Below are 72,089 nucleotides of genomic sequence, written 5' to 3' on the forward strand. Positions count from 1 at the left end.
CTATGCTTCTCTTAGAGCACTGTTCTTTGGCCGATGGAATGATAGCATCTCAGAGAACTTTGATGGCACCAATTTGAATAGTTTTGAGAAACGTGTTTTGACTCCCCTGGGATGCTCTCTTTTTTTTCGAATAGGAGTAGACCGAATGTTGCTTCTATTAGGCCTTCTGATAGACTGTCTCGTCCCTTTCAATCTTTGATTTCCTTTAAAATGGCTCCAATAGGCAATAAGGATGCCATGCCTCCTTCTTACACTGTTAACCATAGCCCCGATTTAGTTTCTTTCTGCATACAGGGAATGGCACTCGGTCAATGTGAGATTTTAAAGGTTGTGCCAACGTTGCAAATTTGACTGGGGAAGACAGACCTTTGTATGTAGGCGAACCTGTCTATTTTATTTGCAGTAATATAGCGTTTCCATGGTTGCCCAGGAATTGGCAAGGAACCTGTTATTTAGGGATCCTGTTACCTGGGGTGTTTATAGTGAGTACTAACGAAGTTTCGAAGGCTCATCCACGACGGGATGAGAATGGTGACACACCGGCACAAGTATTGGGAGATATAGCAAAATCAGTTGTGCCATTTTGGGGGCAGATAGCGAATTCAGAAGATATCAGAAAACTAGAGAGAGAGCTGGAGAGAACCATCAACCGGACCACAGATATACTCTACAATATACATTAGAGCAGAAAGCAATAAGATTAGTAGCACTCCAAAATCGAATGGCATTAGATGTCATTCTATCTGAGCGTGGTGGAGTATGTAAATTAGTGGGGTCCGCTTGCTGTGTTTTCGTACCAGATTCCTCCCCAACTACCTTTAAGGCAATACAAAATCTGCACGTCCTTGGTTCCGAAGTGCATGTTCCTTAGGGAAACTGGGATCTAAGCGCTTGGTTCTGGGACTTCTTGCAATCTTGCGGTTGGAAGGTACTTTCGGTTTTATTAACTATTTTAGGAGTTCTGTTGTTCCTTTGTTGCTGTATTCAGTGTGTGCCTGGTATGTGTTCGATGCCTGGGGGGTGTCGTGCACAAGCAATAAATTTGATAAGACATGAGGTGTATGCCTCAGATAAAACTTCCAAAGAATATGTGTTAAAAGATACATCAGTAAAAGACCTAATGGCAATAGATATTTCAGATAGTGATTCAGGGTAAATGGATACTGATGTATGGAGTTATTCGTAAGGAGACCCAAAAAAGATTTTAGCACTTGGCATAGGCCAAAAGGAGGGTTTGTCGGAATAAAAAGTATATTGTGCCTCCTATTGTAATAAATATATTAATATTGGCCTACGCCAAGCTGCTCGAAAGTCATTTGCGAGATCTGTGTTACAAGGTCCTGACCTTTAATCTATGTAGGCTGCCATTTTAGGTCAAACCGCCATTTTAGGATTTATGTGGAAAAGTCACCCTTTGAGCTAAAATGGTGGACGATGTCATTGCAAAATACAACATGGCCGTCTTGACCTCTGTACATCGCTAATGTGTAATCTGCCTGCAGGCTATTTGTTGAGGTCATGAACTGAGACCTCGTCCTCCGTTGACCTATGTGTAAAAGGATTACTCGCGCAAGTAAACCAATCCACGAGTATGTATTATGATAATGTATTTACACATTGGACAAAGAACATCTGTTTTACTATATCGTATTAATCTTTAAGAAGACCTGCTATACGAAACTTAGAATACACAGTTAATGCATACGCTTATTGTTTCATGTAATAAAGAACAAACCAGTTAGATGCGGTTATTTGAGACTCGGCAACAAACCCTAGAATTGGTGATGTATAAAGTAGAATATTAACCCGAAGAGCGGTTGGCCATAGCGCTCACAAAATGTATAAAAACCGAATGCATTCTAATGTACAGTCTCTCACTGAACACACTGAACCATGCTGGAGTTCGTTGTGTTGTACTGAGGGCCGATAGCTATCTGTCTTTGCACTGTTTTGTAATTGTATTCGATAGAGAATAAAGAACTTTGTATGTTCCTTTGAAACCTGTGTTTGGTGTATTTCCTTTTGGGGTACTCAGCCTCGATATTTTGTTTCTGTTTTCACATCATGTTGTAAGACTGTGCTGTTCCCATTCCATACTTCCACTATAATGTCCCTTCCACCACTTGAATCATGCATTACCTGTTTAACCATCAGCGTTGTAAAGCAGCCTGCACAGGTCTTGCTCCGCTCACTGGACCCGTCTTTGTTTATAGTGTTTCTGATGAAAGCACTCACCTTGTACAGTGAAGAACAATAAATAATTGTACTCTCAAATGCCTACAGTTTGAAGCAAAATAATATGAATTTTTATGTATCGAGAGGTCTAAAGCTGATACTATTAAGTGATATGATAGGTATGATATGATAGGTTATTTATAACGCACTTAATACACAGAGGTTTCTAAGCGCAGACCTGGGGATCGAACCTGTGTGTCTCAAAGCACGTTGCCGCTGAGCTATGCTCCCCGAGACAGTGGTGGTGTTCTTTTATATGGATGTTTAAGTTGGTTTTGGTTTGATGGAATGAGACCTCTTGCACACGACCAAGCAGGCATTTGCAATGCCCCTGTTAGCTTAAACCTCATTGGAGAGCCAAGGGGGCAACACCAGCGTTAACCACTGGTGTGCAGTGACATGGACATGCCAGGTGCAGAACACTATGGGAAAACCAGCAAGTATGTTAACTAACTGGCCACCTGCTGGCCATACACTTTCAATACAATCACCTAAATAGATAGTCTTGGACCAGTAGAAGTACAGTTTGGAGGAGCTGGTCAGTACCTAATGTTCTGAAACAAGTAAATTCAGGTTTTGTCTTGGATGCTTTGTCCGGTGCAAATCATATGACATTCCTGTGCTTCAGGTCCTACGTTTGTCAAACCAGGGATCACACAGAAATGAGCTTGATGCTGGAATGCAGTTTTATTTTAAAATATACAACTTTTCATTTCAATAGTGTGCCTAAAATATTGTGTTTACACACAACGCTGAACCGATAGCAATTGCAGAGGCTTCTTTTTGCAAATACAGCTCCGATAGACGCTTAGGGCATGGCATCGAGTTTTGGGGACAAGACTGCAGTACTTCATAATCCTCATAGAAAAGCAGTCATTAAGACTTGACCCTATAGAGGAAAGCTTGTTTTCAGGTTTTCACACCCCAAATAGAAAATGGTTCTTTCCTCACAGTTGGCATGATATTCAGGGTTAGCCCCCACCCAGTATGTTGAAATTTACATCAACAATGTTTGAATGAAAATATCACTCTCCTCTTAGTCATGAAAAATATGGCACAATTCAATAGGGGTTCACCGGACTTCGGCTTTGCGTAAGTATTCGGCCGAATTCCAGCTGACAAAAAGCTATTCGGCTCCGGCCAAATAGTTTCTTGCTATTCGGCTTTTGCTGAATACTTTGACACTCTCATTTGAATACAATGCAACATGAACTCAGAAAGGCAAATATAGACTTCACTTTGCAAAAGTGAATAAAATTAGGCCAGACAAATTGCCATCACACAGCTGAAAAATATCTTATATTGTAATCTGCTCTTTAGGGCCTGAGTTTAACATTATATGATATTTTATCAGGAAATTATAAATTGCATATGTCTGTGTATTGGTGAGAAAGAGTGGCTAGGATAAGTGAAAAGTGAGCAGCATTTGTTTGGGTGGGGTGAATAGTTGTGAGATGGAGTTTCAGATTTCCTCTTGACTTGTGTCCTGCCTGAGCCAACATAAACCATTTTATAAATTTCTATGTGAGCTGCAAAGAAGTTTCAAAACTCAACCAAATCGACTTTGCAACTGGATAGAGAATGCAATGCATCGGATTCACAAAGGCAGTCCTTTTGCATTTGTGAAGCCTCCTACTTTAACTGGCACTGAATATGCAACAATCTTCTGCAAATTTGGTCCCTTCATTTTGGTTAAATCGGCTTTATTTCTGGCTTTTACACTTTAAAAATAAAGATGCTACATTAATCACAATGAAGAGAAATAAAAGTATAGAATGCATTTAAAATGGTGCTTTATTTGTTTTTTTAATAAGTGTGTTTTTTGACGTTTGGAACTTGATTTGTTAAATAAAGCAACTATTCAGCTTCATATTTGGCTTTGGCCGAATAGTTGACAAACTATTCGGTATTCGGCCGAATACTAAATACGCTATTCGGTACAGCCCTACAAGTCATACATTCTCTATGCATTCTTGGTTTACAATGGAGAACCTGCGGTTGCTAATATGGGACACAGCAATTTGTTTCAAGGGGAAGTAAGATTTGTCTGCGGCATTCAAGCATGCCGTGTTTAAAGGGGTGGACTTTCTTTTACATTCTCTAAAACTCTCACCTATTTCAAACTGTCAAGAGCATGCTACTAGTGACATGCCGAAAAATACTTAAATCGAATAGCTGCAGCATCTGTTTATGAGGTTATAATTTTATGTATTGTTTATCCATTTATCAGTTGCTTCTTTAATGTGTTGCGAGAGACTCATTTTGGGCGCCAATTGTAGGATGGCTGGTCAAAGCAGAACCATGGATGCCTGTCACCAAAAGCGATCACTGCAGAAAACTGCTTAAGTGACTGGAAAAGGGCTGTTGTTTGCATACAGGGATCAGAGACACCCTTGCCACTGCTTATGATGGCTACTGACATGCTTGAACATGGTTGGTTTGCATGGCATATTAATTGTCCTCAACGTAAGAGATGGAGATACGTGCAGGTGTAAGGGGGGTGGGTGTGGTGTGTACCTTTATTTCTTGTGCCTTTATAATCCTCACATGTGCCCTATTAAGGTCCACAAAAGGAGTCCAGCCTGCATATAATATACACCCAGCAAAGGTCATGGGTTGTGCTTGTCACTGCCACACAGCTTGGCAGTGCAGTCTGGGATATAGATAGGCTGAGAGAGCGGCAGAAATAATTGGAGGGGTCCTGGACAGACAGAGCTTTCAGAGAAGCCAGAGGGACTCAAGAGAATATCGAGCTTTTCTGAGCACACAGGAAGGACACAAGCGGCTCATTAGAGCACACTAAGAGCCATTACGAGCACACAAAGAGACCCACGGTTAACCAGACATGGAGATTTCTTCAAGGCATTAGATAAAACTCATCAGGACACACACAAGCACATCAGAGTCTACATAGAGCTTGATGACACAAGCACAATACTCAAACGGCATATCATAAACAACCGGACAGCTACCAGAGGCGTAGGATTGCCTAAGGAGTGGGGCCTGAAGCTGATGTAGTTGAGCCCACTGCAGTGACATTCAGTGGCATAACGGGGCCCCCTGCAACCCACGCAGTGCGGTGGAGCCTGCACTGAGGTGCAAAGGCGGGTGGTATAGCCATCCCCCAGCATCATCGCTGCTCACCACGGGGAGCACCAAGCTAGCCACTTTGGCACTGGGCAAATATGCCTTAGATCTGGGCTGGCACTGGTGGCAGGGTCCGCCAACCTGTCCTGGCATATTGTTTACCCCGGCCAGTGGCAGAAATGATACCGGGGGCCTCTGTGCTATGCCTGCCATTCTGTCCGCACCGCTGTAGCACACGCAGCACCATAAGGTGGAGGAATGTCGCAGTGGCGGCAGGTCGGGCGGCAGGCAGCAGACACTGCTGCATCACAAAAAAGGGGTCAGGCAGACAGCCCTGCCTTGTATAGTGCTGCACACAGCGCATGCATTCGTGGCTTAGGCGAGTCCTGCCTGCCCCGACCCGCACCCAGACACCATGCCGTTATCACCTTTCTTTGCAGCAAAAAAGTTGTCTGTCCATGGGTCACGTGAGTGGCAACACCCCTGCCCAGGCCCCCGACCCTCTCTCCTCACTGTGACAAACCGGCCAGAAGGAAGACAGAACAGGAGCCAGAGGGCACTCTCCTCGAATCCTTTCCATGACAATGTTGGGCCTCATTACGAGTCTGCTGGTCTGGAAACAAGAGTGCCGGTAGCAACATACCGGCAACCTTTCCGGACTGGCAGACTACAACTCTCCCTGCCAGAGCAGAGGTGCCCATCAGGTCTGACCTGCTGGGCGCATCGGCCCCGGTAGGCAGGGTTACCACGGAAGCACCGGCACTGCTAACAACGGTACCAGTGCTTCCGTGCACCCATTCCCGTGGAGTCCTACTGTTCACTTGTTTGTGTTTGGGCTTTCCTGGTGACCGAAGGAAGACTTTCAACTGGAAAGTTTGTAAAGTCGTTGCTTTTCGTGCTCACTGTATGCATTGAAACTCCAAACACACAGCGGTCAGGAGACTCGCGGTCAGGATACTCACAGCAGTCAGGGGCAGCAAGGAGCTTCCTCAACTTGGGAGGGTGGGGGGACTTGGGCCTTGATTAGGTCTACATGGTACAGTGCTCCAGCAAGACAATTTTCGCCAGAGCATAGCTCCATCTTGTTTCGTCCCAATTCCTTCCCTGATCCTTGTCCATAATTTATTACTAGGCTGTGGCAGGTACAAGTATAAAATAGAGAGTGATAATGGCTCCCGTCTCTGTGAAGTCACAGCCCACTGGGAAGGGGGCATTTGCGTTCCAAAGACCCTCACCCTGTGTGTTCTAACTGCACTTTAAATATCTCCACCACATAAACAGTGTTTTAAAACTTACACACGCTAATCTGTGATGTGTCTAATTTGTTGGCATGATGGGGAGCAGGTGCAAGTGGATCTAGGTCACCTGGCCTAAGCCCCGCCCACCTGGTGCCTTCCTGCCTGCTGCTCTTTTTCACCACTTAGCAAGCCCCGCCCAATTGGTGCCTTCCTGCTTCCCGCTCTTTTTCACCACTTAGCAAGCCCCGCCCACCTGGTGCCTTCCTGCTTGCTGCTCTGTTTCCCTCCCTAAGGAGCCCTTCAGCCTCTTTTCCTTTGCAGATGGGGAGCAGGTGCAAGTGGATCTAGGTCACCTGGCCTAAGCCCCGCCCACCTGGTGCCTTCCTGCTTCCCGCTCTTTTTCACCACTTAGCAAGCCCCGCCCACCTGGTGCCTTCCTGCTCATTTTCACCACTTAGCAAGCCACGCCCACCTGGTGCCTTCCTGCTTGCCGCTCTGTTTCCCTACTTAAGGAGCCCTCCAGCTTCTTTTCCTTTGCAGATGGGGAGAAGGTGCAAGTGGATCTAGGTCACCTGGCCTAAGCCCTGCAACCTGGTGCCTTCCTGTCTGCCGCTCTTTTTCACAATTTAGCAAGCCCCGCCAACCTGGTGCCTTCCTGCTTGCCGCTCTTTTCCACCACTTAGCAAGCCCCGTCCACCTGGTGCCTTCCTGCTTGCTGCTCGGTTTCTCTACCTAAGGAGCCCTCCAGCCTCTTTTCCTTTGCAGATGGGGAGCAGGTGCAAGTGGATGTAGGTCACCTGGCCTAAGCCCCGCCCACCTGGTGCCTTCCTGCTTCCCGCTCTTTTTCACAACTTAGCAAGCCCCGCCCACCTGGTGCCTTCCTGCTTCCTGCTCTTTTTCACCACTTAGCAAGCCACGCCCACCTGGTGCCTTCCTGCTTGCCGCTCTGTTTCCCTACTTAAGGAGCCCTCCAGCTTCTTTTCCTTTGCAGATGGGGAGCAGGTGCAAGTGGATCTAGGTCACCTGGCCTAAGCCCTGCAACCTGGTGCCTTTCTGCCTGCCGCTCTTTTTCACAACTTAGCAAGCCCCGCCCACCTGGTGCCTTCCTGCTTGCCGCTCTTTTCCACCACTTAGCAAGCCCCGTCCACCTGGTGTCTTCCTGCTTGCCGCTTGGTTTCCTTACCTAAGGAGCCCTCTAGCCTCTTTTCCTTTGCAGATGTGGAGCAGGTGCAAGTGGATCTAGGTCACCTGGCCTAAACCCCGCCCACCTGGTTCCTTCCTGCCTGCTGCTTTTTTTTCACCACTTTGCAAGCCCCGCCGACTTGGTGCCTTCCTTCACCATCACCATCTTGTGGCCAATGCTGGATTTGACTTTTATGGACTTCATTCACGGTGTGTCACTCTTTCTCAACTCTCATGCTGGACTTCCTTTGCATCTTGTACTCATGGTGGCCCTGAATCATGCTGTTCCCATCTTCATCTTGTATCCTGGCTTGCAACATTATGTGTTACTACTAACTTCTGCAATTGTATTCGCTCTCCACTCTTGCTTCTCCACTCTTTTTGACACTTACTCTCTGTTTTCTCCTCCTTTCCCTTCTCCCTTTTCCTATCTCCTCCCCTTACTTTCTTCTATGCACTTACTCTATCAGAATTGTCCCTGGACCTAATATTATAGCAACCACGTCTGTTTCCTCCCATTACTGTTTTTTCCTCACCACCACCCCTCCAGCACTATCTGAAATGTCGTCAGGCCCAGTATGATAGTCGCTTGTTTTTTTCCTCCTCTCCCTTTCTGCACCCCTCTCCCTCACCTTTTGTTTTTCTCCGGCTCTACCAGAAATGTCGTCAGGCCTAGTACGGTAGTCACCTGTCTGTTTCCAATTCCTTCCCACTCTCCCCCTCCCTTCCTTATCTATGTCTTAGCTCTTGCACTATCTGAAATGTCGTCAGGCCGAGTACGATAGTTAATTTCACATCCTTAGTGTTCATGGCCTGTAAGAATGTGGTTGTATTTTCCCTTGTTCCCTCCCTTGCCTTGAAGCGCTTTGAAACACATTGTGTATAGGCGCCATATAAATAAACGATCATATCATATCATATCAATGATGCAATGAGGTGCTTGCACATTTGTTTCACATAATGCTTGTGTGAAGCAATGACTTCTATGTTGTGAAGACCATAGGAAAGTATACAGAGATGTCTGGTTGTCTCGTGGAAGGTAAGATGTTCAAGCATAAGGGTGGTGTAATTCTTTTCCTGACTCCTTGATTTTGGGTATGAAGGATTTTTAAAATGAATGTTGAAAACAAGGAAAGGGGGTGTTTTAAAAGACATGAAGACGAACATGGATACAACTTTACACTTAGATTGCCACCACTACGGGTGGTGGGCTTGTGGCAGACAGTGCTGGAAATAGAAGAAGGGTTAGGTAACGCAACACCTATCACTGGCTTCATGGAACCCAACCCTGCCGATGCGCAGAAAAGCATTCTGTGAATAAAACAATGACCACAATTCTGTTTGAATTATGTCTGTGATAGTCTGATGTTCCCATGGTTTTTCCCCTTTTGCAATGGCTTGGCAGACCGAGAACGACGCTCTGGGGGGTTGTTCAGAGCAATGCCAGAGGTTAACCTTAATTCAAAACCTTCTAGACAACCCCTCTTTTGCTTGTCATAGTTATTCAGCAAGAAACACTTTTGAGAGTAATGGAAGTTGGGTTCTGCTCTTTTAATTGCCCACTATACTCGCGAAAAGAAAAAATGTTTATGAATTGCAAGACATCTATACCAATTTGGGCACCTTCTGTGCAGGATCAGGATGTGAGGCTGTTTCTCTACGTGCCGAGTATTCTGAAGTGCTGGCTGCTCGTGGTGAGAGCTCCGATCGCGACCAGCTCAGAGAGTTTCCTGGACTAGCCCTAAGCCTAAACCTCTGCATGAAGAGATCTGGCGGAGCTCCAGTCCATCGGCCTATTTCTTACCCTGGGTGTTGATTTATATGATATATGAAATTGGGGTAGGGCTCTGAAAGTGGGCATGTCTAGGTAAAGGGGCAGGTGGTTTGGTTGGAGCCTGTCCCAGCAATACACCATGACACGGGGCCCTGCAAATATGTATATTTGGTCAGCATTCTCAGGTGTCTGCTACATTATGTAAATAAAGCTCCATCTGATTCCGCGTAAATGCATTGGGCCTCATTACAACCGACCCGGTATGGAAACAACGGTAGCGGTAAATCCGCCGCCACCGTTGTTTCCATGCCAGGTGATCACAACTCCTGCAGGCGGAGGCGTCAAACCCGCCAGGTCTGACCTGGCGAGTTTAACACCGCCCGCCTGCAGGCAGACGAGGAAACACCGGCACCATCACGAGATTGTGCCGGTGTTTCCATGATCCCCGTTCCCATTGAGTCCTATGGGACTCAATGGGAATGGGGATTAACACCATTCCGCCTCTGGAATTCCTGGCTCAACGGGGTTGTAATGCCCGGGTAATTCCGTGAATCACGGAGGCGGAATGGTAATACGAGTCTGGCAGTAAACAGGCAGTTTTACCGCCTCGGTTACCGGCGGACTCGTAATGAGGCCCATTGTCTATAAAGAAATGTGTTTCTCAGTAAGCAATTTAGTGAGTAGATCACCTTTATACTGTAAGAAATGACCCATAGTCACACTTTTCTTAAGTGCTCATTTGGGGCTTAAACTACCCAGTCTGCTGGCCTGGATAATCTGCAGCTATTAATCCCCTGGCTCGCCTGGCACCATTGCTTTGCCTGGGATTTGTACACAGTTTGCATTCACAAGCCATGTAACTCCAATGTAACTCCTCAAACTGTAAAGGATGTGCCACTTTGGATGTGCCTCTGCTGGCCAAAGCCCAACGTCTATAAAAGGTGTTATCTCTGGCCTGTTTAGGCTGCTTTCGGCTCTCTGATGTGGGCAGGTAATGGTATCAGTGGGGCATAAATGTACAAGTGGAACACATTGGTATGGGCTGGGCATATGGTGGTAGGCGTGGTCTAATTTGGTGGGCAGGGTATAATTATGTTGCGGTGGAGTTTAGGGGGACCCCCATCGGGAGGTCTCACAGGGGGCGGGGCCCACACTTGTGTTATGCCACTGGTAACATTAACATCTGTAAATGCCTGCGCAGTTCTGCTCGTTGGGCATCTACAGATTTTGGGTGTGCCTTGCCCACTCATGGCCCTACCCTGTCTATGCCTCTGCTGTAAAACCCAAGTGCACACAAATCCCTCATCAGAACATGACAAGAGCTTTCTGAAACACACAGCACACAAACAGCTGACACAGCGAGCTCCCTAGAGCACACCAGAGCACGCACGCACATTCCTCACTGTGGCACACAGAAGAAACATCTGCTCCCATCTAGATATGTGATGAACTCAGACATTTTCTCAGCTCGAGGTGTACTTTGGCGACACTCCAAGACAAAGCTGAATTTGTACAAGGTGCAAACCGTCCACATTCACTTTCAAAGTCACACCTGGGAAATTGTACTCCTTAGCATCATCAGTCTGTGCTCCTGGCTCTTACTCCTGGTCCACCACACCATCAGGAGATTGCAGTGGCACGTGCCGGCCGTGGAGGACAGGCCGAGCACAGCTGCAACAATACTTGCAACCCAGCCACAGTGAAGGGCCTCACCTGCTTATCAATCTATGTCACCTCACCAACCCAGCAGTCAGCCTTGCCCCCCATTCCCTGAGGCCACCTAACCAGTGGTAGAAGTGTACCAAAGAAAACTAGTGGAACTATGACCTGGACGGGGAGCAACGTGCAACATATTTTTCAAGGGTTGCAGCCATGCTGCTTGACAGCCAGTTGAGTTGAAACAGATTTCATATTGGATGTTAAAGTGGGGAAATGTGCTATAACTCCACAAACAACAGTTCCGGAATAGTGAAAATGCTTGCAAAAAGTAGTGGAACTTTTAACAGTAAAAAATAAAAGTAGTGGAACTCCACTCCCGAACATTCCCGCTCACTTCGACCACTGCACTTAACTTAATGTACACTTTGCACTGCCTCCAGCTGGCACATATCATAAACCAAAACAAATATAAGTGCTCTAAGTGCATGCTGCATTTATTCAGTTATTTGTGCCTCCTAGTAGTATACCAACCTAAGGAAGTTGTTACTGCTTGGCACTACAATAATCCCTGTATTTTTTCTTTTTTTCGTGCCTGGACAGCACCTGGGACTGCAGCAGGAGCAACAGCCAGAACCTTTTAAAAGTGGAAACAGTGCTGCATCGACGCCACAAAAACACCAATTGCGGGAAAGTAAATGCAGCATCAGAAGGTTGGACTGGTGTAGGCGTTTTACCACAGCAGCTTGCTGTCAAACTCTGGGGAGTTCAAGAATGAGATACCTGCTTGTCACACACCTGCCACATTAGAAGGACCACTGTAGTTTTCGGATACAGGTCCAAAAATACCTCAGGCATAAGAATGTCAAGTTGAGCTGAAAACATCTCAAGCTGCAATCAATACAGCTTCAGACTATTCACATGAAGGCCGTGATCGACCAGATTAACGAATGCCAGGGACAAGCCCCCCACAGGAGTGTTTTCTTTTAGTTCTTATTTCATTTCATGTTTCTTTTTATAAGGTCATTTTCTAAATATAGTTTTGCTTTTTGATCTATCGTTGGGTTTGCTGTGAGGTAACAGTATTTATTGATTTACTTTTGTATCAAGAATACACTTTATTGGCAAACGTGCTGCAAGCATTCTCTTCTTCTATAGCTCTTAAGAACATTTGCACACTATGGGCCTCATTATGAGTCCGGCCGTAGCCGTGTCGGTCAATACCAGAGTCATTTTTTTTCTGGCGCCTGGCAATGGGGATTTACCGGGGCATTACGCCGATGGCAGTCCCTGTAATTGCCTATTTCCGGTGGCTGGAAAATATTACTCCCCATTCCCATTCGAGTCCCATTGGACTCAATGGGAATGGGGAGGACGGATGCACCGGCACCATGCATGAATCGTGTGGGTGCATCCGCCAAGGCCCTGCGAGTGGGTGGTGTTCCGCCCGCCAGGTCAGACCTGCCGGGCTGAAAGGCACCCGCTCGCAGAACTCATAGTTTGCCGGTCCGGAAACAACAGTACCGGCAAGCTTACCAGTACCATTGATTCTAGACCGGCAAACTTGTAATGAGGCCCAATGACACTGAGCATGGGTATCGCCAACTACAGACTTTTTGCAATAATGATTTTGAAGCCAATATGTTAAAAATGTATCTTTTCTATAGGAAGAGTGTCTTCCAGAGTACTGTGAATTCACATGAGGACATACAGAGCCACACATAGTTAGCCTTCTTATGTGGTTGTGTGGCCATTTCTTAGACATTCAGAAACTGGGAAACCCCTACAATGCAGATTTCCGCTCCTGTCACTCCTTGGAAACTACTCTCATGAATGTGTCCAACCTCATCACCTCTGCTATGCACTCCAAACTATCCTCTATCCAAATTCTCCTTGAAGTGTCTGCTGCATTTGACATTGTAAATCACTCTGATCTCCTTAACACACATTTGCGATCGAGCCCTTGCCTGGATTGAATCCTACCTGACACCTCGCTAATTCTCTGTTTCCTGGAGCAACAATACATCGTAACTCACTCCTCTAACTGTTGGTGCTCCACAAGGTTATCTTGGGTCCACCCCTCTTTACACTCTACACCTCTGCTCTTGGGGCACTTATCTCCCCCTTTGGGTTCTCGTACCAAGTCTTCATGGACGACACCCACATTTTTTTTCCTGAACTCTCCTATGATCTCTCTATCACAATTTCCATAAATATCAGATGGCTTTGCACCCTCTGATGTTAAACTGTACCAAAACAGGGGTGCTCTCTCTTCTTCCTTGCCAAAATCTCTCTCTCATCTCTTCCTCTGCCTTTCCAGTTCCCACATGACATTCTCCCCTACTCCTCTTCAGCTTGAAACCTCAGTGTCATCTGTGACCCTTCTCACACCTTCTCTACTTCCATCTCCAAAACTGGAACAGCAGCTCACCTCAAACTCCTAAACATTAGGAAAATCAGGCACCTCATTCCTTTTAACACCGCCAAGTATCTCTTAACCACTCTTGTTTTCTCTAAACTGGACTACTGTGCCAGCATCCTCTTTGGTCTCCTTAACTATGCTTTCTGTCCTCCTCAACAAGATCATTAACCTTGCTACCATGATTCTCTTTGAACTTCCTCACTTCACACCTAATTCCTCGAACTGTCATCAGTCTGGATGGGTGAAGATGCAAAACAGGGCAATAATTAAATGTCTTCTCCTGGTTCATAAATCTATCCAAGGTACGCCACCGCTGTACCTATCTTCCTCTATCCAACACTACAAGCCTTCTCGTAAGCTTGTGGCTCCTTGCCCTCCCTGTCCTTCGCTCACTTCTGCTCTTTCTCTCTTCTTGGTCCACTTGCATGGAATCCTCTTCCCCAGACATCCGACAAACAGTCTACATAGATTTGTTAAAAAACAAACTAAAAACCTACCTCCTCACCTCCGATCTCTCACCTGCCTACTAGCTAAAATGTGTCCCTACCCTAGCCTGCCTCTGTCCCTCACTTTCTCTGCCTCCGCTCTAGCACTTCACCTATCATGGTCACATCCCAAGCACAGCTGGCAGTACTGCCTACCTGCAATATAGTAATTACCTTCCTTGAAAGCACACTTGAATTATTAATATGCTCACTTTCAATTGTTTAACTTTTGTGCATGAGACTGCTGACACACGCATTTCGCATTCTGACCCTGTTTACCACAGAGAGAAAACGCTCTCATTCATTCCTGCCCTGTGTATGTGTAGTAAAGCAGGTTCCAGTCTTACTTAGGTTACATCCAAGAGGTGTATTACCAGTTCTCAAGTTACAGTTACATAGGACATAAGGACATGCGACACTGGCTCTCATCACCCAGGCACGGAGGATCTAACTGCCTCAATATGGAACCTTCACCATAAGCATTCTCACATTAACACAATCAACAGTCCACATGACATCACGAGCTACAGCAAACACAGACAGGCTCTACATAACACATCTCCCTCCGTCACTGATACACTCATACACTGGTGGCACATCACAGACAAGCACATCATAACACATCTCACTCCTATATATATATATATATATATATATATATATATATATATATATATATATATATATATATATATATATATATATATATATATAATATATACATATATATAAATATAGGCATACACAGAACATCTACGCCCATCACAGATTGTGCGCCCACACTAGCGTGCGACTTCCATTGGAGACTCCCTACAAGCATAGCAAACCGGAAGCTACCCCTACACACTTCTGGATACCCCTCACAAAATAAGCAAATCTCCTTCTGTCTGTTACTGCTATAAACAGACTCTAGACTCTCACCCTAGAATCATGCCTGCCCATATCCAAGGCACTCAGAGCTGCATTCCTACACCACACCAAAACTACAATTTCACCTTCTGCCCACCCTCTCCACCGGGAGTCCTCCAGGCTGCCACCCTAAAGCACTACCCGACCTCAAAGAGGACAAATACGTCACGATACCTGCAAAGGAGGCAACTGTTACGCTAATGGTTTTTAAAATATTGTAATGTTGACACTTGATCATTGTCCGTGTCCTTTTAATGATGTCTTTCCTCTGCTTTCTCCCAATAGATGATATGCGGGCCAGTGGTAGTTATGGTGCATGAAGTGAGGCCAAATGGGAAGATAATGGAGTCCATGATGCTCCGACAGCAGGTGAGTTTTGGTTTAAGGTTAACCGCGAGGATTTGTCTAAGCACAACCTTAAACGTAATGTCTCAGCAAATTGTAACCTTCTCTTTATCTTTTTCTCTTGCAGGCACGGTCTGTCACGACGTCAGGCTGGAGCGCTGCTTTCCGGAGGTCTGGAGATGGAAGTTGAATGCCAGAGTCCATGATGATGCGTGCCGAAGGAAGCAGATCCCTAGGTAAGTGCTGCGACTGATGGCTGGAACAGGTAAGAGGCGCTCAGGCTGGTAGCTGGAAACAGGCAAGGTGCGCTCAGGCCGGTAGCTAGAAACAGGTAAAATGTGCCTAGACGGCGGTGAGCGTTACTCTGCAATATCAGAATAACGCGAAGCGCGTGCATGAGGGCTGAACAGGCCTATATAGCCTAGCTCTGGTCACGCCCAATAGTCCTGACTCATCGGCACCACCCTGCCACTCATAAAGGATGCTTACACGTGCCGTCTGACTCTCCCCAGCAGCCACGCCCGACCAAATGCACGTGGGGGCTCCTGCAGGGTAAACAAAGCACTTGCACCAAACAAAAATGTGCTAGTGCACATTTATTTATGAGCCTGGCGCCAAAGGCGCTAGGACTGAGTCCAGCTGGGCCCTCCATGTTGCATTGTCCGCAAGGGACAATTAAAGGTTGTGTTACCCCTTGCTCTTGTGCTCTGATGGTGCAGGGTCTGGGGTTCCAGGCCCATGGCCATGACAGCAATACAATGGAATTACGACAACACCAAGTTACACTACTGCCTTCATCCACGCTGGATCTACACAATTTGTTGCATGCATCCCACACACATAGAACCACTCAAATCGACTCAGCCAATTGGGGCACATGCACATACAACCAAACCAAGATATTTCAAATACTCCAAACAATTCAAAGACGCTGGCATCCTCACATCCAACGACAACACATTTGGTAGATCACCCATAACCGAGATGACAACTTCACACGAGTCAATATGCTAAACCCTATACCTTCATGCAAAGGACAGGATCTAGAAGCAAAAATTACAAAAACAAAAATTACAAGAACCAAACTCATCATCTTGGACTCCATCCTACACCTTTCCACTGTTAGGTAAACTAGCGGGCGTCCCCTGCCAGTCACTGCCAACCAAGTTTGTAAATAAGACTTTGCGATGAGTCCATTAAACATTATACCCACACTGCTGTCAGAGGCGCTAACTCCCAGTAAACTTCATACCATTACCGGAGGCGCTACTTCCCTGACCTCTGTGGTACACACCACACTCCAACACATTGCTGTGAGAGGCGCTACCTCCCAGAAAACTTTATACCATTACCGGAGGCGCTACCTCCCTGAACCCTTGCCCAAATCCAAACCCTTCGAGGACCATCAGCAGCCACTCCCAGTAAATCGAATCAAAAGCCTTTATGGCATCCAGTGACAGCAGTGCCTATGAGCCTTCTTTCTGGTTGGTCTGATCTATTATATGTTGGAGCCTGCGCAAATGAAGGGAGGTGTTTCGGCCCGGTACAAAACCGTTTTGGTCGGGGTGCACTATCTCGCCTATGGTTTTGGACAGTCTCGTGGCCAGGATCGTGGTGAGAATTTTGACGTCGTAGTTCAACATTGCGAGGGGGCGATAGGAGCCGCATTCTTCAGCAGGTTTGTTGTCGGCCAATTCCAGTCGGTCTAGCATGGCGCAGAATGCCGATGAGGCCGCCGTTGGGCCTCCCTTGGGGGGTGTAGATCTGTCTTGGTTCGGATCATGTACACACTTAAAGTCCCCCCCGCAAATGACGAAACAGTTTCTGTGTTGTGCAGTCTTAGTATACATCGAGTTCAGATGGGCAGGGATGTTAGTGTTGGGAAAGTACGAGTTCACAATGCATACCTCTGTCTGTTCGATGTGGCCCCTCAGTATCACAAACCGGCCTTCAGGGTCCTTCTCAGTCTGAAGGGAAGTTGGGGGTCGATCCAGGTGAATACTCCCTTCGCGTACCTGGAATAGGTAGCTCCGAACCCCTGACCTCCCCAATGATCTTTCAGCTTCGTCTCAGTCTCTTTCGTGCAGTGGGTCTCTTGTAGAAGGGCTATACCGGCTATTTCAGAGGTACGACCTGATTCTATTTCTGTGAAGGTATGAGCCCAGGCCTCACACATTCCAGGTTAAGACGTTGATTCCTGTCGCCATGTCGTTCCAGAGAAGAGTTCCCGAGGTCTCCTTGGTCCACCATCTCGGGTCTTCGTCACAGCTCCCACGCAAACGGGGTACCGCTTCGATTATTTGTGTCGTTTGTTCTGGCCCGGCCCTCCTCACAGGCCTCCCAAGGATTTTGTGCACATATCTGGAGACTTTTCAACTGTGTTAACTTTCATTCCAACGAATGACAGAACTGAACCAGTCAACAATAAACTGCCTCTAGCAGTTGCTTGCAACTTGCAACGCTCAGAGGTTCCCCCATCGTCTGGACCTTTCCAGGTCTTCGGGCGCGGGTGGCGTGCCAGCATCCTGCCATCACCAGTTTCGTGGGGGTGGGTCGTGTCGGGCCTCATGTGTGGTTCCCGGAGCCCCGTCTGGGACATCTTGTAGCCACACTGCGGCTAGTTGCATGCGTATCCAATGACATCTACTTCTGTTTTGCGACCTTGTTGTTGCATGGATGACTAAGATCGATCGTCCATCTTTGTGCTGTCTTGTGACAAAGAGTCCTGGTTTAGACCCTTTTTTCGTTTGCGTCTTGCAGCTTCCATTTGCGTCGTGGGGTCGGTTTCATCAGCCAGGTTATTGTACTCCAGCCACATGTTTGCTGCAGCAGGGGTCTCCAGAAATGTCACTTTTCCATTGTAGATGACTTTCAAGCGGGAAGGGTAGAGCAACATGTACTTGAGATTGAGTTTCCGCATCTTTGCTTTTATTGGCACAAAAGAATTTCTGGCCTGTTGCACCGCAGGAGTGTAGTCGGAGTACATTACTATCTTAGAGTTGTTCCGTGTGATTTCCCCTCCTACTCTAGAATATCTCAGGATTGTTTCCCTATCACGGAAGTTTAAGATTTTTGCAATTATTGGGCGTGGGTATGATCCTGGCGGGGGCCGTTTCTGCAGAGATCTGTGAGCCCGTTCAACAGAGAATCCTTGAGTGAAGTTCCCGGCCCCTATTTCTTGTAGGAGTAGGGTCTCCACAAAGTCGGTTGGGTTCGGCCCCTCCATGTCCTCTGGTACACTTAATATACGTATGTTGCTGCGGCGGGCACGACCTTCCAGTTGGGCTATTCTCATTTCAAGCTTCTGGACCTACGCCTGTAGCTCCGAAGTATTTTCGACAGTGCTTTGCAGGGTTGTCTCCGCCGTGGTCACCCTTTCTGTCAGCTTTCGGGCATGTTGGCGCCTCAGGTGCGAGTCTGACTTGACCTCCTCTATTTTCGCTTCAATGAATGACCTGAGCGCCGCTATGGCCTGGAGGACTTGTGTGTCTTGGGGTGCCTCCTTGGGGGAAGGTACTTCGTCCCCTGCAGCAGCTCCATTTTGCAGCTGTTTGGGCCTCGTTGTCGCGAATGAGTCCATTATGGATGTCTTGGTTTTGTTTTTGGGAGGAGACATCTCTTTTGTGGCCTTGCACATTGCCGTGTTGGTGGTGCCATGAGAGGGGCTTACAATAGTCCAGCAGGTACACCTATGCTGTGTTGATACTCAGTGGTGCATCAACATTTTCTTAACAGGCTCAGGCGTTTATGCACAATGCAGCTGTGCTCCGGCAATGGCGTTGTCTCAGCCGCGGTGTCCAGGGCCCTGTCTGCTATGGGAGTGCTGCAGTAGCGGCTCCCTCGGTACATTCTAGCCCCGTTTGTGTGTCCTGGTATGCGTCCAGTTATTCCCTGTGGGCCTGGCAGGATCCGATGTTGCTGTAGTGCACCAGGCTCCAGCACCCGTGTCTCGGGTCTGTGTTGTGTATTGGAGGGGAGTCGCTGGCCTCCCTGTTTCTTGCTTGTGTGTGGGGGCCTTCCGCCAGTTCCTGCTCGGCCCCGGTCAGGGGCCCGCATCTGTGCTCGTGGTGCGCCTTCCCCAGCGATGCCTCAGCGTGCTCGGCAGTCCGTGCCCTTGTAGTCGTGGGCCGTTAGTGCCCCCAAGTTTAGCTGATCCCCATGGTGGGATTGTTGGTGCCGTGAGATCCCGCAGGCGAACATCCTTCCCGCCCGGGTCCCAGCCGTGCTCCCAGCCGGACCCCTGCCTCACTCCGTAGCTCCTTCCTCTGCCACCCGTAGCTCCCTGCCGTCCTGCGGTGGTTGCTTTCTCCACTTGGGATGTGCACCTCAGCCCCCGTGGCCTCAGTGGGGCTCACCTCGTAATGCCAGCAGCAGTCACAGTCTCTGCATAGCAGCTCTCAATTGTGGCCCGGGTTCCTCGGGGCGACCTCCTCTGCCTCGGGCAGTCTCCTGCTTTTTGCGTTCTCGTTCCGCTTCATGCCGCCTCAGGCTGCGGTTCAGTCCCCGCTGGGTCCGGGTAACAATCAGCCTGGATAGAGCATCTCAGAGCGCGGCGGGTTGCCGCTTTCTCTTCGCCTCGTCTGGGGCCTTCGGTGTTGGTTCGCCCCTCCCCCTTCGCTCCTCGGGTCTCCGTTCAGGCCGCCATCTTGCGGGCCTGGGGGTCTGCTTTCCACGGCTCCATTTGGTGCGAAGCCCGCACCAATTTTCTCCAAATCTGCCACTGCGCTGTGGAGAAGTGCTTCAGCTGCCTTTTGATGGTAATTGTGTAAGTTCGAGTTGCGCGCATCTGCAATTTGTGGAGGATCACTGCTATCGCCAGACGGAGCTCATGCAGGACCTGCCTTCCCTCCAGGAGCCCAGGCCACGCCCCCCAACACCCTACCTTCATATGAGCAGCATCGTTCCTGCCAATAATCCACTTAATAACCTGCACCATTGATGCCTCATGTCCAACGTCGGATAAGCGCTGCTCATTAACCCCATCCAACGACAATCCTTTGCAGCACAGACTCCGTCGAGACCACAAGCACTCAGAACAACCGCCATTGTAATCTTGAGCCGCTCCTCCTCGCTGGTGCCTCTTATGAAATTCGGAAAAAAATAACTTCAGTTTTGTTTCAACACACCGGCTTCTCCTTCACTCGACAAGGATGCTGATACACAAACCTGGATTGGCTGCTGTATGTCTCTTGGTTACGCTGGCCATGTAATGAGGTGCTTTCCTCATACGCCGAGACACCCATACTTGGAACTTCAACTGCATGATACACGGGTCACGAACTCTCTGCACTTTCAAAACGCACAGAGTTCCATCGGATCGCCAGCACCCCTCACAGCCTCACTTACGTCATCATAAACTTGCTGCTCTCCGTGTTCAACCGCTGCAGCTCTCCATGTCCACCCGCTAATGCTGCCTGAGAGCTTCAAACATGACTTATTCATGTCCGCCCCATTTGGCTTGCCTTAACACACTGTGGAAAACAAATGCACATGATATGGCACTTCAGTGCACAGTGTCCCTTTTTACGTAACAGACACAGCTTCACTTTTCTCCATGTGACCAGCTCCCTTCTTCACCTTACGTAGCACAGCTTCTCCTTTCATTAATGGAGCTCAGCTTTTCCTTTCACCTTCTGGCCCAGCTTCTCTCTCCAGCCTCCCGGACCCAGCTCTCCCTCCAGCTGATCGGCTGCTGATCCTGCCTGATATGGGGCTCTCTTCCTCCCCCTTTCGCGCCCTGGGTGATGGGTCTCACTTGAGTTTGGGGGCAGTGCTGTCCTTCTTCTCATTCTCTTCTGTCCTGCACCCTCTGCAGCAAGTTTCTCCATCTTCCTTCTTTTTCTTGCACTTGAGTTCTTCTTTTTAATACCTCCTCGTCACCAATGTAGTAAAGCAGGTTCCAGGCTTACTTAGGTTACATCTAAGAGGTTTATTACCGGTTCTCAAGTTACAGTTACGTAGGTCATGACGCCATACAACACTGGCTTCCATCACCCAGGCAGGAAGGATCTAACTGCCTCATTATGGAACCTTCACCATAAGCATTCTCACATTCACACATCAACATTCCACATGACATCACGAGCTACAACAAACACAGACCGACACTACATAACAGCATGCCTGTCGAATTGGTAGTTTTTTGGCTGACCAGAAACTACCTTTCCCGGCATCCCCAGCAGGCCCGGCTCCAGCACAGGGCCCAGCAGGGGGGCCATGCCTCCCCAATGCCAGCCCCTGGCCCACCTTGAAAGGAGGCCTTGCGAGGGGTGTTAGCCAACAATGGGACCCATGGAACCAAGGGGAGTTGCAGGCTGGGGGGATGTAGCGATTAGCATTAGCCATTAGGTGTAAAAAAAAAGATTGCATTGGACAACAGATAGGAGGGAGAAAGGATGTTAGGAGGGACACACATTCTATGTACTTGTTTGGTCATTTACCCATCCATTGTCATGTTAATCCCTATGGTATTGTGGGAGTAGTTGAGTGGGCACCGCTCCTTTCTTGTTGTCTTTGTAATTATTTCAGCTTCAGACAGTTAATCTGTTATTATTGTGGGGTGCAGCCCACAACTATTTGCCACTGTGTAGGGCACTACAATGAACATGAGAAAAAGGACCTAGCCTAATTAGCCATCGGTGTTGGCTGCACACCCTTGTATCCACTTGCGGTTGTTTTCAATCATTTGCAATGCTTGTCTTGTGTGAATAATGGTACTGACTCTCTTCTCCTTCTATTACCAAAAAAGTGTATTTTAATTATTTTAAAAAAGCAATTCATCAATGGTTTTTGTCAGGCCAATGCATTTCAGACATGTGTCCTTTGTCAGGGCCTTGTCTAATCAATTAAATCAATAACACGTGATCATGCATTAATGATCAAAGCAAAATGAATAAAACAAAAATGTCAAGTATGAGTAAAATGTAGCTCTAAGAGAGGAAGAGGAGGAGAACGAGGAGGGGGAAGAACGATGAGGAGGGGGAAGAGAAGCCACGGTATGACAACCAGATTCCAAGCTCTACAAACCTAGCAGTTAATATCTCCAACAGAATACTAACAAGACAAGAGAATGCGACCTTACAAAAGGGTTTAAAATGTGTTCCCAGTTTTGGACCCAGTCTGTTCAATACAAAAGTAAATTACACAAACTCATTCGTAAACTGAAACTAAACGTATTCTTCCCCGAATTACAAAGGCAAGACAGTAGAGAAGAAGATTCCAACCGAAGAGTACCTTTGTTGCACCCATCAGTGTACCATCCATTGAGATCTTCGAAAAGATGGTTTTATCATATCTTAGGAACATCCATTTTGGGACACCCAAGAGGAAGAATCTAAGCAGAGGAGAAATGTCTATCATCCAAGGGCTGTACACAGATGAGAATATAGCAATAAGACCAGCAGATAAAGGAGGAGCTTTAGTTCTTCTCAATACAGACGATTACAAAACAGAATGCAGAAGACAACTCAGCGATCAAACAATATATGCAAAGATAGATCATGACCCTGCTTAAGACATTCAAAATGATCTGGAAACAGTATTGGCTAGAGCTGAAGAAATGGGTTTTATCTTGCAAAATACCAAGCCATTCTTACAAAACAAACAACCATGTATGCCTCACTTTTACCTCCTACCCAAAATCCACAAAAGCCTCATCAACCCCCCAGGCAGACCGACAGTTGCAGCCACAGAAGGAATACTACGGCCACTTGGAACATATGTAGATTATTTTTTACAACCTTTCATTAAAAAAAAACAGAACTTACATTAAAGACAGTACTCACTTTTTGAACATCCTTGAATGTATTCAACTAACGAATGATTGATTGATATTTTATTTCTATCGCGCTCGTACACAAGTGTTTCAGAGCGCGAAAATGAGGACTTACTGTTTACTATAGATGTCAACAGCCATTATACGAGCATCCCACATGATCTAGGCCAGGAGGCCGTAGAGTGGCTTCTCCTCCAAGAAGGAGAAATAGGAGCAGCCAAAGAGTGTCATTACTCATATTTATATTAACAAATTCTACTTCAGATATGATAAAGATTACTACCTCCAAGTATCAGGAACAGCCATGGGCGCCACCATGGCTCTGTCATACGCAAATGCACAATTTTGAGACACCACACATTCTGGAAAATCCCAGATACAAAGACCAACTAAGAACATGGCTACATTATATAGACTACATCTTTGGAATATGGCATGTAACAAGAGAAATGCTAGAGCAATTTCTGGTATACATAAATGAGATCGATCAGCGTAATTAATTCACAGCAGAAATAGGAGTTCCAGACATACACTACCTTGATGTCAAAGTAAGAGTGAATAACCATCAGATAACAACATCCCTATACACAAAACCCACAGATCGTAACAATCTGGTACACCGGATGAGCTTTCATCCTCAAAATACCCGTCGCAATTTACCATACAGCCAAATGCTACGTCTTAAAAGGATCATCAGTGATCCAGAAGAATATGAACAAGAACTAGATAAACTACATAGAAAATTTCAAGAACGAGGATATTCAGAAGAAGATTTGCACAAGGCAACAGATAATGTATCATTAAGATCAAGAGAAAGCACTCTGACAACCAAATCTAAACCTGATGCACTGTCAGTCATCTACATGTCCAGATTTTTTACTCAGAATACACAGGTAAATATATGAATTAACAAATATTGGCCAGTCAGTCCTAACCAATGACAATAGAACTAAAGATCTATTTTCTAAACAACCAGTGTTTGCATATCAGAAGACCAGCAACCTAAGAGCCTTTTAATCAACACAAGGAACGAAAAACCACTAGAAGTAAGAAACAAGAATCCAGGGACCTTCCCCTTCCTGAACTGCGGGAATTGCAACAATATAATCAAAGGCGGTGTTGTGGCCCATCCACACACAGGAGAGAAAATATCACTATGCCATATTTTGCAACTTGTAACACACAGAACACAGTGTATGGGATACTTTGCCCTTGTGGCATCTATTACGCGGGCAAGACAGGACACAAAATCAGAGTAAGCTTTAACAAACATAAATCCTGTATCAGGAATAAGACTATCAACTCCAATGTTGCCAGACACTTTAATGAAAAGAATCACAGCCTAGCACAGCTCAAATTCCAAGTCGTAGAAGTTGTAGACAGCCAGCATCATAGACAAAATCTAAAAAAGAAGAGACAACAGAGAGAAGCGTATTGGATAGACCGGTGAGACACTTTTGTTCCGAGGGGAATGAACGAAGAGTGGGACTTGAATTGCTTTTTATGATTGAGCTTTCTTTCGAACAATTAGTCACAGACTTAGGACTTGATCGCAAAATAAAGAATCATGAAACTCATCAGGAGACAGTCGCAACAATTGTACAATCACATGGAGGATTTACGAAGTCCAGACGACCACATCAGATAAGAGACTAACAGTTAGCCACACCAAAGCAACCATTATATACTACCTGTAGTGTGACAGCCATCTTGTCAGGCAACATTGCCATGACTGCACACCACAACTTATTTAAAGATTGTCAGCATAACAGCCTAGTTTTACAATTGCATGATTGCACCCAGACCGATCCCATTACACATATCTGGTAAAATGACCTGCTATTATATCCCTTTCAGAAATACTTACGCACGGCTCAACCACTAAACCGCCCGTCTTTGTATAATTTGTTTTTCAGAGCTCAAAGTGTAACAATCAGACATGAATGGTGTTCGCGAATAAGGTAGCCTTTAGATTTCTCACATTCACTTGACAAAAATGGTAATAACAACAAACATATCACCACAAAAAGCATTGTTTATTCCATTGTTGAGAATTCAAATGTAAATATTCTAAGCAATACACTGATCGAATTACCATGATCTAAACACACGAAGCAAGGAGTTTGGTCCATAACGTAATGAGAACTAGAACAAGTAATATACTGATCGAGTGACCATGTTCTAAACGCACAGTGCATGCCGTATGGTCCGTAACGTAATGAAAACTAGATAATGGCACTGCACATAACAATTAACTGGGCTATATGAGAATTGCATGAATCAAAATGTAGGAACTGAGCACAATTAGACATTATGGTCATGGCACATAATGAGAAATGCTCCAAGTCTATACCTACTGCAAGATTTGACTAAAGGTTTTTTGTATATGTGTTACATGTTTTCTTTACATGTTCTCTTCTCTAAATGTATCATGTGTGTCTCATGGGTACCCTGTTCATTACCAAAATGCTCTTATTATATATATATACACATGTATTCCCAACAACTACCTGGCCCTCCCTGCTGAAAGATATACTCTTGGGTATTCTTTGAGCTAGCTCTGTCACAAAGTAACACCAGAATGTGTGCTGTATAGGTCCTGCTTGTGTTATACCAAAGTATTCTTTTGAGTGTTTCATGACTTAATTGCCTTTGTAAATGAGCTCCTGTTGTAATTTAAAAAATCTCTTAATGCGTGTTTTCAGCCAGTATATTTAAAAGCGATACGTGTGTCCTCACATCTGCTCCTTGCACTGGAGTGCTGTCTAAAACAATTGCAAAGCCAACAGTGGCATATGCATTGGTATTAGACAGACATTTGCCAGACAATGACATATGCTCAAGTACTCGCACCATTTTCCAGATGTTTCCCATCTTATGAACAGGTGGTACCCTTATGGCAGTGCCTTTGAAATGCCTATCCCATGTGTACGCAAAAGCCCAAACTGTTGGTGTTGCCAATGCGTGTTAGTTTCAGTTTGTCTCTCTAAGCTAAAGTGTATATGCCCAGAAATGGGTGCCTTGCTTGTTACACCCAGAAAAAAACAAGCAGCACCTCACTGAGTTGTTCCAAAATGGCCCTACCTGATAGATTCCAGGCTAGTATGGGGAGTATGGACCAGCTTCAGATCTTCTCATGCATACTTACCAGTTGGGTTCTGACCTAAATAGTATGTATTTTGTCTTTATGGAAGCCTAGCCAGAACTTTTCATGAAATTAACTGATAAGTATTGACTTGATCACATCATACTGTTGGAGTAACTATTAACAGTGTTTGCATGCAAACCTTGTTTAGAAAGTATTATATAACTGCTGGCTGTTTAGGCAGTGCCAGAAATGGAAGCTATTTACTCTGGTATCCCACTAGTGACAGAGGGGGGGAGCGGGACTCGAGGAGTGCTCCCCCTCCCCCATGAACATTTGCCTCTCATAAGATTGATCATGAATACCTAGATAATAACATAACGTATTATGTTGCTGCCATAGTATAAACGGTGCACATTTAAAACTAAAAAAAGGATATTGAAATATTTCCTAAAGAGTGCAATCAGACGTGGATTTAACAGTAAAACACGGGACACATGCCCATGAGGCACCCTGCTCTGCCTTTCTCTTCTCAAGGTCAGTCAGGGCTGTGTAGGCTCTCCAGGGAGGCCTTATCTTTTTAACATGTCCCAGCAGCAGATTATTTAAAATAGGATGTGATTAGTGATGGGAAAAAGTAACTGGCACGTTTTTCTTAAAATCATATAAGATTTTAATACGCTATGTAAGTGTGATTGTGGAGTGATTAGAAATGATGAGGGTACAAAATAAGCTGTGTGAAACAATGACTTTTGCTATGCATTTCATTTCACTTTGTGTCTGTATGAGATTTTTTGTACGTTGCCATTAAATTGCATTCTGGAGCTTGGTTGAAATAGTGTACAATGCTGGTCAAATTATTTTATCTCACTGGATGCTTCCTGGCAAAATTAGGTGCCCCTAGAAGTGATTTAGTTTACAATATGAGATATTCCCAAAAAGTCCCACTTATCGGTTAATAGAATGGCAATACAGGAGTCAGGGCTCACAAAGGAGACATACACAGCTTTCTTTGGAAACTATAACGCCATATTCATTGAACGAAATTGTGATAATCAATATTAAATCAACATAAAGATGTCAAACAAGAAGTACTCAATATACTATAGCATATTATAAACAGTATGTATGATATGATATGGCATTTATAACACGCCTATACACAAGTATTTCAAGGCACAACCAGGCAAGGGAGGGGGAACAAAGGGAGGACAGACAGCGATTCTTCTAGGCCAGGTATCATTCAGATGAGATCGCGCAAGTGCAAGGGAAGGCGGGAAGTGACAGTGCAATACATGGGAATAGATAGTAACAATAAGTACAATAAGTAACAGTAACGGCCAGCAGGTGGCAAGTGCAAGGGTAAGTGCTGACATCAGGTGTCAAGTGTTGGTAGGGGGACTGAAGGGACACAGAGACAGTCCCCAGTGCAAGTGTGTGTGACTGGCGTGGGGGACCTGGGCCCAAGTTCAGAGGGTGGCCAGGTAACAAGCGCAGTTCTGGTTAGAGACAGATGGTCAGCAGGGGAGAGGAGGAGAAAAAGCAGAAGCAAAGAGAAAGGTTTTGAGGTGCTTCCAGAACCGTAGATAGTCCTCCTGAAGTTTAAGGGAGGCAGAGAGGCTGTTCCAGAGGGAGGCCCCAGCTGAAGAGAGAGATCTACCACCAACTCGTTGTTTGGAGAAGCAAATGACCCTGAAGGAGTTGGAGGCGGATGAGCGAGGGCTGAGAAGGAAGATATTTAGGAAGAGAGAGTTGAAGGTGTTGAGGCCCTTGTGCCCCAGAAGGCCTTGTGGACAATGCTTAGGGTTTAGAACGTAATCCTCGCAGCCACTGGGAGCCAGTGAAGAGATTTCAGTCCTGGAGAGATATGATCCCTAGGCTTGAGGCCAAGAACAAGCCTCGCAGTTCTGTTATGGATGAGTTGCAGAGGGCAGAAAGTAGAGGCAGGAAGATTTAGAAAGAGGCTTTTGCAGTAATCCAGCCTAGAGAGAACCAGAGCTTCTGGGGAAGGAGAGGAAAGGAATAATACCTCTGAGGAGGTGCAGCTGGTAGTGTGACTTTTTAGAGACGTCCAAGATGTGAGGAGAGAAGGAGAGTGTGGATTTGAAGATGACCCTGAGGTTTTTAGCCTTGCAGGTGGGAGTAGGAAGAGGGCCAAGAGAGGCCGGCCAGAGACCAACAGGAAAGGAGGGAGTGGGTGTGCCAATGAGGAGAATCTCAGTTTTACTGGCGTTAAGGCAGAGGTCATTGGCGGCACACCACTCGTGGATAGCAGACAGACAGTCAGAGATGAGGGGCAGAGAGGAGGTGGCCAGAGGTAGCCTGAAAGTGACCTTAGTGTCATCCGCATAGCACTGAAAGTTGGGGCAGAGAACGGCAATGCAGTGGGCAAGGAGTGCCAGGTATTGGTTGACAAGCCAGGGAGAGAGGTTAGACCCCTAGGGGACAGCACAGGTAGAGAAAAAGATAGCGGAGAGGAAGGACCCAAGTTGGACCTGGAAGGGTCGGTCTGAGAGGAAAGAAGTAAGCCACGCCAGGGCCTGACCAGTGATATCCAGGTTGACACAGAGTCAATTGAGCAGGATGGCATGGTTGACAGTGTCAAAGGCAGAAGAGAGATCAAGCAAGATGAGGACGCAGGGGGGGTTAGAGTCAAGGTTGGAGAGCAGGTCTTCACGAATGTTCAGGAGAGCAGTTTCCATGCTTATGGCCTCTCTGAAGCCAGACTGATGGTCATGAAGACAACCAAGAGATTCAGAGTGGAGATTAAGCCGGGAGATGGCCAGTTTCTCCAGGAGCTTGCCCACAAAGGGAGTGATGAAGATTGGGAGATAGTTAGCCAGGCAGGAGGGATCGGCAGAGGGTTTCTTAAGAAGAGGGTGAACAAGGGAGTACTTCAGGGCGGATGGGAAGACTCCAGTGGCAAAGGAGTGGTTGCAGAAGTCAGTCAGGGCAGGAGCCAGGGAGTCAAACAGTATTTACCAGACAATAACAGATAGGGCGTGGTAGGGGAGGAGTGGCCCATCCTCACTGCCACACCCAAAGGGGAGGGATACCAAGAGGCCGGAAACTCCTCAACTTGCACTGTCTACCTCTCCCATGCATGCTAGTACTCCCACACACCCTCAACTCAATAGAAATGTGCTGCAATATTGCAACAAAAGGAAATGTGCTTCAAAATGTCATTTTGTAAGAAACAAAATGTCCTTTTCTTTGCTTCATTATTTATCAAGGAAGATGAGGGGTCTGTCTTTCATAACACCTCCTCCATGGCCTGCTGGGAGTAACCACTGTATTCAGGGAGGTATTGTTGAGCACTTTGAGAAGAAATCAGGACTGGGGGCCTCATTGATCAGCCCCTTCAGAGGAGCAGGTAGCATCATCATCAATTCTCCCCAGCCAGGCCAAGAAGACATGGTGCAACTGGGGGGATGATAGGGAAGGTGGGAATGGTGGTTAGGGGAGCTAATGGAAGGTGACTGGGGTGAAAAGTGAAGGAGGAGTAAATAGAAGATATCGAGGATAAAAAATAGGAAAACAGATAGTGTAAAACGCCAGGAATGAGACACGGACATAGTGGATGTCCTTGTAACTTATATCTGTCTGGTGCACACTCACAAATTTGATGACCTCTTTGGTTCCGTCTTAAATCCACCGGGTATATTTCTCTGCCAAGGCTTTCCTCATATATGTATTTTGCACCTTCATAGACTTGACAGTTTCTTGTATCTGTACTGTCCCATATTGACCTCCCCCCAGTACACTATCCTGTCAGGGTTTCTCTCATACACGTATTGCATAGACTCTCAAACTTGATAGTCTTTTCTGTATATTTCACTTTGCCTCTTTAAATTAATTTCCTTTTCTCATTCTTTCTTATGTGCTTTACTTGCATGTGCTTCAGTTTGGCTGGCTTGCTGATACACCCTAATGTCCCCACTTGCCCTCACTGGCTTTAGCAGGCGTACGTCAGGTCTCCTGCTGCAAGCCGGTGGCAGCCTTCTGGTGTTCTGCTTTTTCTTGCTGTGTCTGCTTTCCAGCTCCATAGCCTCTCACGGCTCCCGCTTCTCTTCTCCATGTCTCTCCGGGCTTCGGTTTGGTGGAGTCAGCCTCATAGTACCGGCAAAAACCCAGAAGCTCTCTGAAGCCTTCTGGCATTCGCGCCACTTACTTTCACCTGCAATCTGATTTTCCTTCCTTTTTCGAAACGCAGTAGCCTTGCGGTTCCTCGTTCAGCACCAAGGGACAGCGTTCTCCAGCTAGCGTCCTTTCTTCAGCTGTTGTGCCGGGTTAAATTTCCCGGCTTCAGGTAGGTTTCAGTGAAAACTAGAATTTGGTTTCTGCTCCATTGATCTGAATTACTCGGTTCCTCTTCCTCGTTACAGTACTTTCACACTTAGGAAAATAAAAGTCTGTTTCTGATCATTTGGATGAGGATTTGGTTCTTGGTGATCTTGAAGGGCAAGTCAGTCCTTGATGTCCTATGTGCAAAATGTGGGCAGGTATTTTCAGTGTCTTTCTAGGGTCGGTGAGGGGAGGGATAACATTACACCATTAGGGCCTGGGGAATGATAGGGGTATCCTCAAATGAGAAAGGGTGATCCCATGTCTCATCTGATGATGCCATAACACCCCCCCCCCTGAGGGTCACCTTCCCCCCCATGTGATCCTCCCACATATAGCCACCCCCATTGTCAGGATCTGGTAGCGGCTGCCGTCCACTGGCCACATGGGGAGAGGACACCACAGGGAGAGAAATGATGACACGTCGGATTCATCACAATATGTAGATTGATATTGCCACACTATTTGTTTCTTTTCTTTTGCTATGTACTGTGTTTTTATAGCTCAATTGCAGCATTATGTTGAAAAGGGTACAAATATTTTGCTCTTGGGGGAATGATTCATTGGGATTAATCTCTCAGACTCTTGTTAAGGGTTCTGCTGTATGCAGGTTTATTGTGTCATGCTTTGGCAATAGTTTTCCTTATTGAGATGGGGAGCGGATGGAAGATGAAGTAAGTAGCAAATGCAAAGTCAAAGTAGGTAGGGGGCTTATGGAAGGAAACAAAGGAGCAGATGAAAGAAGAGAGCAGAAGACTTTGGAAGTGGTCATGGAGAGCCTGTGATTTCGGAAGGGATGAGCAGGTGGAGGGCGAGAGCAGATTTCCTACTTGAACAAATTGAGTGAACCTGGGCAAATCACTTTATATCAGCAAAACCTGTTGAGGTGAACAGGCACAGTAATACCCCTAAACACACAGCTCCAATAGTAGAAAAAGGCAACTTAAAAACATGTAACATTAGTTGCACTTGAGACAGCAATTCATTACTCCAGTCGTAAGCTCCACACCCATGCCCCACCTACACGGGCCATCTGTCAGCCTTGCCCAAGAATCCCTTTGCCTTAAATCTGCCATGGAGTTAAATCCTGACAAGCATTTTTATCAGACATTCAAGTGGTCTTGCAGCTCAATGTGCCACCCCTGGTCCTAACAACCTGGGTTTGAATCCAGACTTATGCACAGAAACACTATATGGATTCACATTGACTGACAGCAGTTTTAAAAGTGAAAAGCCTAAATTGTATCTCAAATTATAAACAATATATGCCATTGAAAAAGGAATAGTGCAATTTTGGTTGTTTACTATTTTATTTGTGCACTTGAAGTGGATATACAGAGCCTTCATTGTCATTTTTTAATATGTGGTATGATTCCAGATAGTAGGAATATTTTATATGGAATGATTGGCTGATGAAAAGTTGATAGGGTTTTGCATTTGCCTTTTAGTATTTCTGATTACTAGCGACAAAATTACGGATGGATTTTGTATTGTAGAAATGAACTTTACAAAATGTATAAGTAACTTTGAATAAAATACTATGTAATAAACTGGTAAGAACAGCATTTTTTCGAAAAATTGGGTGTTTACCAAAGAGATCTGTTTTGGTAAAGAAGGTGTTTTCCTTTTTTTAAAGCTGTCTGACTGTCAAAACCAGCTAAAAGGTGCAAATGGATTTTTCCAGATCCTTTCAGACATTTTTTGCTGGATCATGGATCTGAACAATTTGGCTTAATCGTAGCACTTTTTTAGGGTACTCTCATACCCAATGGAAGTTTGACCCCCCTGATCACAAACCTGGGCCACCCAGATAAAAATTCCTAAAGCCGAGCCTGGTCCCCAGTGCATGTATTGAAATGTCAGGCGCTTCAGTGCCGGTGCTTCTGCCTCAAGCACAGTTACACACCGTTACGCGCAGTACCCCAGGCCAGACCATACTGTATTATTTTCCTCACTGTGACATTCTGCACAAGTAAGTACTGTCTAATTCTAGCTGTCTCGGTGCTCCTGATCCTCCTTACCACTGTCTAAGCTACTCTGTCAATATGCCCCCGGCACTTTCAACCCACTCCCAAGATAGAAAATCTCTCTTTTGGCACTTGTAATGGTCTTTCCTGCTCAAATTTCACTACTCCTAGCAGCCCAGAGGGCCTTGTGGGAGGCCATTTTCTGACAATATCTAAATGAACACAGAAGCAAATCTTATAGCAGTTAATCCGGTATCCTCGATCGATACCACAGATGTAAGTATGGTGACATATGACTGATATAGTAACCACACGCCAGCCGACATCAAGGTGACTATTGACTCTGATTCATAAAGCTCATTGCTCAGGACCCCCTCGCCATCTGCCCCCGTTCAGGAAAATGGGGCTCTGACATTGAATCCCAGTCCTCTCACGTGTGAACGGACTGATCCGATAACCTTTCAGACCTCGCCACCAGACCATGCTTCCTCAGAAAGGTCGGACACTCTGCTGATTATTAAACCTCACAAAGCAAATTTATAAACAAATGGTATTAACTACGAAAAACAAACTCAAATAGACCCATGTTTGGTCAAAGCCCCTGGATAATCAAGTCCTCCAGGCATCACTCGTCAACAAAAGATCATTGAATACTCATGTCATTGATGTCCATGACTACATACTAGAACAGAAATTGGATCTACCATGACTCACTGAAACCTGGCTGCAGGACTTTAACATCCTACCATAGATCTTGCTGTATCAGATAATTTGGTGTTTGTTTCTCAAAATCAGGAAACCAGTAAGGGAGGGGGGTGGCAATCATAGCTAGGGGAGAATTGCATCTCTACGAAACGCCAATCACATTACCCCAGGGTGTAAGATTATCCATCTTAAATATCCCCCACTCACTCGTTCTGCATTAACATTCTCCATGTGTATCGCCCCTCCAGACAACATGATTAACTTCAATGAAGAGCTTATCCAAATCGTATAACACCTTAACAAACCAGGCAGCACCACGCTAGTCCTCAGAGATTTGAATAGGTGGCATGGAGATACCTACTACCCTGAAGTAATCAACCTAGAAATGAGCCTCAATCATAGTGATCCTATGGTACCTACCCACAACAATGGTAAAAGATTAGATTGGGTGGTCAGCCGGAACCTCGGCATTAGAATAACCAGAACTAAGCCATGTATCTGGTCTCACCCTATGCAGCCCCTGAAAAAGTAACTGAAATTAATAAAGAAAGTAGGAACTTTTAAAAAATCACTCCTTCCGATCTCATGGAATGGACCACGCAGCTATTCAGAGACACGACAGATAACGACTGCCTTAACACCTTTACAACATGGTACCAGCTGTATATAACCCACATGCTTGACATGCTCGCACCCATCCAAACAATTACAGTGAGAGAAGGGACTTCTCTTACTGTTGCTTTACACCTACACTCTAAGAATTTAAGAAGAAGAAAAGACAAGCTCAATGTGTATGGTCTAAAACCAAATCAGATTACCATAAAGTAATGGAAGACCTTGACGTATATATAAAGCTGCTGTCACTGATGCTAAGAAAAATTGTCTAGATAAGCAAATAGCAAACATCAAGAATTTCCCGAGCAACTTTTAAAAATTTTGGAAACTCCAGCCTCAGACCTTCATTCCTACCAAGGAAGATTGCTCCAAGGTACAACGTGCCTTCTCTGATAAAAACACAATTGCACAGTAGAAAATTAAATCCTTTGCCCAAACTGGACCCAAAATAATCCCAGCTTGCATTTCTCATGCCTCCATCATGGCAGAAAAACAGGACCAAGCAGTGAAACAGCTATGACTACCCTTGAACTCACAAAAGCGCTTACCAACATGCATCAGACTTCCTGCCCCAGGGATGTCATACCTTTTAAGATTGTTCTAGAACACAAACCACTTTTTGTACCTTTCCTGACCGGCTTCGTTAACTCCTCCTTTAGGCATAATATCGTTCCTGACTGATATGATATGATATGGCATTTATAACATGCTTATACACAAGTGTTTCAAGGCGCGACGAGGCAAGGGAGGGGGAACAAAGGGAAGCCAGACAACGATCCTACTAGGCCAGCTGTCATTCAGATTGCGCAAGTGCATGGGAAGGGGGAAAGGGAAAAGTGTGTGGGGGAAGGGTAAGGGGAAAGTGCAGTACAAGAGATAGTAGAATAAATAAGATAAATAAAAGCGGCCAGCTGGTGGTGGTGGTGGTGGTGACTGCATAAAAAAGTCACTATTAGACCACTGGTCAAAAGGCTGGGCTCAGTCTTCAAGATCCCTCCAACCTAAGACACATCACACAACTCTTTTATTCTGCTGAGGATGGTTGAGAAAATTGCCACCAGACAGTTTCAAGATTTTGTGGATCAACATTCCATTCTTCATCCGAGACAATCTGGTTTTAGGGACCATCACAGCACAGAGAGTGCACTGTTGCACCTTCAAACTAACAAGCTGGACATGGTTGACAAAAACCAACGTGGTCTGTTAATGCTGTTGGACTTATCCTTAGCGTCAGAATTATTGGCTCATGACAGCCTTCTTACCACACTCCAAAGGGCAGGCAAACGCTTCCACCAAGCCTTATCATGGTTCCACTCTTTCAATTCTGGTCAGGCCAATGCAGTGCACTGAGGTGGCCACATTTCACACCCTGTTGGCATCAATTGTGGTGTTCCCCAGGGAGCTTGTATGTCTGCAGTCCTTTTTAAAATATATATTAAACCACTGTGCGATAAACTGGAGCAGGCTAATATTCTATTCTCTAACTACGCTGAGGACATCCAACTGCTGCTTACCTTGAGCAACAACTACAATTATGACTCAGCCAAACTTCATAACATCTTTCTTGAGATGAAATGGTGGATGACTATCCACCCGATGTGTCTTAATAACTCCAAGACCAAGCGCCTACTTTTTGGCCCAAAACAAGTAAGATCTAAACTGGATCCCTGCTATGCCTACTTCGAGATTGATAGCTGCTCCATCTCGACGCTCAGGAAGGTTAAAACTCTGGGCACTTACCTAGACTCTTCATTGCACTCTGACTCACTAGTAAACCAAATACTATCATCTGAACCTGCTCAGGCAATTTAAGCCGTTCATCTCAGAAAGAAACTGTGAAACCTTAGCCTGGGCAACTATCCCTTCTCAACTTGAATATTATAATGCGCTCTTAACGAGCATAACTAAAGGTAATATCTCTAAGCTCCAGAAATTCCAGAACAAGGACATCCACGTCATTAAAAATAAGGGTCGCGAGGTACACATCTCTCAACACAGGAAAAGTATCCACTGGCTCCCGATAAGCTTGAGAGTGCGCTTTAAGACTCTAACCCTGGTACATAAGTGTGTCTCCATAAAAGCCCCCTCCTACTTGAAAGAGAAATTGGTGAACTACCGTCCCCAGAGAACACTTAGATCTAGTAATCACCAGTTACTGATATGTCCCAAGCCTAAGTGCGTTCAAGGTAATGGAAGATCCTTCCCCTTCCTTGCTGTTTCAGCCTGGAATGACCTCCCCTTTGCACTCTCACAAGAAGAAGCTATCTAACCTTTTCGCAAACAACTGAAGACCATTCTATTTGAATAAATCTCATCCTTTGCCCTGCCTTGTTGTCCCATGCTTTTGATGTTGTCTGTGTGTTGTTGTTTAGCACCCCAACGCCCACAGGTTTTCAGCACTATAGATATAAGTACAATACAAATAACTAAAATACAATTGTCCATGTTGATTGTCCTTAATCTATGTATGTCCACTTATGTATTGTTCCCGGTGACTGTTCCATTTACTCCCCTCACAACCTGGTCAGAATGTCCCTCAGACTCACTGCGTTGTAAGAAACTCACTGCTTCCTGTCAAACATGATTTCTTATCTATTGTATGTTCTTTTTGATCAAAAAGACCTTTGTTCTTCCTGTATATGAATAAAAACATTTTGAGGTAGTAATTCTCAAAGTATTTACCAACATTTTGAGGGAAGGAATTAATAGGAACATACTTTCATCCTAGCCCTCACCCTAGCCCTCACTACCCGCACTTCTGAAAGCCAAAAAGACAGTGCCAGTATTCAACTACGTGGCCAGATAAAATTGAAAGCATTTCAGTAAACTGGATTCTAATAAAAGATTCCTGCAGCCTCTGCTGTTGAAAGCTGTGCTTGCTCCCTCCTCCTCTTTCCCCACAACAGCAGTGTCCACAATGCCTCCTTCAGGGCCCACCCTGTAAAACAAAAATAGCCAAACATTCAGCATCAGAGCTTCCAGCAAATCAGGTGCGCACCTTCATTTAACTAATTGGGCTATACCTGTAACCCTGGGGTCCCTTGAGAGTTTGCTAATGGATAACGAATTGATTTTGAAAGCCTGGGTAATTACTTTCTTAAGACTTTTCCTTGTTATTAGCAGCGCCTTTCTATTATGTAAATCTTAGGTAATTAGAATTGTGATAAACGTCTGTGACTACAAAACCTGAACACAACATCATTTCATACCAAATTCCTTATAAATAATTAGACCATGAAAGCTAACAACAATATAGCTCACTTTTTAAAACTTCATTTACATCCATGAAAACTGTTAGTTTGACGCACACAAAAAAGTCACATTTTATAGAGCTATTCACATTTTCTTAACACAATGCATAACAACACACTGAAAGTTTGCTTGAGAGTATCCCAGATTCACTGCTTAACCAAGGTTGGTGTTCCTTGGCAAATAATGTAATGTCACTGTGCATTCCTGCAAAAATTGGGAGCATGCCATCATTTGTACATCACATAACTGGTGTCAAAACAGGACAAAATCAGTCATTGATTGATTAACATCTTTTATAGATGGTTCCATCAGGCCGACAGAATCAAATTTAAAGTTGATGACTTAATAGTAAGCCATTATACTGAGATTTCTCTCTGAATCACTGATATGGTTCATTAAAGCATGCTTGAAAGGCCAGGCTCAGAAAAGAAATACAGACTTACCCAGAGAGTTAAAGAGAATGTGACAACATGACTGAATTGGGAGTGTGGGGAGAGACACATAGAAATGGACACAACAAGAGATTGAGACATGAAGAGCGAGACGCACATTGAAAGTGAGACAAGTGGCGTACTGTGAAAATGGAGTGTGGCACAGTGTGAGATGAACTGAAAAGGGTCAATGAGACTATGGCATAATAGCAACTTTCAGACGGTTCCAGGCTGAGCCCCGGCCCACTTAAAGCCTAGATTGGTGAGTACCTGCACTTCTTTTCTTACATTTAGAACACTGGATATGGTGCACCAGTATCCTGTCTGGCCCCTAGTTTTCAATGCTGGATTTGTCTTATTTTTCAGCATCACTAGTTGTTGATGGTGTGGCATGGCTGAGGGATCAACAGATGATGTAACGCCATTTACGAATTCTACATCACGTTTACTTTGGCCACATAAAGTAGGGGGCCTATGTTTGGAAGAAGCCCATGGAATGGGTCTATGGTCAGCATAAACCACACTCTGAAACTCTCTACCCCCAGAATCTCCTTAGACCGGTGGTCTTAATTATTTGCCTCTCTCTAATCAGTTTAGGACCACCTCGCCATAGGGAAAAAAGTCACTTGCCAATTCTGGCAATTATGCTATCTGAGCACTTGCTTCTTGTCTCTGTGCCATTCTAGGGTCACTCATTGGTCCTTCTGTACAGTTCGTCCAGGTACCCTGCATGTTACCCTAAGGTATTTTGACTGGGCTTGGGCTTTGGGCAACCCGCAGTTGGTTGTACCACAGGATACTGTCAGCGTTCACCTTCAGGTTAGACAAATCAAGCTCATCTTAGGCTCTTTGGTTTCTATGCAGGCCCTCCTTTAACCACTTAAGGAACACTCTTTTGGCCCAGGCGGTGAAGGCCTCTGATATTTCCACTTATGACCTGACATTGGTCTAGGATATTCTAACTCTCGGTGTCCTTGTTCGGTCCTTGTTCTCTTCTTCCTCTTCTTTTTCCTAACAGTTATTCTCCTCCTTCTTCTCACTCTCTTTCCTCTGGTGCTTCTCCCTCACTCCCTCTACCTTATCTACCTGACTTCTATTCACTTTTCCTCTTTTCGTCACCTCCTTTTTTCAACTCTCTCTACATTTTCAGTCTTCTTTCTCCCTTCCTTTTCTCTCACTTTTTCTTCTCTATGTCTTTTGCTCTCTGCTCTTTTCTCTCCTCCTTTCATCTTCTACTCTCTATTTCCTTCACCTCTTCCCCTCCTCGCTATTCTCTCTTCTTCCCCTTTCCACCTTCTTGCCTCTCCCCTACATTCTAGTCTGCACCAATACTTCCACACTCTGCCTTCAAATACCCACACCTCCCGTCTGCTCTCGTATATAGCTTAGTGTGGCTGAGATAATATACGCCGAGGTTATAAAGCAGCTGTCTGCTAACCTGTAATTAATTTGGAAGCAGTGTTTGGCTGGATGGCACCCCTGTAGGCCGCTGGGCCCACTTTTTAGATTCCAACCACACCACAGTCTGATTTATTGCTCGGCCTGTACCATTCTCTGGAAGTGGTGCTAAAAAACATATCTCCACCTAACAAACAGGACTCCTCATAGATACAATGTGGTTCCTAGTTTCCTGCGGAGAAGGGTCCCAGAGCAGCTTTCTTCTTGTTCCTCCTGTTCCTACATACATCCTCTCGCATATGCTAGCATAAAAGGGTTGCATTGGGTTTAGTGGACTTTCTACACATTAAGAAGGAAATGTAATGGAGAGCCTGGGAATAGCCCATGTACCACCCGTGGGGTCTGAATCTCTGGTCTGAGAGGGTAGTGGTTCATGGCCTCTAGATCTCCACCTCAAGGCTCCCCAGGTGTCAGACCCAAGCCTGCCGCCTGTGACCTCGACTCTCACCACCCCTTTAAGGCTGAGGATCCTGGGGAAAGACCGGGTCCCTTCATGTTCTGAGTTGAGATAGAGAAATGGGAATTTAAGTGGATTTTGTCTACAAAAATGTGGGTCGAATCGTACATCTTTAGCTAGCCACTTTCTGCCTAGTCATTCTGCCCTGTCCCTGCATTTGAAGTTAATCTCCTTAGAATCTCCTTAGAATCCCCCTGTTCAGTCTTTCAGGTGTTGTCGTTCAATTGAGAAAAGGGTGGGAGATCACACATATAATGATCTAATTGGTTAAAGTGGATATCACAGCTTCTTCTACAGGACCCTCCCTCCCTCTAGCTCAATATCCACTTAAGCTTTAGGATACATCTCCTGATCTCTGTGAATGAGGGACACACTCAGGGGTGTTGCTAGGTCTGGAAAAGATCAGGGGCTAAGCTAATGTCGGGACTGTTGGGATTCGGGTCTAGCTCTAGCCTTTTGGTTGTAGTCCCTGAGCTTCTGTTCGAGCCTACAACCAAAAGACCCGGGGCTATAGCCCCTTCAGCACCCCCTTAGCAAAGCCTCTGGATTGACCATGAGTTATTCTGGGACAATAAGATGGTGGTCTGTCTGAACAGTCATTATGACCTGGCATCCATGTGCAGTGGAACATGAGATGTATTTCTCTTCGGGATAACATATCTAGTCATTCACAAGGAGCTTCATCTGGGTATTAAAGCTGGAAGGGCTCCGGGTAACAGTAGGTAACATTCTTGGGTTCTTCTTGTGTGTTCTCTTGGTAACCTGCACGTTCATTTCATCCAGTTGGTCAACAACCTCATTCCTTTGTATTCTCTCCTGGATGTGGGTACAGTTCTAGCATACCCTTGTGTCTGGAAGTGCTTCCAGCTATGGGAAAGGCTTGCAATCTAAAGCGAGGCTGTCTCATCTATTTCAAAGTTTCTCAGACCTACCTCACTCTTTGCTGAAGTGTTGATTTAGACAGGGAGAGAATGTTATGCCCTATGGTGCCCATTCAGCATTTCAAGGTAAGCCAGTGTATTTGCCATATGGCCCTTTCCACATAAGGGGGTTAAAAAGATATAGAAAGGCTCTTGTGTGTTGGCCTCCATTAGTTCTTCCAAAGTATACCCTTCAACCCACTTGCTCTTCTTCAAGTCCTTGATTATATATGACACTACTGAGATGTTTTAACATTTGTAGGTGAACATTTCTTTAACTTTGACAGCTTGCCTTGGGATTGTAACATCGCCCCTTGAGGATAACATGCTTCAGGTCATCATAACCAAATCCACCACTAGGATTTAGCACTTGATATGTTGTTTGCAGGTCCCCTGGCAGCATTGGAATTATAATTGCCGGTGATGCTCCTTTTCCCACTCGGCAGTCTCCACTGCTCTTTTGAAATAAGCAAAGAAGGAGCCATATCCTCTCCTTCACAGTTAAGTTGTAATACGTCCTCTTGAATCCAAGTGCCTGGGTAGAGTCGGCTACTGTGCATTCAGCTTGTTGATTACATTCAGCTGACCACTGATCAGCTCTTCCAGCAGCCCTGGAGAGACATCTCAGCATCTCGTTTGATTCCCACATCCTCTGGCTTGGTTTCCTAAATGACTTATGGGCTCTAGGGATTCTGCTTTGCAGCTGTGGGCAAGAGGTTTATGGTGCATCTGGACAGTAACGATGGCTTGAACTGCAGGAGCTGTTGAGCTTCCTAATAAGGACATTACTCAATTGTTCTTGTTACCGCAAGGTGCTCTGCCGACTTAACATCTACCTCTTTGTCTTCTGACCAGTCTGGCTACAAATTGTTAGGATGCATGCACCCTAGACTGGCCTTGGATGGCACTGAACTTGGGCAAATCCTCACCACAGAATGCATTTAGGATTATGTTCCTCAGTTATTCCCTCTCCTTCCCTAGTTCAAGCCCACTTCCTTGGCAAGCAAAACAGTTACTCAGTCTCTGTGAAATTACAATGTCTGAAACACTTCATTCTTGGTTGTGGCTGATGTTGTCATCGTCATGCATTGGCCCTCCTGGACAGTTCTAACCGATGCCCCCACCTGGCAAAGCTACGTCTTCCAACAGCCCAGAGTTGGGAACTATGCAGCTAGTGGAACGCCAGGGTACTGTTCGTTTTTTTTATTGTTTACATATTTGTGTATGTATTGTTGATTTACATGGTGCTAACCGCAATACAAAATCACTTCACGGCACTGCACCAGGGAAAGGGAGAAGAGTGAAGTGCAGACTTGAGACAGATGAAATCCCCACAGGATGAAGACAAGTAAGTGATTGATAAAATACAAAAATACACTATTAAAAAATAAGAGCATGTATGGCAGCAAAGTCATGTACTGCTTACCCAATTAAAGGTCATGTATTCTTCAGGGAAACTGCCTCTTCTGAGACCTGAATGACACTAGTCTTGTATCAGGCAGTTGCGAAAAAGAGAACGGTGATATCCTATGCTAGTATGTCATTCTCCTGAATTGAATGCTCTTTCAATCAGTGACTGTGCACTGTTGATGACCATATGGGCACCACAATATATTTGTCCAATCATCCAAGGTGAAAGGGTCATAATTGAGACTACACATTAACCATTTATCTTCAAAGAAAATTAGGTCTAGAAATCTTTCTAATTCTAGGATTACATCTTGGATTTGATAGATTTAGGGTTTTCCAGTAAAGGTCAATTATGAGCAGAATAAGAAAAATACAATTGGTCAAGGAGTGGCAGAATTGCATGACTGTGCAGAAAAGGAGAGAACTAGTGAATTAAAATGAAATGATAACCTTGACGATTACCTGAAATCCCTTACAACTCCTTTGATGAAGAAATTTGCAAAAACATGGCCCTTATTTATGTGGATGGTGTTAGGCGGAAACCTGTGCAGTTCCCTCTGGGACAACTGCAAAAGATTTAGGACTACAGGTGTTTGGCGGTGAACCCACTTGGTAGCAGTCTGTACCACACAGATTCACTTGGTAGCTGTGGCTGAGCAGTCAGACTTCCCTCAAGAAGAGTTGAGCAGTATGTGGAGCATACAAAATAGGGCAATTCTTCCCAGCAAGACAAGCAAGCACGCAACAAGGCTTAGTGTAACGATATTAAGGTATTTATTTATAACAAAACATCTATCAAAAACACTATGGCGAATTCATGGCAAACAAATCAAACACAATTACTCTACGAAGAAGAAACGATCAATCCCCCTAGCAATATTTCGACAAGTCTAGGTTCTACCGGCACCACTTATTTACAGACAGAGGTGTATACCTCAACCTAGATGACACTCTAATATTAGTTAGGACGGGAGAGAAAAAGGTAGGCAGGTTATGAAATCAACACAGTTCAATACTTCACGGATAAAATGCAATTCAGGAAGGCAAGAATCACAACAGATCGTAAAGTTCACTCGGAGAGAGGCAAGGCGCGATGTCCCAAAAAGTCTCTAGTGCAGATGCATTCAAGTCTTTATAGCAAATTGTTATCGGCAGATTGAACCAGTTCAGAACAATAAATGAGAACAGCTTGGAGGCGACCCAACGGAACGGAGAGGATTAAGACACCTCACTCGAACCGATCAAAAGGGAAGCCAGGCGGACACGGTACCTTGTTGTGGAGGGCAGCTCCAGCGGGGGCAGTTGTTCCTGGTGATGGATGCATGTCGGGTCTTTGCCAAGAGTAGAGAAGATCTCGTCGTCGAAGAAAAGTGAAGTCTGGTGCACCACCAGGGAAGAGACCAGCCGCGGAGTGCTCCGTCACAAGGCGCCACCTTTTGGTCGCGGTACAGGGGTAGTGGCTATCCGGTTGCCGAGGTGCTCTGCACGGGCAATTCGACCACTGCGTCCTGGGGCGAATAAAAAGCAAAGGGGACTGGTTGTTCCCACCAGTCAGGGGAAGAGACTCTCCGGCAGGGAGATCTCCTCTGTCGTCGGGAAGTGGTGAGTCGGTTCCGCGGGGCTCCACCGGGGTGTCGTCGTGCAGGTCGGCTCAGCGTTACCCTCGTCGGATTCTTAGGTCCTGTGGCAACTTCTGAAGATCCATTCCCAAAAGCCCTGCTTTTATGCAGAAAACCCCCATTCATTCAGCCTAGCTGTCAATCAACACATGCTAAGTGGTGAGCGGGAAGGCTCACCACTTGGGCCAATCACTCCAGAGTGCAACCGGAGTTGGCAAGGCAACTCGGTCCAGGGTGCCTAAACCCCCTCCTACACCCCTGTGGTAACCCAGGCAGAATGGCACCACTTTGGAGGGTCTCTGTACAGAGCCCGCCAAAAGTGGAACAAAGGGCTCGACCTTTGGTTTAGGAGTCACAGAGACGAACACAGACGCCATTTTACAAACCGAGTTCTGGCAGAAAATACCATCCAATAAACTTATTTAAGATAAGTAGATCGGTGGTACGTTAGAGATTAACGAGAAAAAGGATCAATCTCCAACAATGGGACGAATCCCATTGGGTTATGTTCGGGGTCGAACATAACAAGTAGTTTCCACTGCCACCAGCCAAAACTCGACGAGGGGGGATGGGACAGTGCCCCCTCGAGTAACAGATCCAGGAGTAATCGAATTACCCCTACTAGTACGTCCACAATAAGATGGTTGGTACTAGTTCTGTTAGTAAATTTAGGTCTAGTAAAGCCAATGGTGACTTTACATGCCCGGGGAGACAGTAGTCAGTCCCCGGGTATGGAGTCTATGGTGGAGGTCCGCTAGGACGCCCCAGTGTTACGGCACGTAGGGTGCGGTGTAACACACATAGAAAAACATATGAGATCCTATGGAGTAAAAGACCCCATAGCCCATAGAACACATTGACATTCAAAGGAATTACACACATTCATGTCCAAGTGTGGGAGGAAAAGAGTCTCACTCTTGGCAGGATGGAAAAAACAAACTCCAGAAATCCAGCAAAGCTGTTGGGAGACTCACTAGGTTAGGAAATTCAGCCTAAACAGAGAATTCTCCCTAACAGATGGCTGTGGATTTCATATAAATGAAGGTTCTTAAAAGTAGTTAATTGCAGGAATCTGAAAATTCTGGGTTGCTAATGACCAGATGTGATCTGCTGGACACAAAATTGGTCCTACAAGTACCAGTTATCGAAAAACAATGGCAATGTCAAATTGGCAAAAGAAGGAGCACAAAAAGCAGACGATATGGAAATTGACCATCTACTAGGGGTAAGACAGATAGCAGTTTTTAGAGTCACAGACAAGAAAACAAAATGAACTCCCAGTGTCTCAATGGAGTTATGATACTCAAGCCATAGATTTAATAATGGGTCAAAGAAAGGATCCGTTACTGGGGAGATTTCATTATTATGTTGAAGATCCTGAGAAGAATCATATTTCAGAAGAAGAATGCCATAAAGAAGAGCTAAGAGTATTAATGAAGAGTAAGACATTATTTCATTTACAATATGGGGTTTCACTTCAGAAGCCCATATTAGGATTTACTCAGTGGGTTGTACCCATGTCTTTCAGAGGGTTGATGATGAATCATGCACATTACACTTTTACGTCAGGGCATTCGGGGGACAAAAGATGTTTGAGATTTTGAGGACATTTGCATATTGGTCACACATGCCACACAACCTCACATTGTATACTAGGGGATGATTGGTATGTGCCCAGTTCCAACTTAATTCCCTAACAAATGGAGCACATAAAATAAAAGACGATTGACATTACCGGGCTCTGATCTCCAGTTGGACTTTTTTTATCCTGTCCAATAAATACATGCTAACAGTGGTATATATAATGGCATGATGGGTTGAATGTATCCCAGCTCCAAATTGTTCTTAGGAAACGACTGTATCATTGATGGTAAATCACATTTTCTCTAGATTTGGTTTACCCCAAAGGGTTTAATCCGACTGAGACAGCCATTTCACTAAAACAGTTATGACAAAAAATTGGGAGATCTTGGATATGAAGCGAAAGCTGCACGTTTCCTTCAGACTATCTTCTAGTTGGGGTGTAAAATGAACAAATCAATCTATTTTCAGCATATTGAAGAAATCTGTGGCTGACACAGGAACTAGTTGGGATTTGCAACTTCCACTTGTCCTCATGGCTATTAGAGCAACACCTTCCAAAACTACCAATTTAGGACTTCACGAGGTGATGACCAGCAACAAAATGGTATTACCACAACATTTACTGTACAAAACTAATGAACAAACACTAATCAACGCATCCACTACTAATTAATGTGTGGATAATCGAAGGGAACATCTCCAACATTGTTTTTGTATTTTCTCAAAAGAACGTGGAGAAGGCAGCTGACAGTGTGAAGACATTTTATGATAAGAATGCATCCCTAGAAGAGTACCATATTGGTGACTATGTGTTTTGATTCAATTGTGCCAAGAAGAGATCAAAACAGAAAATAATCATAATAGCCTGATAAAAACCATTCAAGATCATTGATCGGATATCACCAGTAATGTATAAAATATTGATAAGAGATGGTAAAATCAAAATCTAGAATTCAAGAGATTGAGGAGTCATATAAGAAAAAAAATTAAAAGAAGGTATGACAAGATAAAGGTTCTGAAAACCACACCTTTCTATAGGTAAATAAGTATGTTTCAGAGGCAAAGCTAATGATCCAAAGGAAATGGAAACTACATACTTTTACAGGTAAGTAAGAGGGATGGAAGGGAAAGAAGGACACCGAATCAGAGGCTGCAAGGACAAGAAGGATACTGCAAGAGGGAGATGGCACACATATTATTAGAGGATGATCCATCAAACAACAAAATGAGAAATATCGAGGATCCTAAACAAACCAAAACAGAAAAAGATCAACCACAGGAAAACAAAACAAACAAAAACAAAATCTCACCAAAAAAAATGCCACAAGGATATTGGAAACAATAAAGATCAAGGTTTTCCATATTAACAATTAACAAGTAATGTAGAGGTTGACCACCAAGAGTCATGTACCAAGATGGCCACATAGTAACGAGCTGCAGCTGCCGTTGCCCTGTAAATTCACTATCAGGCATCTCCCCTCTGCAATCACAGGTCAAGTCCAGTGTGTGCTTACCACGAAATTGCAAAGGGGTTCAGGATAATTGCAGGATTCACATGCATAGGTGGTGGCGGCCGTCGGCAGCCGACAAGAAGTTCCAGTCTGTCGGGGACTGAGAACGAGCCACGCTCGTGGGTGTGATAGATGTGGCCTGGCCACAAAAGAAAGGGTTCGGCCGGCTCCCAGCCTCTAGATGAAGAAAGGGAGACTGTTGGCACCTATGGTGCAGTTGAAGGAAATTGGACCCCGAGGCTGTGGACGCAGACATCGGGCCATGGAGAGTGGGTGATCAGGGGAAGGTGGTGGGCCCATAGGCCCTCAGGTCACTTGCAAGCTAGGCATCAGGTGGGTGGGACCTCAAAGTCACGATTCAGACATGGGGGGAGCAGCACAATGTTGAAGCAAATAAGGTGGGCCGGCTGAAGTATGAAGGAGATTGGAGTCTACCGGGGCATGGGAGTGCAAGGTGACAGACGGTGCATGGAAGGAACATGCAGTTGAGGCTGCAATATGCTGCAAGCAGCAGAAGAAACACAGAGGCAGCAGGGACTTGTTGTGGCCCCTCTGCTGATGGGGATGTCAGCCTATGGGCTTGGGAAGTAGTGGAGGAGGACCGAGGTCGGTCTGAGGAGTCTCCTACTTCCTATTGATGTGGCAAACCCTCTGGGGTGACACTCCTCATCCTAAAGTGGCACCAAGAAGGTACTAAGGAAGGCAGAAGAGAGGTGCTTGGAGGTGGAGGGTCCATACTTGTGAAGTGTAAAGTGCTTGCAGGAAGTGGGATTGCTGAGGAGGCACATCAAACTGGAGGGGAAGTCCTTACAGGGTGTACAGGACCTGCAGCAATACCAGAGTGACCCTACAATAGCCAGTAGAGAGACAGAGGAGCACACACGGGTGAGTACAGAAGGGGATCCAGGGGCCCCATCAACCAAGGAAGACATTTGTTACATAAGGCTGGAGATTAAGGCGCTCAGATAGGATATCCAAGCCTCCATATTAGACCTCACGGGTGAGAGTGGACACATTGGAGAATAAGGTGGAGGACATCAAAAACAACCAACTCAATGCGGATTTGTTGGGGATGAAATACCATTCCAGATTACTTAACTTGGAGACCAGAAATATGGAAATCCTGTTGAAAATTGACAACTTGGAGAACAGGGAAAGGAGGAATAATCTGATGGTATGTGGCCTAAAGGAGCATAAAGGGGAGACGGCTGGGAATGTCATGAAAAAAGTGAAGATGCTTGTGAATTCCCTATTTGTGAATGAAGTTGCGAAAGAGATTGAGCTTGAAAGAGCACACAGAGGTGGAGCTAGCCGTGGGAAAGGCCCTATGTCTGTCGTGGTGCATTTTCACAGATATGGGGAAAATACTGGGGTGCTGGAATGAGCAAAACGCCAACAGAATAATCAATGCAAAGAGCATGTGGCACGGATATATCAGGACCTCTGTGCTTTCACATTGGCCCATCAGCGGGACTCTCCTCCTCTTACTCTATGGCTAAGTGAAAGGGGCATTTCATACCAATGGGCCTACCCATTTGCACTAATATTTGTGGTTAAGGATGTGGAATACAAGGTCACAAATTGGGCAGAGACTCAGCAGGTTCTACGATATCTCTTTGAGGAAGCAACTGTTGTAGAGAAGCCAGCGAGTAGTAACAGGCCGCTGGACAGAGGACAAATGAGGGGTCTTCGACCACGAAAAAGAGAACCCGGTGGCAGAAAGCTCCAGAGATTGAAAACCCCCTCACCAATGAAGTGACAATAACATTGGGTGTGGCATGGTGATTGTTGGGCTATGTGCTGGTGGTACGTGGGAAATTCGGTCTGTGAAAGGTGGGGATAAGATGTGGGGATATTATAGAGAACAGGGCGGGGGCAGGAGCCAGTTTCTCTTGGTGGCACATTCACAGAATGGGTGTCTCGGGAAGGCAAGGGTGAGGCTCCCTTGTGGGGGTATAACGGCGCAGATGGAACATCATTCGAACAGAACATAGCTAAACCCAAATACAAGACAGTAAAGTGTAGGGGAAACCTATCTAAACAGGAAGGTTTTTAGTGCTCTGTGGAATTGATAGAGAGACAAGAGTCCTCAATTCTAAAGGAAGAGAATTCCATAGTTTTGGACCAAAATTCTAAAAATCGTCCATCTCTCCGGGACTTGTACACTGAGTGGGGTACACCTACAGAATGGCTTAGCAATGGGAAGTTTTAAATTGCAAGCAAATAAGAAAGACATTTTACAAAATGCAGTAAAGGAATGACAGTTCGTAAAGTGTGTTTTTTTAAGAACAGAAGAATTTTTTCCAGCAGAGCGAAAACGACTGAAATATGCAACATAGTTGCAACGGGCAGGAAGTTTGAATCAAACCAAGGGTCATTGTACTAGAAGGAAGTGAGTCATAGAATGAGGTGTCATCAGAAGGTGGTGTCTGGAAGTAGAGACATGTTTGGTAAAGTAAAAATAGAAACCACCAATACAGTATCGTCTTTATTCGGCACAAACAATTGGGGTTGGCAAGGAAAATTAAAAGAAGAGAAACAATCGAATGGAGTTTGGAAAAAGGAAGAGGGAGCTTGAGACTGAAACCTGAAGGAAGAGTTTCTGGTGAGAGGAGAGGCAGCGTTCATGCCACATGGAGATGCAGTCAGACTCTGAAGAGTCAAGTCTTTTCTGAGGGAGAGATGTCCCCACTTCTGAGAGAAACGGGCACCTTCTGACAGTCTATGAGAAATGTTCCCAGATGTAACTGCACCAGGTTTTCCAGAACTTCCATTTAATTCCAAAATAAAAACTAAAAGCTGGTATCTCACAGAAACACAAAAGTAAAACCAAAATGAAAAAATAGTGTCCAGCCCAAACATGAATATCCATAAATGTATGCATTAAAAGGTAAGAAATGGAGCATGGAAAATATAAAGATATATAAATATATGTGTCCCAGCTGGAATTGCATGACTGGCAACTATGTTTTGCGTATGCTTGAGTTCCTGAAATGTGTGGCAGCAGTTGCAGGACCGGTGAGTTGGTACTACCAGGTGGGATTTTCTTTGTGGGGGCTGGGGGTCACTTCAAGCTGTTGTGTTGAAGTACAACTTCCACACCTGTGTACATATTTTCTCTCTCGCAATGTCTCTCCTGCGCCACTCGCGCCTGTGGCTATTGTCGTTTTCCATCTGAGAAAAGAGAACATGTATAATATAGTATTTAGAATACATGTATATAGTATAATGATGTGTTTAATTATACAGCGCCTTAATCCGAAGCGCTTCACCGAGCACATATTTATATACAACATGACCCAACCGAAATCAGTACTCATTTATCGACTTCGGAAGGATGAAAAGCTGAGCTGACCTGCAGATCACAGCAGTGAGCACTCAACCCACTGAGCTATCTTACCGACTTTAGTATGTTTTAGTGTTTAAGTTAAATGAGACACAGATTTCGCAATTCAACAGTTCTCACTTTTGCACACAGTTCACCAGCTCTCGCACTTGCACGCCTGAGTTTTACAGGCCCCTGTATCTGCACTCCTACAGGAAGCAAGCCTGGTTCGTGGTGCAACACATCACCCCAGCAATGGCATGCCATGTGTGTGTGTGTTTCACACCAGTTCTCAGTTCCATTGTAGCGACAGACTTCTAACACATGGCCTTTCTTACTTGAAGAAGGTATGCTCGCCCACCCAGATAGCATAGCAGGGGGCAAGCCACTTCCACCTCACCTAGTGTTCCTACCAAGGGCCATCTCCCAAAAAAGAAATACAAAACTCTCAGGGACAGTCATCAAGAGACGAGACCAGGATATGCCAGGCTTGTCTCAAGCTCGGGTGGGTTGTGTACAAGCCCGGATTGCGTTCTTGCCTACATCATACAGACCAACGGCCTGATTCATGGAATTGTTAGTGCAGTGCAAAGTGACTTTGCACGGGTGAAAAGTGACTTTGCACTGCCAAAAAATAGACTGATTCACAGAGTGGTGCACTGCAAAAATACACTTTGCACCACTCTGTTAATCAGGGTGTTTGTTGGCAGTGTAAAGGCACTTTGCACCGCGCTAAAAGTTCCACGAATTAGGCCCTGAGTGTGAATACAACTTTGCAAATGTGACTATGTCGCTTTTGTTTTGCGCTCAATGTACTTTAATAAAGTTGCCAAATGTTCTGCATAAGTTATTTTCCACCAAATGTACTTTAGAAAGTGATGAACGTTACAAACGGAGGTTATGCTTCTCAGTTCTTCAGAACAGTTGTTTTTTGTGCAATACGTCACTATTGCAATGATTTTAAGCTGAAAAGAGATGTGGCAGAACATGTAATCCACTAAATGACTTGAGTGACCAATCAGCATAAGCGGAGAAAAGTGAGGAACTTTGCAAAATTACACCAACAGAAAGCAATATCGCACACCCCTACTGTGAACTCAGCCTGGTCACATGTAACAGTTATGTAGGCAAACACCATGGGCCTCATTACGACCCGGGCGTTAAGTACCGGTAATTACCGGCATGGCGCAAGTACCGTGTCCGTGCTAGCGAGCTTTGCGCAATGCCGGTAATGACCCCACCGCCATGCCGTAAAAGGGTGAAAAATTCCCCTTTCCGGCATTGTCTGTAGTGCAAATATCTCCTCTGGCATCCAAGCCATCGGCATTAGCGGTGACCGCTAATAGCGGTTACCTCTAATAGCGGTAACCGCTATTGGCGGTGACCGCTAATAAGCGGAACCGGAAGTAGCGTCATCGCACAGGAACGGGAAAGAGCACAGCGGCCATCTTTAAAAACACAATCCATTGCCATCCACCATAACCAGGAGCCATCTGACCCCCAGAACTCTGCCACACCTCCAACACTACCTGCTGCATCTCACCATGTCGAAAGCTGTCAAAAAATCCACTGATCGCCCGCGCAAGGAGCGCTTCTCCGGAGAGGAGTTAACCATGCTGGCAGAGACGCTGCAGGAACATGCCGATGTCGTGTTTTCCTCAGACATGTCCCGTGCTGCAGTGCAGCGCAAGAAACAAATATGGGTGGAGGTCGCCCAGAAAATCAACGTCGTTGGCACACACCCCGCACTCCCAAAGACTGCCGTAAGCGCTGGGATGATCTGCGTTTACGCGTGGGGAGCATCCTCTCTGCCAACCGGAACCTGGGGATGGCGACAGGCGGAGGTGCGGAGTCCCCCATCAAATTGCAACCATGGGAGGAGATATGCGCCACCACCATAGGGACAGAGGCAATTCAGGGAGTCGGGGACATGGAGCGAGGAGCCCCGTCATCAGCCGATGCAGGTATGTGTCCCAAATGATACAATGCTAATACCACCACGATGATGTCCACCTGAACTGACAGTGCAATGATGTAGAGCAGGGTCCACCAGACACATGAGTACAAGACTGCCTACAGGCAGTGCAGAGCATCACCTTGTCAACATGCAGAATGCACCCCATAGGTGTCAACCCAGACGCCTCCATGCATCACCCACCCAAAAGCCAAGCAACCTGTATGTCACTCCCCCAATGTCAATCATCTGCCATTCCATATGAATGCAGCCACCCCAATGCATGCCCGATGCCTGTAGACCCATCACTAACCCTCTCCCTCTATTGGTCCCCCTCAGGCACGCATTCAGACAGCGGTGATGAGGACACCAGGGAGGAAGATGCCACACCACGTAAGAAGGCCAGGGGCGAGGAGGGAGAACACAGCCCCTCCACTTCAAGGGGTAGAGGCCCACCGGCACCACAGCGGAAGGCCAAAAAAAACCCAGAGGCCACAGCACCAATGTGCACTACGGCCCCCACTACAGCACCCACAACAGCCACCAGCACCCAGGAGGCAGCGGCAGAAGGCACTGCATCGGCTTCCAGCAGCACAGTGGGTGAGACAGCTGCCACAGCAGCCGTTTCTGACGATGAGGAAGATGATCAGCTGCATGGTGCAACTCCCGCCACAGGCACCCTGCATTCCCCACAACTATCCCCATGCAGCATGCACGACAGCAGCATGCACGGGCTGTCCCCGGTTCATTCTTGGCCTGCAACTCCCAGCACCACGCCAACTGTGCCCGAGGAACATAGCATGTGGGAAACCCCTCCCACATCCACCGCAGCCCCAACCAGCCAAGAGGGGATCCGGGCTATTCAGAGGCGCCAGGAGGAGCTCACAGGCCTGTTGAGGCAGCATATTACAGAATGTGGGAGGGCAAGGAATGACATTCGGGAATGTGCTGCATCCTTGAAAACAGCTATTGAGTCATCCTCGAAGGACATTTGTGCTGAATTGGCAGCAGTGCGGCACGTCCTCTCTGAAATGGTGGCAGCAATGCAGGCCATGCGTCCACCACAGTGTTACGCTCACCTGGTGCCCACAGGGGCGTAGATCGAACCCAGACAGCTGCGGCCTCCACCAGCGTGAATCGTAGGGCAAAGATGACCGTCTGGACGGACCCCCTCAGTCTTGTAAGCTTGACTCGTAGAAATATTCTCCTGTAGATGGAGAAAGGTATTTACCCCCGTGGGTGTGAATGCAGACCCCCCCTACCTGCTCCCGTTCTCCCCACTTGCCACCTCTGATATTCCCGGTCAGTGTCCTCACCCTATGTTTTTGATTGGTGAGCTCTCCATCCTGCGTGGCATGCAGGGGCGCGTAGATACCACTTACTGCACTGGTTTTAGGTGTTGGGGTTCTGGAGGATTATTTAGTCCGGAGTTTGCCAAGTTTTTAAAGAGTTCAAAATGTCCAAAGTTCAGTCTTGCACTCCCCTGTTGGTTTGCGGTGGCAAATTCTGTCTGGAGGTTGCTGGCGGCGTTTAGGTAAGAGTCTGTATTACCCAAACTATTCGGTAAAGGTGCGTGAGATTAGCTCACTGTCTTTTCCTTTTTCCTTTTCCATATTCGAGGCGGGCGTGGCAGAAGGCCGGATGCAGGTTTGCAGACACGGTGAGCGTTACGCTGCTAAATGCAGAATAATGCGAAGCGTGTGTTGAAGATCGAGCGTTGTTTAAATAGCTTTGAAAGTAGTCCCAGGTAAGAAGTCCCTAGAACCACACCCGAGTGAGTAGTCCTTGTGGAAAAATAGTCCCTCCAGGTCTCACGTTGGCCTGGATGCATGTGCAGCATGGTCTGCCTGAGGTTAGTGATGACTATGAGCCAGGTGCCTTAGGCGCCAAGACTGATTTCTACTATGAGCCTGGTACCTAAGGCGCCAGGACTGAACCCAGATAGCCCCTAGCCGGGGCTTCTGAGGTTTAAACAGATGTCCGGGTGCCTGCTTCCGGGGCGGATGGGCTTGGTCCAGCTGCCCGGGGGTAGGCATCATGACCGCACTCCCCCCCCAAGTCCCCTCCCCTAAGGTTGTTCTTCCTCCGGGCCCTGGTTTGTCTGGGAAGTTCCGATGGAATTTCTTCACTAATCGAGGTGCATGGACGTGGTCACTGGGTTCCCATGACCTTTTCTGTGGTCCGTAACCTTTCCAATCGATTAAATAAAAAAGTTTAGATTTAACCATCTTAGAGTCCAGGATATCTTTTACCTCGAATTCAGGTCCTCCATCTATTAGGATGGGGTCAGGTGGCTTGGCTAATCTTGTTCCAGATTTAGAAGTGAAAGATAGAAGACGGGATGGATCCGCATACTATAGGGCAATTCTAATTTAACTGCTACCGGGTTGATAATTTTTTTAATGGTGTAAGGCCCCAAATATCTAGGATTAAAAGTTTGAGTCCCTTTTAGGGGTATGTGTCTGGTTGCCAGCCAAACTTGATCTCCAATATGATAATGGGGAGTGATACTCCTATGCTGACCGGCATTCTTCTTGTATTTCTCCTTTGCTTTTTTCAAATGTTCAGTTGCTTCCTTAAAGGCTTGAGTAATAGTAGAATGCAGATGGGTCACTGCCGGCATTTCCAAGTGTTGGGGTGAATCAAGCTCTGAGGTTCGAGGATGATGACCATAAATGGTATAAAAGGGGCTTTGTCCGGTTCCTGAATGTACTGAGTTATTGTATGCGTATTCGGCAATCCATAATATATCCTTCCAATTGCCCTCGGTCTGATATAACATGCAACGTAGGTATTGTTCCAGAGTCTGGTTGGTCCTTTCCGTCTGACCATCGGTCTGGGGATGGTGACTAGTAGGTAACCTCACATCGATTTGCGCTAGCTGGCAACATTTCTTCCAGAATTGCGAAATGAATTGACTACCTCGATCTGACACCATTATAGAAGGAAATCCATGTACTCGAACGATGTTTTCAAGGAATTCCTTGGCCAAAACTGAAGCAGAAGGAAATCCCTTTAAAGGAATAAAGTGAGACATCTTGGAAAAAAGGTCAACAACGACTAGAATGGTGTTAAACCCATTACATGGAGGTAGATCTGTAATAAAGTCTAGGGACAAAGTGTGCCAAGGTATAGGCGGAATATCCAAAGGCTGTAAAAGACCGGCTGGTTTCTTCTTCTGGCTTTTGTTTTGGGCGCAGATCCCACAAGACAACACAAATGACTTTATGTCCTTTCGCCAGGTGGGCCACCAGAATTGTCTTTTAATTTTAGCTTCAGTCTTGGCAAAACCTGGGTGTCCTTCCATCAAAGCATCATGGTAATTGGAGATTACCAGTTCTTGCAGTTCTTTGTGTGGTAAAAACAGACGCCCTTGATAGTAGGGTAACTCATTAATGACTGAATAATCTGGGCCTCTTTTGTTCCAGTCCTGCAGGGCTGTTGAATCGAAAAGTTGTTGAATATTTAAATTAATATCTTCCAAAGTCTATAAAGTAGTTACGCCGAGGATTCTTTGACCTGGAATTATAGGTACTGGTTCTGGGTTCGAAAATGCTTCTCCCATTCCTATTCGGGATAAGGCATCTGCCTTACCATTCTTGCAACCAGGTCGATAAGTAATCACGAAATCGAATTTGGCGAAGAATAGCGCCCATCAGAGTTGACGGGATGATTGGGCCTTGACTGTTTTTAAATACTGCAGGTTCCTGTGGTCAGTGATTACTGTGATGGTGTGCCTAGCACTGAGAAGGTAATTTCTCCAAGCTTTGAAGGCGGATTTGATGGCTAACAATTCTTTATCGGTAACCGCATAGTTTAATTCGGGGGCCGAAAACTTTCTGGACCAAAAGGCTACAGGATGAAGTTGACCGGTTTCGGGATCCTTCTGGTGCAGGACAGCCCCCATGGCTAAACTGGACGCATCTGTTTCGACTATGTATGGAAGTCCGGGACGTGGATGCTTCAAGACAGGTGCTGATGTGAATTTTGACTTCAACTCTTGAAAGGCTCTTTCAGCCTCTTCGGTCCACAAGAAGCGTTTGTTTTTTCGCAAAAGTGCTGTGATGGGGTGTACAACCTGTGAGAAGTCTGGAATAAATCTGCGGTAGAAATTAGCAAATCCGAGCATGCTTTGTACTCCTTTAACTGAATTGGGTGATGGCCATTTGAGGATTGCATCCACTTTTCGAGAGTCCATTCGGACTCCTTTTGGAGTCAAGATAAATCCTAGGAATTCTATTTCCGTGGTATGAAAAACGCATTTTTCCAGTTTTGGAAATAACTTGTGCTGACGTAGTTTCTGAAGGACTGCTCGAACGTGCTCAACATGATCTGATTCTGAGGAAGAGTACACTAGAATGTCGTCAATGTAAACGACAACACAAACGTCGATGAGTTCACAAAGGACATTGTTCATAAAATACTGGGAGGCTGCTGGTGCATTGCACAACCCGAAGGGCATTACCTGATATTCGAACAATCCGTATTTGGTGCGGAAGGCAGTTTTCCATTCGTCGCCCTTCTTTACACGTACCAAATGATATGCCCTTCTGAGATCTAATTTAGTGTAAATGCAAGCAACCTTTACCTGGTCTAGTAACTCGGGGATCAAAGGTAATGGGTATCGGTTCTTTACAGTAATCTGGTTTAATGCACGGTAGTCTATACATGTTCTAAGGTCACCTTCCTTTTTCGGTACGAAGAACAAAGCTGAGGAAACAGGGGACTTGGATGGACGAATGAAACTATTAGCAAGGTATTGGTCTAGATATTGTCGTAGGTGCAGATTTCTGGGTTCTGTGAGGGCGTAGATTCTGCTGCATGGGGGTTGTGCACTCACTAGGGATGAGGTCGATTTGACAATCGTATGATCTGTGTGGCGGTATGGTATTTGCCTGTTCTTTTTGGAAAACATCCTGGAATTCTTGGTATTCCTGAGGTAACTGCACGACTGGAGTAGTGACTGTGGGTAGGCCTTTGTTCAAAGGTTTTTCCGGGTAGCAGGTGTGTGCACAATCCGGGAATGTTATTCTCTTCTCTCGCCAATCAATACAAGGATTATGTGTTTCTAACCAAGGTATCCCCAGTATTATTTGGAACTGTGGGGCTTTGATTAAGTCAAACACAATAGTCTCTCGATGCCCGTCCTAACCCAGCAATGTCATCTCTGTAGTGGAATGAGTTACAGGCCCTGAGGCAATTTCAGTTCCATCGACTGTGGTGACGACATCCGGAGCGGTCTTTTTGCAGAGAGATAGATTCATCCTAGAAGCCAATTTATGGTCCATATTGTTTCCAACGGCCCCGCTATCGATATATGCCCTTGCTGCGTGCATACGTGATGGGAGTCTAGGATCAATGAGGACCATTGGTATAATTAGATGCAAGGTCTGAGTGTCCTTCTTCAAGCTTGGCAAGCAGACCTCTACGCTTGTCGGGTGTGGTCGTTTCCCGATTCAGGCTCTGTTTGATTTCTAACAGCTACTCCGGCTACTTTCTTGGATGGTTTAATTGGGCAATCTCTTAGAAAATGTCCTAAAGCCCCACAATAAAGGCACAATTGCATTTGTCGTCTTCTTTCTCTCTCTTTTTGCGTTAAGGGTCCCTTAACCCCCCCCGATCTGCATGGGTTCTGATGTGTCAGTTCCTTTGGAGGTAACATGTGGTTTGACCAGAACTCGATTCTCGAATTTAGCTCGATCAGCCTTTCGATTCTGGAGTCGGTGGTCTAACTGGACTACTAAGTCTATATATTCTGTGCAATCCTGGGGTGGGTTCACCACTTGGGCCAAAACTTCTTTGAGTTCACCCCGTAGCCCACAATGAAATAAAGTAATTCTTTTCTCCTCTGGCCAGCCGGTTTCTACCACTAACCTATTGAAGGTTGCGATATAGGTTAACAGATCCTGAGTGCCTTGTCGTAGGGATACAAGTTCATTATCCAGGGCCTGATCCTGCAAATGCCTGGCAAATAGTTTTTCCATACTCAATTGAAAACCTTGAAAATCCCGAAGAAGAGGGTCATCTTGGTTGACCTGCAGGATTGACCAATCTGCTGTGCTGCCACTAAGGTACAACAGTACAAAGGCTACTTTGGCTTGGTCGTTTGGGAAGGCTCCTGGTCTGCATAGGAAGTGCAAGCGGCACTGGTTCATGAACATGGCAAACCTTTTCGGGTCCCCAGCAAAACGTTTGGGTGGAGCTAAAGGAATGCTCCCTGGGAGAACCACTTGCACAGGATTGCTCGAAGAGACAGGAGTTGGATTCCCTCCGAGTCCAGGCAGTGGTTTTGGCCGGCTTGGCTTTGCAGCAGTTGTCTAGCAAGATCATCAGTGCGTTCCTTTGACAAAATAAGTTTTCTCCTGAGGGCATTAGTCTCTTGCTGTGCAGAGTGCACCTCTGCCCTAAGTTCCCCTAACAGTTGGGCTAGTTGGTCAGTTTCAGAGGTTTCCATAACGCCCGGGTGGGGTTTTTTAGGTAGGCTTCGCGTTCTATTACGCTCACCTTGTTCCCAAAGGGCGTAGATTGAACCCAGACAGCTGCGGCCTCCACCAGCGTGAAGCGTAGGGCAAAGATGATCGTCTGGACGGACCCCCTCAGTCTTGTGAGCTTGACTCGTAGAAATATTCTCCTGTAGATGGAGAAAGGTATTTAGCCCCGTGGGTGTGAATGCAGACCCCCCTCCCTGCTCCCGTTCTCCCCACTTGCCACCTCCGATATTCCCGGTCAGTGTCCTCACCTTATGTTTTTGATTGGTGAGCTCTCCATCCTGCGTGGCATGCAGGGGCACGTAGATACCAGTTACTGCACTGGTTTTAGGTGTTGGGGTTCTGGACGATTATTGAGTCCGGAGTTTGCCAAGTTTTTAAAGAGTTCAAAATGTCCAAAGTTCACTCTTGCACTCCCCTGTTGATTTGCGGCAGCAAATTCTGTCTGGAGGTTGCTGGCGGCATTCAGGTAAGAGTCTGTATTACCCAAACTATCCTGTAAAGGTGCGTGAGATTAGCTCACTGTCTTTTCCTTTTTTCCTAGATGCGGTGTATTGAAGAATAAAGCCTCCAGTGATAATCAGGTAAGTCTTGTAATATAAGTGATTGTCTTTTTAGTCTCTTTAGGCTCACCTTGCTTTTTCTTGTCTTTTCCCAAGGTGTTGAAAATCACCGAAAAAGTGACGGAGGCACCGCCGAGTCGGAGATGTTGTGGGCTGGAGAAAATGGAGCGGCGCTGCATCTGGGATGCAACGCATGCTGAAAGAATGTCCCTTCAGGCTCGGAGTGATGCAGGATCCGAAATCAGGTGAGGAATCAGATTAAAGTCTGTAATCTAACCTCTTCTTCTATTTTCCTTTCTCTCCTAGGGGCTCCGTATTCGAGGCGGGCGTGGCAGAAGGCCGGATGCAGGTTTGCAGACACGGTGAGCGTTACGCTGCTAAATGCAGAATAAAGCGAAGTGTGTGTTGAAGATTGGGCGTGGTTTAAATAGCTTTGAAAGTAGTCCCAGGTAAGAAGTCCCTAGAACCACACCCGAGTGAAAAGTAGTCCTTATGGAAAAATAGTCCCTCCAGGTCTCACGTTGGCCTGGATGCATGAGCAGCATGGTCTGCCTGAGGTAAGTGATGACTATGAGCCTGGCGCATTAGGCGCCAGGACTGATTTCTACTATGAGCCTGGCGCCTAAGGCACCAGGACTGAACCCAGATAGCCCCTAGCCGGGGCTTCTGAGGTTTAAACAGATGTCCGGGTGCCTGCTTCCGTGGCGGATGGGCTTGGTCCAGCTGCCCGGGGGTAGGCATCATGACACACAGTTGCCAGAACAACCTGGAACATCTTCAAATGCTAGTTTAACCAGGACCAGCCCCGTGCGTATTTCTGGCAGGAACCTGCGCAGATCGGACAGGGGGGCACCTGGTGCTGGAAGAGGGGGAGGCAGTAGGTACAGCCATGCATACTGGTGCCATGAGGACTACTGGTGCACGCTACTGCACACCATGTGTGGGGAAGTCAAGGGGGGAGGTGGAGGGGGGAGAGGGTGTGTGGGGGATTTGAGGGGGGAGAGAGGAGTGGGTGTGTGGGGGATTTGAGGGGGGAGTGGGGAGTGGGTGTGTGGGGGAGTTGAAAGGGGATGGGGGAGTGGGTGTGTGTGGGAGAAGAGGGGGGAGAGGGGAGTGGGTGTGTGGGGGAGTTGAGGGGGGAGGGGGAGTGGGTGTGTGGGGTGGGGGGCTTGTACACTTTGTTATATTACTTTAATACACCTGTTGGGAAATCATAATTCACATGTGTGGACATTGCTTATTGTGTATGTGTGCTTTATTGGTCAACGGTCTACAGTGTCCATGTCCCTGACACACCCAGTGCCCAGAGTGCCACCTCCATGTCACACTCCCCGTCCATGTGTGCTAGAAACATTGGTCGATCAGAGTTTGACGCATGGCACGTCCCTCCTTTGCATCGCTGCCTCCCTGAGGTGCTGCCCCATTCCCACCCTCCCCATCCTCATCGTCAGGTGGTTGCAGTTCAGCGTCAGGGGTCAGGGGCACATTCCGTATGATGCACATATTGTGTAGCATGACACATGCCATGACGATCTTGGCCACCTTCTCATGGCGGTACAGGAGTGCCCCACCAGACCTGCTGAGGCAGCGAAACATGCCTTCAAGAGGCCAAATTTCTGCTCAATCACCACACGGGTATGTGTATGTGCACGATTGTAGTCCTCCTCGTGCCTGTTCTGTGGGTTCCAGACTGGGGTAAGGAGCCACCTCTTCAAGGGATAGCCTGCATCACCTGCATGTGGGCAACAATGTATATGTGTAACTCATCACATCATATGGGACCTGAATCAATGACACCATAGCATGCATTGATTTCCTGATTGCAACCACATTCCCATGCATGAATGGAGACATACGATGTGACTGCTATGTGTGTATTCCTCTTATGGACTGGTGTGCGTGCCATCAACTAGTGGGCGCAGGGGGGTCCAGTTCCTTGTGAGTGCTCATGCACTGTGTTAGTCCACACCGGTTGTTTCCATGATGTCCAGTCATTTGTATGCTTTCAACCTGGTACCGTTGATGTCAGCCTCATGATGATCTCACTATGCACAACAAATGGTGACATGCACTTTTGTTGGACCTCTGTGTCAATAGTGGTGTATTAATGTATTTGGCCCTCATGTGACTCCTTTGTACGCAGTAATGCGGGACTGTCCTTTCAGTTGCTGCTGTGTATTGGCCATAGTAATTGCTTGTATCTGCATTGTGTTGAGGGGGATACGGTCTGATTGAGTACAGTGCACATGTAGATGGCTATGGAATGGTTGTGACACTGCATCATTTACATGGTAGGGCAGCTTTCATCTTGCATTATGTGGTCAGGTGTCAGGTCCGGTCTGGCCTGCTTTGGGGTATGAGCATGGTCTATTCTCTCAGTCACTCGCAGCCAGGTGAAGTATGCATCTCTCCCCCCATCTCAGCCAGGTGAAGTATGCATCTCCCCCCCATCTCAGCCAGGTGAAGTATGCATCCCTCCCCCCCATCTCAGCCAGGTGAAGTATGCATCTCCCCCCCCCATCTCAGCCAGGTGAAGTATGCATCTCTCCCCCCCATCTCAGCCAGGTGAAGTATGCATCTCCCCCCCCCATCTCAGCCAGGTGAAGTATGCATCTCTCCCCCCCATCTCAGCCAGGAGAAGTATGCATCTCCCCCGACCCCATATCAGCCAGGTGAAGTATGCATCCCCCCCCCCCATCTCAGCCAGGTGAAGTATGCATCTCTCCAACCCATCTCAGCCAGGTGAAGTATGCATCTCTCTCCCCCCCATCTCAGCCTGGTGAAGTATGCATCTCCCCCCCATCTCAGGTGAAGTATGCATCTCCCCCCCCATCTCAGCCAGGTGAAGTATGCATCTCTCCCCCCATCTCAGCCAGGTGAAGTATGCATCTCTCCCCCCCCATCTCAGCCAGGTGAAGTATGCATCTCTCTCCCCCCCATCTCAGCCTGGTGAAGTATGCATCTCCCCCCCATCTCAGGTGAAGTATGCATCTCCCCCCCCATCTCAGCCAGGTGAAGTATGCATCTCTCCCCCCATCTCAGCCAGGTGAAGTATGCATCTCTCCCCCCCCATCTCAGCCAGGTGAAGTATGCATCTCCCCCCCCATCTCAGCCAGGCTAAGTATGTATCTCCCCCCCCCATCTCAGACAGGTGAAGTATGCATCTCGCCCCCAATCACCTACCCACATCGCATTTCCATGAGCCTAACATGCCATTCACCGAGAAGCCAGTATCTCTGCCCTGCATGTCGCTCCATGTAGCGTGGTATCGTGGAGTTCCGCAGGACCATTGAATCATGGGTTGATCCGGGGTATCGGGCACAACAATGTGTGATGATCTTGTTTGAGTCACATACCATTTCCACGTTGATTGAGTGGTATAGCTTACAGTTGCGGTACGCTACCTCCATGGCATGTGGGACCACCAATTCCACATGGGTGCAGTCGATGGTGCCAATGCAACCAGGGATGCCAGCCAGTGAATGGAAACCAACTTTGGTGTTTGAGATCTCCTGGGCAGACCGTGGTAAGGAAATGTGGTCACCTGTGTGCTTCCGGAGGGCATCAAGCACTTGGTTCAGCGTACGTGAGAATAATGGTTGTGATATGCCATGCATGTGCCCCACTGTGTGCTGTTAGGTGCCTGTGGCCAGGAAGTGGAGCACAGACACTACCTTCAGTAGGGGTGGGATGGCGGTGCGTGTTTCAATCAGGCTGACAATGTCGTCATGTATCATGTCCACAATGGTGGTATGGTGTCCCGTTCCAGACGGTACAGGGTGTGGATCTGCTCAGGGGTTAGGTTGAATGGAGTGCTTCTGATGCGAGGAATTGGGGGCTGCCTGCGTGGTGCTACTGGCTGCACTGGTGGGGCATGCTGGGCCTGCCTCACCCTCTTTCTCCTCCTGCGTCTCCTCTGTGCTGCCTGTTGTTGTTGTTGTTGCAGCAGTTCCACTGCAATCATGTCCTCCAGCCCCAGCATTGCTAGTAGTATTGGAATCATTTTGGAGTGTGACTGGGTGTGGGAAGGGGTGGGGTGTGCTCCTTTTGTGCTGGCCCAGTCTGTATTGCCTCCACCTGTGCTGATTGTGTGCACCTGTGGCAGTTGGGAACACTGCACATGGCCGTTTACGGGTGGTCCGCGATGCTGGTATTTGCTCCATGCCGGTGAGGTACTTTTCGGGCTTCAGTAGGGCGTTATTTGCATGTCCGTCTGACTTGTGATGTTCCCCTGTTTGCGCCATGCCGGTATTGGCGGCATGAAGGGTCGCGTGCCCGCGCTCCTGGCGCTATTAGCGGCACTGTTAATTACGGTGCCGCTAATAGCGGGTTGGCGTGTCCTAATCATGCGGAGCAGTAAGCGATGCCGGTAATCCTTTACCGGCATCGTTAATCACTTACCGCCCGGGTCGTAATGAGGGCCCATGTACTTATTTGCTGAAATATGGGTTTGGATGGCAATGCACCTGTCATCTGTTCTGGCGCCTTCTCTTGATTAAACAAGAGCAGGTAAAGGGGGTTCTGACTTCAGGATCACTAAATCACACGGAAGCCAGGGCTGACGAACATCAGGCTTCCTTTAAAATCCTTCAGACATCAACCGCGTGCATAGTCCATTGATCCAGCTGTGCAGCAACGCCCAAGAAAAGGCATGTGTATGCTGGAAGGAGAGCCCTCTAGACCTAGGAAGTGGGGTACAAACTAGAAAAGGGATGTGTATGCTGGAAGGAGAGCCCTCTAGACCTAGGAAGTGGGGTACAAACTTGTTCACTAAACAGAAATGGTCCCAGTCTAAACATAAAAAGTAAATTGTTCAAAGTTGTTCAATACTTCAATTGATGTAAGGAGCGGGATATGATTGGGGTAAATCGCTGCATAGCAAGGGCGTGTGCATTGAACTCTCCCAAACCTATTGCTCTACCCCCGTACATTTTGCATCACGAGCACAGGAGACGGCCTGGATGGTGCTGTGTTACCTTTGGCTTCAAGTTAATCTTTGGTAATAGGTTGGCAAACATGGGACAAAAGCGCGCGGACCCTGGCGGAATAATTCGCGAGGTGACTTGGTTCATGCTTTCACGCACCCATGAGGCCATTAGGATATTAATGGGGTCTCAGTACCTGTCATCAGTGATTCCGGAGAGAGACCCATGCATGCTTAGCCATGATATGAATGCATTTGTCGGACTTGATAATTGCGATTCATTATTCGGCTCAGGCAGCTCGATTGCATAACAAATTCGATTTTGCAAATAGACCTAAACTCTGCAAGTTTACAACACGTGTTTTAAATATCCATGTGTTTGATGAAGCAGATGCTATTCCAGTTGTGTGTCCTGTGCTATGTTCATTGTAGAGCATCTCGCCATCAAGCAATGTAGGGCTTGGAGCAGTACTCACAGTGAAGCATTGAGCCATTTATTTATTTATTTATTTACTTATTTATTTATTACATTTGTATAGCGCACAAACAGCCCTTGGGCGTCTAGGCGCTGTTACTTGCGGGGAGCTTAGTTACAGGGTGGGCAACGCTGGGAAATGCATTTACACGTTGTACATTGAAACATTAGGGTACATAGTCGATAAATAAATCTATGGCGGCATGCCTCAAACCCCCATAGCAGTGGACTCCTTGAATGCATAGGGCAATAGGTTCACATGTATCAGTGCTTAACCCGAGTAAAACAGCATGTAATTGCAATGAGATGATCCCCCACAAAGCCCCTAAGGATTTGGGAACATGCTTTAGAGGAAGGCAGTAGATATGATGCTGGCGCTCCGTGATCAGACCGGCAGGTCGCTTGCCAGAAAAAACTAAACCATGAGTGGAAGGCAATCAGGGGGTCTTGGTCCACTGCATTTCTTGAGCTGCGCCTTTTCGCTGCAACGAAAAGCAAATGCAGTGAATTGTCCACATTCCAGCTGTACCTGCCACCTGACAGCACTATAACCATCAACATCCCCGCCTTACAAATGACATGGTAGTGACTCTTGGCTGGGAAAGGAGTTCATGGTTGGCTTTGCCTGCATCTGGATATTCCATCTAGGTGAGCTCAATTCCCAATCTGTTCTACGAGCACTTGCCTTAGACCTGGTCTTTGTGCTCCTTTATTATTTCTGGCTATTAGTTGGCCCTTACGCATCATATATAAGCCGAAACTATCGCACTGGAGTACAACTGTAAGAGAGATGATGTGTGAGGATGGACCCACTGCTTGTTGCGTTCTTTAACCATGGCCGTGCTAATCCTTATGGCCTTTCCCACCAACTACTTGTCCCTATCTATGAGCTAGCTCTAACATCAAACCTGTAAAGGCCTGCAAGTCTTATTTCGAAGCAGTCTTCTGATGTGTTAGTGGGTTCATTGCATTTGTAAATAAGCTACTAGTGTAATAACAACATCTAAAGTGACATGTATGCACTGTATTGTTATGCTTTTTATCCTCTCTATGTAACCTAAGCTCAAGTAACCTTGTACCTGCTGCGCCCGGCTACCCTGGGTTTTGTGCGCATTATCAAATAATAAATATAAACATAAACACACATAAACCAAGTGTGCTTTCAGCTACGCAATGTATAAGCACTGATGTTCAGTTAAAAACAAGTATTGGCACAGCCAGTATTTTTGCCTTGTGTAGAGGTATATTTTTTATATTGTGTAAAAGTTCAAATGAAACCTTATACAATTAGACATAATTACATATGTACACAGTCAGTTGATGATTCAGGTTCCATGTCATTTCATCCCCAGAATTTTGAAAGCCTGGCATTTCAACGTGGAATTCTTTTTTATGAGGGGTCGCCCTCAAAACCCCCTCTGCCACCAAATTTACCTATTCCCTAACCCCCCAAACCCTTATCTTCCCTTTCGCAGCCCCCCCCTAAAAGATTAGATGAACATTAGTGCACGTTGATGTGGCAGGCTTTGAAAAATCCCGCGATGAAAGGACGTTGTACGATGATTCAAATTAAGAAAAAAAGGAAGAAATAAAGAAAAACAGAAAAAAACATCGTAGTACAAAATGCAATATTTTTTCAGTCCTCGAAAACCTGTGGTGCATATCTCTTAAAACAGCTAGGGTTAGAGATAGTTGCTTGTCATAAAAAAATATGTCTCCAAAATGCTTCCTATTCGTTCTACAGGAGTAACCAATTGTACAGAAGAAGCTGTCTCTTAGATCCTCCAATTGATAACACTCTACACACACGAGATAAGGTTTCTCTTACAAAGTGCAATTTACAAACGAGACAGCCATTTCCAACATTTGTCCCTAAGGCTTAGTATCAGAGGCGTTGACAGAGGGCAGGGGGGACTGGGGGCTATAGCCCAGGGTCTTCTGATTGTAGCTCCGGATATAAGCTCAGGGGTTTCAACCAAAAAGGCTAGCTAGCCGAAGGTCCCAAAATTAGCTTAGCCACGGATCTTTTCAAGACCTAGCAACACCCCTGCTTAGTATCTCTATAGTCGGAAGAAAATGTAATCTAAATGTTAAAAATGTTACGTGATTGGTGATAGTTAACTCAGTTTCTACTCCTGCACCTTTGATAATATGATTACACTCCTCCTTAAAGCCATTGGGGACCTTAGATGATCAGAAGCTTTCTACCACCGTTCTTCCACCTGATCATGTCTGACCAAGGCAAAATACCAGTTTATACCTTATCATGGATTTAATTTCGTGACACAACACTCTTCAGCCACTGCAAGACCATACAACAATGCGAGGACTACCTTCATCTTATAAAATGTCATAGCAGGCAACAGTGACAAATGTCCACGTTTCAGGTTATTTTTGCTGTAAACATGATAACCTTCATTTTAGTCTTGCAGCTCTACTTCAACTGACGAATGGCTATAAAATGTAAAGCCCAAACAAAGCAGGGTTTGACTTGCTTTAGTTTCCCATTCTTTGCATTCCAAGTGCACTTTGCCAGTTTACCAGTTCTATTTAATGTTCTTTAGATTTCTTTGTTTTAATGAGTAAGGGCCTCATCACAAGTTGGGCAGAGCAGTAAACATGCTGCAGTAACGCTATTACTACCGCATTAGCAATCCACCCAAGAATGAGTTGGGCAGACAACTGGGGGTAAATCCACTGACTTTCTGCCAATTTTTGGCGCAATTACTGCAGCGTTATTAGCAGCACAGTAATTGCGCTGCAAATGCCCCATTGGGTCCAATGAGCCCAATATAAATGGGGATTTACCACTGTGCCACAACTCGGGATCCAGCGCTAATAGCGCCGGACCGAGTTGCGGTAACGCTATTTGCATTAGGCGGTATCCCAGCAGATTTACAGCCCACTTATGATGAGGCCCTAAATCATCACAGTCAGCAAAATCCTGTTGATCTTTGCTGGCCAATAGGTGTAAGATCTAAAATTATCAGATCATTGGCATAATTTAGCCATAATATTACCAACCGCCCAGGCAAGGAGGAAACAGATTGCATTCCCACCAAATGTATGTCCAGACCTGAAATAAATAGATCAAATGGGCAGGGGGCCATCCATACCCCTGTCTAAGTCCTCTTTCCATGGTGATTGTGGCTAAATAAGTGCTCCAATGATCTAATTTAATCTGTGTTTTTGAGTCAGTGTGGAGTACCACTAAGGTATTTAGCAGACTACGTGGCATTCCCCAATGCGCTAACTTGGCTCACAATGTGGATCTATTAATACTGCTGAAGGCAGCAATGCGATGCATACAAGCTGAGTAAATTGGTGTGCGCAGAGCTACTGATTGTTTTTGCAAAAGATGGAGTATGAAACATTTCCGGTTTGTCCCCATTTGTTTCTGAAATCCTGTTTGGCAGATCTTGAGTTTGCCATTCTTCCTTGCCCATCCCTCTACATCCGCTAACGCCAGTTTGGCAAACACGTTGCTATCAACATCAAGGGGGCCGGTAGGTCCATAGTTCTTTGGACCAGACCTAGAACCCTTCTTCAAAATTGGGACTCTGTATGATAAGTGTCATGATTCGGGGAAGGTATGGTGTATCAGATCTTGTTCAAAGAGGCAGAGTGGAACATGTGCCCAATGAAGGGGTGATTGTTTAATGTTACATTGGAGAGTGAGTCAGAGCCACAGCTCTGGAGGATTTCATGGCCCTAATAATAAATGCATATTTCTTCAATAGCAAAATGTAATCACCATGGGGTTCACAGATTCATTAGTAAATGTAATCACCATGGGGTTCACAGATTAATCTATATAATTAACGGTGCTGTGCCCCACACGGCCGGCATACTTATCTTTAAAGTGTGAACTCCATTCAGACTCAAGGATCCGATTAGTTTGTGCACCAACTTGCGACTTAAAGGTGCTTTTAATCACTTCCAAAACATTTGATGTATTTTTGTACATTAAGGTGTGAATTATGGATGTCTTTGTCCATGGACATTTTAACATTTATATATTGCCTAACCCAGGTCTTAAATTGTATTTCTTTCTGTTTGCTCTATTCGCCAAATATGTATTCTTTGAATTGCACGTTTTAGTTCTCTTTTCTGTCCTTGCACTATAGACTCATAATTTCTCATTCGTCAAGATGGAGGCACGCTGGCTTTGCTTTCCGATTTACTAGTTTTAGTATGTTCAATGACAAAGGAAGAGAAGTTACTAGGTGAATTGAATTTTTCCGCCAGAGATATTGAATTATAGAAGTTAAATAGATTGTTATTAAAGAGACTAGTTTGCATCACACAATTTCTTTATGGATTGACTATTTATTTATTTATGTATTTATTTATTTATTTATTTATTTATTTATTTATTTATTCATAAAGTACCTACAGCCCGCAGGCATCGGTGCACTTAGACAAACAGAAGGGAAAACAAACATAAAAACAAGACAAAGAATGGTAATACTAATATACTCTAGCTGAGAGTGGGTGCATCCTAAAGCAACATGAACAGTTAACTAAAAAGATGTGTCTTTAGTGCTTTGCTGAAGAGACTCAGACTGATAGTTTCTCTGATGGCTGTTGGCAGGGACTTCCAAATGGGTGGGGCCAGTGCCCGGAATGATCTACCTAAGCCTCTTGTTCTGTTAATTCTTATACCCTGTACTAATGATAGATTGGAAGATCTACGTTCTCTGTCTGGCTTATGGGGCATAATCATTTCTTTAAGGTAATCCAGTGATTTTCCATAAAGGGAGCACTGAATTGTTAAACCCATTTTGAAGTCAATGTGTTGCTTCACAGGTAACCAATTCAGCTCTCTCCTTACGTTGGTGATATGAGCTCTCCTGGGGATGGACATGGCGATTCAGAAGGCGTCATTTTGGATGGTCTGACATGTCCTTAGATTAGACAGAGATGCTCCACACAGCAATATATTGCAGTAGTCTAACCTTGACATAATGGTTGCTTGGGCGATGGTCTCAGAATTCTTTTTATTGATAAAAGGTGGTATGGTCTTCAAACCCCTTGGATGATAATTGCAAGTTTTAGAGAGATTTTGTACCCGTGAGTCTGAATTCAGGGATGCCTCTATTATGACCCTTAAGGTCTTTACTTTCGGTTGGATCGGAATCCTGTTGCCTTACCATGTGAAATTGGCATATTCGGGGTCCAGATTAGCGCGCGCTTGGGGTGAACCAAATATCATAAGCTCAGTTTTATTACCATTTAAGCAGAGCCAATTTGATGACATCCAACTTTCAATGGCATTGTATATGTTCTTTAATATTAAAGAGTCTTGTTGATAATCTCCGCTAAACTCAATGACCAGCTGCATGTCATCGGCGTAGTTGGTAAAGAGGACCCCTAGTTTTTCCAGTAGGGTGCAAAGTGAGCTCATATACAAATTAAAAAGAAGTGGCAATACAGAGGCTCCTTGAGGGACACCAAATTTGATAGAAGAAGCCGATGATGTCGCTGATCCCCATTGTATGTGAGATTCACGATTAGATAGAAAGGACTTAACCCAATTAACTACCTTATCCAAGCAGTTTCCCTGCTTTTGTAACTGTTCCAAGAGGCATTTCCTGATCGACAAGATCGTATGCCACTGACAGATCCAAAAGGATCAGCATCCCCGCTTTTCCACTGTTAACAATATCAAACATATGGGTTAGAAAGAGGACTAATACCGTCCTTGTGCTATAAGTAGGATGAAACCCGATTGCCTGCTGTGTAGATTGTTATTGTTCTCTATAAAGGCTTGTGGTTGTAAGGTGGCAGCCTTATCTAGAGTTTCTAATAGAAATTGGATATTAGTTATTGGCCTGAGGTTGCTGGGGTCAGTATGATCCAAGTTCAATTTCTTAGGAATAGGCATAATGGAGACTTCCTTGATATCTGTCAGAACCTGTTGGTCTCTGAAGGAGGCGTTTACAAACTGAGTCAAGGATGACATGAATAGTTTAGCATTTTGCAGTATAAGTTTGGCGGGTGGAATTTTTAAAGGGCAAGAGGTGGGTTTCATGGAAGACAATAGAGAGGTGGTCTCATCCAAAGATATAGGTGAGAAAGCAAAACCTACATTTGATGTTGTACCTTCTCGGAGTAACAGCCCAATTGAGGGAGCTCATTCAATTGTTGGCAAATAAGATTTGCTTTTATAGCCTTATGATCACTCACCATAGTGTCTTCAATTAAAAATGTATTACATTGCGCAAAGAGCCTTGTACTAACGTAAAGAGAATCTGTCATAGCGGCAGCTCTTCCTCTCTAGCAAGTGTGCTTACTTAGGATGTCAGTAGGTATATACTCATACAATTTTACCAAATGCCTGATGCCCATAAATATTGCCCATTTTAAGCACCATATTTTTGGCTTTCCTGTACAATCCTAAGAGTATGACATCAGCAATTTCAGAAACATACAAAATTAAAATCTCCTACAATACATTTTTCTAGCTTTTCTGTGCTACCCAGCAGGTGACTAATAACAATCACTGGGCCACCTGAGTGACGACTTCTGGGTCTTTTATAAGTGGCATTAAGAAATAACTTTTATGGCTAAGGTTGGTGGGGTTCGTAACCACACCTCTTGCATCATGATTATATCAAAATCTGGAGATTTGGGAATTCTTGGATAGTTCCTCACAAGATTTGTAGATCCCCTTGAGCTCCAGGAAAATATCTTCAAATTGAGTAGGTTAAAGCTTCTGATCAATCTAAGATGTTGGTTTATTCAGAGCTACAGACAGTTAGGACCAATCAGTATTGGGTATTGTTTGTTGATGCTCCTTAGCTGTCTTGATAATATGGTTTTTAGAAGAACCATTAAAGCAACATATCTTGAGGTCTTGTAACTCTTTGCTGGAATGACTTTCCATTTGAGTATTAGATGGTACATTTCCAAGTCTAAAGCCATTTTTCAAATTAAAGACATGATTTCAAATAACTCACGTCCCAAAATTAAGGGTTAATAGTGCCCAATTAGTATGTCCATTAATGGCCTAAATGTAACATGTAGGCACACTGGGACTCATTACAACCTTGATGGTATCCTGGCGGTAGAGCCCCCAGGATACCGGCAAAGCCTGATACCGTTTTTGGCACTCAGTCCGGCAGCATTGCCACCGGATTACGAGTGCCGGCGGTGCGGTGCAAATTCCCATTCAGAGTGTCCCATTGGACTCCATGAAGGGATTTGCCATCATTACCACCACTGGTATTGCCGGTGGGGGTAACGTGGGCTTTTATTGACTTTAGGGCGCCTGGGTTACCTCCAGATTTTAGCTGGAGGTAGGCCAAGGTGCCCAACCGGCAAACCCGTAGTCGTGCAGTCCGGTAAAGTGTTGGTATCTGCGGATGCCAGCACTTTTTTACCAGACCGCTCGACTCGGAATGAGCCCGACTATATCCAATTTAACTTAAAAGATACATTCCACCAAGTCAATATCCCTTGAATTAATAAGGTGCAATTGTAGGACTTCTTTCCGAAGAGATAATACATTTTATGGTTTAGCATGACACCTGCGGAATTACTCAAAATCGCATTGATGCCTACTTTATGAGTAGATTTGATGTTTTCCTTTACAAATAGTTCTCTCATTTTATTCTGTGGTGCTTCTACACATTGTTGAGGTGCAATGCCTGCACAATGTATGGGTGTGCTAATGTATTCATGTAGAGCATTGAACAGTTTTATTCATCTGTGCACTTTCAGCACGCCCTGCTGGTATAGACCCTTGGCCAATTTCCAACGCAGCCTGACTTTCCTGTACTAAAGAAGTGGATGTATTTAGCAATTTGATGGTCGAATTGTCATTAGTTCTTGCTGAGTCCGATGCGGAGAGGCAAGGCAAAGAAATTGCATTATAGATTGTTAACTTTTCA

Source organism: Ambystoma mexicanum, chromosome 6q (genome assembly GCF_040938575.1).
Source record: "Ambystoma mexicanum isolate Mex_15411 chromosome 6q, UKY_AmexF1_1, whole genome shotgun sequence".
In the NCBI taxonomy this organism is placed as follows: Eukaryota; Metazoa; Chordata; class Amphibia; order Caudata; family Ambystomatidae; genus Ambystoma; species Ambystoma mexicanum.